The sequence below is a fragment of the Schistocerca serialis genome, chromosome 4, assembly GCF_023864345.2.
Source record: "Schistocerca serialis cubense isolate TAMUIC-IGC-003099 chromosome 4, iqSchSeri2.2, whole genome shotgun sequence".
In the NCBI taxonomy this organism is placed as follows: domain Eukaryota; kingdom Metazoa; phylum Arthropoda; class Insecta; order Orthoptera; family Acrididae; genus Schistocerca; species Schistocerca serialis.
Window position 1 is genome coordinate 81383499 of NC_064641.1, and position 72089 is coordinate 81455587.

General features: G+C 38.0%; 2 protein-coding genes across 2 annotated transcripts; both read right to left on the reverse strand.

Moving 5' to 3' along the window:
- Nucleotides 1-12015: 12015 nt before the first annotated feature.
- Nucleotides 12016-34031, reverse strand: LOC126474947 (longitudinals lacking protein, isoforms A/B/D/L-like). The gene is made up of 2 exons (XM_050102467.1): nucleotides 33644-34031; nucleotides 12016-12344 (listed from the first exon to the last, which is right to left on the reverse strand). Exons 1-2 carry the CDS (start codon nucleotides 33675-33677, stop codon nucleotides 12055-12057), a joined length of 324 nt encoding a protein of 107 aa, XP_049958424.1. The 5' UTR covers nucleotides 33678-34031; the 3' UTR covers nucleotides 12016-12054.
- A 4907-nt stretch (nucleotides 34032-38938) lies between these two features.
- Nucleotides 38939-40197, reverse strand: LOC126474250 (longitudinals lacking protein, isoforms N/O/W/X/Y-like). Its single transcript, XM_050101714.1, has 4 exons — nucleotides 40188-40197; nucleotides 39890-40144; nucleotides 39107-39328; nucleotides 38939-39009 (listed from the first exon to the last, which is right to left on the reverse strand). Exons 1-4 carry the CDS (start codon nucleotides 40195-40197, stop codon nucleotides 38939-38941), a joined length of 558 nt encoding a protein of 185 aa, XP_049957671.1.
- Nucleotides 40198-72089: the final 31892 nt, after the last annotated feature.

Consider the following 72089-nt stretch of genomic DNA (forward strand, 5'->3'; position numbering starts at 1 on the left):
CAGGTGTTCTAAACTAGAAGGTGCTTTTCATCTGTGCAAAGACTTATACAAAAGCAAAAGCCTGTCTTTAAAGCTAAAACTTTGTCATTATAATGTCATAATTAGACCGTCAGCTTTGTATGCATCAGAATGTTTAAACATGACGAAGAAATGGCCACTATGAAACTTGAAATAAAAGACCAGAAAATTTTGAGGAAAATCCTTAGTCCTATCAAAGAAAGTGGAGAATTCTGCCAAAGACACAACTGTGAATTATATGAACATACAGAAGACATTGTTACCAGCATGAGGAAGCAGAGAATGATGTTTTTGGCCATCTGGAAAGAATGAACCTACAAAGACTTACTCATCGCATACATTCACCAATTTCAAAAACAAAATGGTATTCAAAATGGGAAAGCCAAGTTAAAAAGGATTTACAGGAAGCTGAAATTTCATTTGATGACATTCAGGTTCGAGTTTTCAGAGAAAAAGTCAAAATTACTAAAAAGCTTATTTCGCTTATTACGCCACTTCCACGTCCTGCCGGCAAATGGTCAAAACAGAGAAAAGAGGCACAGTCAGCGAAAATGAAAAAGTACTGGCAAAACAGGAAAACAAAATCAGGGAAGAGATAAAAATCTTCGTGGTCCATTGCAGGCCGAAACGATAAGGGAGGGGAGGAGAAAGATATTCATCTCGTCATTAGCTACAATAGCAACAATGTTCTAACTTAGGTCTACTTCTGATTCTTCTCAAACTAGGCATGCAGGAAGACTTATTAACTGTATTGTTTTCCAGATTTTGCAATATTAAGTTCTGCCTATGTACAATAGTACAAAAAGAAAATTAAAAAGAAATTATTGCTTGTGAAGATTCAGTCAGTATTTCCGAAGCAGCTATGTAACAGTGGGCACAACAGTTTTTGAAAATAAAAACCTTCATTTAATTGTTTTCAGAGAAAATCTCACAATAATTCAGTATGATGAAGATATCCAACATTATTTAAAGCCTCTGCATATACATGTCTGTATGTAATCACTATAGTATCAACTCTTTGGAAAAAGTAAAGCATCCTTCTTCTTCTTCTTCTTCTTCTTCTTGGAGCTACTAGAAGAGTTCTGCTTGTATCTGTTCACTGTTGATACATAATTGGTCGTTCAAATTACATACATTATGATAGCAAAAGCCTCTTTCACCTATGGGTCCTAAAACAGGTTTTAAAAAATCTGGATGTCAAACAGATGAATTTTTTCCTTTCAATTCATTCTGTTCCATTGCTTTCCAAGGTATAAGAGAAATTTTTTTTAGAGATTATAAACAGGAATGCGAATGTGTCTGGTGTATGATTGATCACTTCTTCAAGACTTTGACAATGACATATACACAATAACATTCCTCAATTCATAATTTCTATATGTACAAGTGTTTATAGGCATTGAAAAAATTGTCAGAAGCTCATATGTTTGTTTATATGTACTGACTGCTCAAGTCCAAAAATAATATGGTTGATGGTGTATCGCTTGTCAGTAACAGTGTCACGCTCTAGTATAATAAAATGTAAGTTACTTTTTAAATGCCCTTAACAAGGCAATTTGTTAGAAATTGTCTTGGAATGTGATGCATGAAATGTTTATTTTGTGGACTGTTACAGAATGTGGTGGTAAGGAAACCTGAAATATTAATGAAACACGTGGACAAGGCCTGATCTCAGAATGCTTTTAAGCAAAGTAGTCTAAACCCTGACGCACCATAACATATGATTATTAACTATTCAAACATATATAAGGGACCTTTTAATATGGGCAACATACTGTATAATAAGTAAAAGGAGACTTTATTACTATTATACATCTATAACAGATGCATATACTTCACATGGAAAACCTATAACTTGCCATATAGCAAGTGATTTTAAATAACGCTTCTCAACTGGCCACTGACTAATTACTTTTGGACATCAATTACAGAATATAAAGTTTTAAATTAAAAAATAACAATGTTTATTATGATCATTTAATATCACATTAGTTCATGCAGCTCTTGTACCTGCTTATGTTTACGTTTAATGTGGACTTCTAAATTATACTTGCGATGACTTTTTTCAGTGCAGTAAGGACAATGGAATTGAGGTGGTTGTCCACACTCATATCTGATATGTCTCACCAAACTTCTTTGAGATTTGTACAGCTTACAACAAGTGTTACATTTGTACAGATAATCTGTTCTCTGGTTGTTATCTATGCAGTTTATGTCAAATGTTTCATCAAATATATTTTCTTCAGTGGATGACATTTTTGTTTCATCAGGCCAGTACACTGAAATGAGATAGAAATTGAAAATCCAGTTAATGCATAAAAAGACTACAGCATCAAAAGACGATGGAAAAACTCTGTTCATATTACAATTTGTACCTTGATACATTATCAAGAATTATCTATAATTTTTAAAAGTAGTTTTTTGTGCAGTAAATTTTTTTAGAAATGCTACGATGTAATTACATTTTTTCATGGGGAAGATTAACATCAAAGAAAAGATACTGAAGATCTCGGACTTTTATTCATCTTACAAAGGAAAGGGAAAAAAGACCTGCACATGATTTAATAATTTGAAACTGTTTATCAAGAAAATAAAAATGCTACATTTCTACCATTTTCTCCTGAAGTTGGTGTTATTGTTAGAAATGTAGAATCAAAAGCAAATTAAGTGCTGCAACCATATGAAGTATTAAATCAATATAGATTTGAAACTTCCTGGCAGATTAAAACTGTGTGCCAGACCGAGACTCGAACTCGGGACCTTTACCTTTCGCGGGCAAGTGCTCTACCATTTGAGCTACCCAAGCACGACTCACACTTTGTCCTCACAGCTTTACTTCTGCCAGTACCTCGTCTCCTACCTTCCAAACTTTACAGAAGCTCTCCTGCGAACCTTGCAGAACTAGCATTCCTGAAAGAAAGGATATTACAGAGACATGGCTTAGCTGCAGCCTGAGGGATGTTTCCAGAATGACATTTTCACTCTGCAGCGGAGTGTGTGCTGATATGAAACTTCCTGGCAGATTGAAACTGTGTGCCAGACCAAGACTTGAACTCAGGACCTTTGCCTTTCGCGGCCAAGTGCTTTCTTAAAATTGTAAACTGACACAAAAAATCATAAAAAGGTATATTTTAAGGATAAAAAACTAAGGAAAGATTCAAAATACTGTTTGTTTAATTAAATGCTATTCAATACAAAAAAAGACCACTAGCACAATACAAAAACTGTGCTGCACGTTTTAAATGCTATTCAATCAACAACACAAAAAAGTCCATTTTGACAATGTAAAAGCTGTGCTGCACCTTGTATATTGTGGAATAAAAGTATTTAATGAATCTTCTAAATCTGATTTATTGATAGTCTCATTAAGCAGGCAAAACAGTGATATGTTTGAGTCAATACAGAAACATTGTTGCTGTTAATTAGTTTTGAATCAATGAAAAACAGAAAAAAAACTTAGGACATGATTGTCCAAGACTCATTATATGCATGTGAGCAAAGCAAACAATCCCTGGATTTAATCCTTTTGCCATTCATATTTTTATAAAAGTTCCGCAGCTTCCCACAAGTTTTTTGTCTGCTCATTTTGTCTTGTCAAAACTTGCAAAAACATGTCTCTATGGTTTATCAGTCTCTCTCCATCAGAATCATTTTTGTAAAATTTTTCAATTTCATCAACATCTGTAAGTTGCCCAAGAATAAATATTTCCAGTGGCTCAAAAATCTTATGGAATCACTGTCAAATCTATTCCTGAGTGACGCACTTGGTTGGTTGAAAACTTCAAAATATGAATTTCTGAAAAATCCTTGAGGGATTTTGAATTTGATATTTTCATTATTACCTTGACTGAGACTTTTTAAGTTTTATGCTGATGCAGAAGTTTAATTCATCAAGGTTAACAACAGCCTGAACACTTTCACACTAAATTTCCTCAAATTTAAAATCATAAGAAACACTTAAAACTTGTGACTGCTCCTATTTTTTTTATCACAATCTGATGACGCATAGAGTAGACTACATTAATTTTGCATTTAAAATTTCTACTCAATGAAAAACTTCAATAAGTATTGTTAAGTTAAAATAGCACTTTAACCTTTGCAAATAACTATAGAAGTCTGATGCTTTGACCAGTACCATATCATAAATCCTCTTTCAATAAAATGGTCATACAAAAACTGCATCAAACAATGGAAAGTCCAAGGTTGAAATATCAATAATATCATGAAATGGATAGATTGCTACTCACCATAAAGACAACATTTGAGTTGCAGACAGGCACAACGAAAAGACTGTTGCACATTGAGCTTTCAGCCAAAGCCTTCTTCAAAAAAGAAAACACACATTCACATAAGCAGGCACACCTCACTCACACATTACCGCTACTTCCTGCCACTGTGGCCAGAATGCAACTTTCACACTGAATGAAAGCTGCAGCTGCATCAGTTGGTTATAATCTTCCATTGTAGACTTATGTGATTTTATTTGTACTAATCATCTGAAAAACAAAAATATATAATAAACATAAAATATCCACCAAAATTTGATAAAATTTTTTATGATAACATATACCTTTTTGGACAGTAGCCTGATAGAGGAGGTAAACTTTTGCAGTTTCTTTCTTAGCTGCAATCTGCAGCTCTCTGAACTGAGTGCGGCACTTCAATGAGTCCTGTACAAAGTTTATTAAATTTTTCATTAATAGAAAAAATTTTCTTACTTCTGAAATAATGTACAAACAGCACTCAAGCATCTTCTTTGTGTATTCACGACTGCACTTCTGATACTATACCAGATATTTGTGATGCCCTGTCTTAACCCTGGCTTCTGAGTTTTGAGGGCAGTAAGTTGGGCAGGACTAAAATGTCCTCCAAGAAATCACACATGGTTTATGCTGAAGTACTAATTATAGAATAAAATCAGATGAAATATTTATTCACTGTAAAATCTTCAGAAACATTCTAAGTTAAATTGATACTTGCTCTGTCTGGGACATATCACAAGCTTCATCAAACAAAACTGAAAAAATACTCAGCAGTTTTTATTTTTTCATAATTCCTGACAACACTGTAGCTGCTACCAGCTAGAGAATTCCTTTTTGGTTATTGTGGTGAAATCACTTGTAACCATCTCTTTGTAACCAAGATTTTAGTTCTGCCTCACCTTCTGCTTGAGTCTTTAAAATAATCATCATCTTCTTCTTTTTATTGGCCTTATCCCATATCTTCATGTGGTTGGCATGTTTATCTGGATTTGGCAATGTTAATGGTAAAGGGGGCTGGATGTCCTTCCTGACAACACCACTTCCTCCCTGGGACAGAAATTCTGTACCTCGTCTGTTTGCATTTAGTGTTATTCATATGAAAGTGTGATAAAACTGTTGAAATGTTTGTGAATCATGTAACTGAGGCAGGACATGGGTACCTGTCAGATGTGGCAAACCCCCTAAATACCACATCCACATTGTCTGGCACACCAGACCTCATAGTTAACCTAATAGACAGATTCGATCTAGGGCTGGACTGTCTCCTCAAACCCTGGAAGTAGCATGCCAACATACATGTCTAGCCAGGCAGGTGCTTTAGAAATGTCATCAAGTTGAAATTTTCATCATTGCTGGATCCTCCTATGAGAGTCCCTGCCTCATCTGTAACTTTAATGTGCTGAATATTTTCTACAGTGTGTTTCAATTATCCATCATTTGTTTTAATTGAACTAAGGATATTGATCACATGATGTTAGTAGTTCCAACTTTTTTAATGCTTCTCTGCAATTAATATGAAAATAAATTGTTCCATGAGTGCTTATCCACTTTGCTACAGGTTCCCAGTACAAAAACACATCTTCAAGAGAGGCTTTTTCACTTTATGGCCAGCCTGTCAAAAGTGAATACTAACTTTTCCTCACACACTCCAGTACACAGGTTTGACAAATTGCAGATCTCAAACAAAACAAATTTTCAGTATCATTTTATTATTTTTGGTGGGCTGAAGACATTACAGAATTTTTATCTTGTACAAACTACTGGCATATGGACAGGCACAGACAAATTCTCTGATTTTCACACTCAGGTTGCCACAAAATCTTGCCTTATCTAGTTTCATAATCAGAATATATTGATCAAAATATTGTGGTACTTTTGCAACACCATTATTAAGATGGGAAAACTCTGCCTCAGGAAAACGATGTAGATATTCTGAATAGTTCTGTCTTTAAAACAGGATTTACACTGCAGATGACTCAGTTACATCTGCTCACGCACAGGGTGCTTTCAACTGAAGCTGCAAACAGTGTCAAAAACAGATCTAAGATTGGCAGTGTCCTTAAAACATTTAGAAAACTATCCTTGTAATTCTTTCAAGATCACAATGAATTCTTCTAGCCTCATGTTTTCACTAAAGCCAATGAGCTCATGGAAATGGAAGGTGCTTTTTTGGTCAGAATTTGTCCCTTCCACAAAGAGATTTTATTTTTAAATGCATTCCCATCAGATCAAAAATAAGTTGTTTCTCACTCTGCAGTATCTTACCATGGGCAGCATTCAGTCAAGTGCAATTAAAAAGCAAAGTTTGCAATCCATTCTAGATGTTCCAATTTTTGTCCCTACACTTCTTTTTCATTAATAAATTCAATAAGAATGGGTTTTAAATTGAAAAACCACTTGAGGCATTCCCCTAGACTTAACCAATGTACTTAACAGTAATATATAGTGTCTCCATACACTTTTTCAGTACCATCGAAAACTGTTGTGGTTGGCAGTGGAATAATGTCTGTGACATCAGAATTATTACTATTTGTGTCACCCATTTCTTCACATGCTCTACGCCTGCAAATTTAGCATAATATGCTTCTTGATGTACAGAACAATGCATCCCATCATTGTAATTTTTTGCTCTTCCATTGGGAACTACACTCCTGGAAATTGAAATAAGAACACCGTGAATTCATTGTCCCAGGAAGGGGAAACTTTATTGACACATTCCTGGGGTCAGATACATCACATGATCACACTGACAGAACCACAGGCACATAGACACAGGCAACAGAGCATGCACAATGTCGGCACTAGTTTAGTGTATATCCACCTTTCGCAGCAATGCAGGCTGCTATTCTCCCATGGAGACGATCATAGAGATGCTGGATGTAGTCCTGTGGAACGGCTTGCCATGCCATTTCCACCTGGCGCCTCAGTTGGACCAGCGTTCGTGCTGGACGTGCAGACCGCGTGAGACGACGCTTCATCCAGTCCCAAACATGCTCAATGGGGGACAGATCCGGAGATCTTGCTGGCCAGGGTAGTTGACTTACACCTTCTAGAGCATGTTGGGTGGCACGGGATACATGCGGACGTGCATTGTCCTGTTGGAACAGCAAGTTCCCTTGCCGGTCTAGGAATGGTAGAACGATGGGTTCGATGACGGTTTGGACGTACCGTGCACTATTCAGTGTCCCCTCGACGATCACCAGTGGTGTACGGCCAGTGTAGGAGATCGCTCCCCACACCATGATGCCGGGTGTTGGCCCTGTGTGCCTCGGTCGTATGCAGTCCTGATTGTGGCGCTCACCTGCACGGCGCCTGCATTGGCACCAAGGCAGAAGCGACTCTCATTGCTGAAGACGACACGTCTCCATTCGTCCCTCCATTCACGCCTGTCGCGACACCACTGGAGGCGGGCTGCACGATGTTGGGGCGTGAGCGGAAGACGGCCTAACGGTGTGCGGGACCGTAGCCCAGCTTCATGGAGACGGTTGCGAATGGTCCTCGCCCATACCCCAGGAGCAACAGTGTCCCTAATTTGCTGGGAAGTGGCGGTGCGGTCCCCTACGGCACTGCGTAGGATCCTACGGACTTGGCGTGCATCCGTGCGTCGCTGCGGTCCGGTCCCAGGTCGACGGGCACGTGCACCTTCCGCCGACCACTGGCGACAACATCGATGTACTGTGGAGACCTCACGCCCCACGTGTTGAGCAATTCGGCGGTATATCCACCCGGCCTCCCGCATGCCCACTATACGCCCTTGCTCAAAGTCCGTCAACTGCACATACGGTTCACGTCCATGCTGTCGCGGCATGCTACCAGTGTTAAAGACTGCGATGGAGCTCCGTATGCCACGGCAAACTGGCTGACACTGACGGCGGCGGTGCACAAATGCTGCGCAGCTAGCGCCATTCGAAGGCCAACACCGCGGTTCCTGGTGTGTCCGCTGTGCCGTGCGTGTGATCATTGCTTGTACAGCCCTCTCGCAGTGTCCGGAGCAAGTATGGTGGGTCTGACACACCGGTGTCAATGTGTTCTTTTTTCCATTTCCAGGAGTGTAAATCCTTAAATTTTTTCTGCATGGTATTGTTATGTCGTTTCATGATAAATTTGCAGTACCCATTGATTATGGGAGTGCATATCAGATACTGAGAATTATCATCCTACTCTTCTGACATTTCCTTTAATTTTTAAAGGATTGTGACAATACATCACTAGACTCGCTCTTTTTGTGTAAACAGCCACTGGACCTGTGAGTGTCCTCCATACCACAAACAAATAGTGAAGTACAACAGCGCTGACACCACGATTCTGCCAAACTGAAGAGATTTGTGCCAACCCAAAAATGCCATACCACAATACCAAATGAAATGTCGCACTGTACCCGGTACTTTTGAAAAGAACCAAGCACAGCTAAGACGAACCTCTGATTGCACATGACCCACACATCTGGCTCATGTGCAATTTGGCACAACGTAGCCAGCCCAGTTAAAGAATGTATCGAATTACACAAAACTCCTTACAAAGGTTTTCAAGTGAATGTGAGAAGATATAATGAAAATTCCATAAAATAACAGTTGCAGACAATAAGAACATGAAGACAACAAACAGATACTTAATTTGGGTGGAATGACACGATTCATCCCTTAAGATGACAATGGCACAGTAACTAACACAAAAGGGTAAAAGATTCTATAATATCCAAGAATTTTTTAAATAATTGTATTCTAGAAGCAATCCAACATGAAGTGTATAAACCCATTATAGATATGAAGAAAGGAATGGCACCAGGAGATGGTGTTTCAATAGAAATGGAAATCTGGTGACTATGTAATAAAAAAATAACTTCCTACCTTTTTAGGGATAGTCTGTGGTCTAAGACAAGTCCCTAAATGTGTATGAAAGTTATGATAATTTTCACAAAAAAATAAGAGAAACTAAGCATTACAAATGTTTACAAATGTTTTATTCCACCATTGGGCATATTTACATGCAACTGGTGTCATCAGTGTTAACATAATAATAATAACAACAATAACAATATAAACTTCAACATGAAAAATGTTATTAACTACAATATAATAATCCAAGATGGATACAATACATATTAGTGCAAATGTCAATAACAACAAGAAGTTTCCTAATAGATCAATTACAAGATAAATGAACTATTTAGTTCAGTGAATGACAAATAAATAATCAAACAGATAACTAACATTAAATTTAAACACCTATCCACTTCCTCTCCAAAATGACACTGGATATTAACCAAGGAAAATAACAAGCTAGGATCAGAAGTGGATACAGCAAAATGGTGAACAAAATTACTGAATATGGTAATGAATGTGGACTATCATTTTGTCTGGGATTCATAGATATTCAGGATGCTTCTCAACTGTTCCAACCAAATATGTACCAATGTCCCTGGGGAAAAAGTTTGTTCAACCTATGTTAGTAAACAGAAAAATATACATGTTGGTGCTACAGTTTCCATAACAGAAAAAGAAATTCAATGCAACCCAACCTATTCTCAGCAGTCGTAAGAAGAATTATTTGATCCTTTAACTTGGAAATGAAAGGGACACACATTAATAGAACACATCGTGTTTTGATGATGGTGATGATGATGATGATGTGCTGTTTGTCTCTAGTGTAGACAAAAATATGTAATGACTGGAGAAACATAACAGAGGAGTCTGAAAGTAAGTCTGAAATAAATCACAATACAAATAAAATAATAATATAATTGGATGGATAAAAAAATCTACTCACCAAGTGGCAGCAAAAGAAAACATATATCAAAGTTAAAGAAATAGGCAAGCTTCTGGAGCCAGTGGCTCCTTCTTCTGGCATGTTTCCTTGACTTTTATACGTGTTTTCCCCTGCTGCTACTTGGTGAGTAGATTTTCTATCTATGCAGTGGTATGTAATATTTTCAAAAATTGATTACTTTCTTTGAAATAAAATGATAAGTTATTTTTATATCAATCAGTATCTCTCCATCAAGAACCCACACTGCATGTTCTCTACCAAGAAGTCTTGGTGTCATATAGAAGCAAATATTTTTCAGAAGTTGAGAAATACTATATCAACTGACAACCTTGATCCATGGCTTTCATGATGTTGTGTGAGAAAACTAAGTTGGGTCTCACATCACCGATATATTTGAATCCATGCTGGTTAACATGGAGGTCATTCTGTTCAAGATATGTCATTACATATAAGCTTAGAGTATATTCCAAGATTCTACAACGGATGAATGTCAACGATTTTTGGCAGTAGTTTTGTAGATCACTTCTGCTAACCTTCTTGAAGATGAATGTGATGTGTGCTTTCTTTCAGTTACTGGGGAAAGTATTTTGTTTGATGGATCTTTGGTATATTCTGGTTTTAAAAAAGGACTAACTCAATGGCAAAATTGGAGCACCTATTATGCAAGAGTTGTTGTTTCTTTTAAAGTTGCTTTACAAACACTGTATACCATCAGTTACTATTGCATTCTTCTGTCACATTTTAGACATTCTGACTACTATGGCAAAGAAATGTCATGTGGTATAAATATACAGTTGTATATTCCAACTGCTTAATATACAATATGACTGATTTTTGCATAAAATATATTCATACTACTTGTTGGTCAATGACACCTTATAATAAGACAAATTTCACGTCTAATGATCTGTCATAAAGAAGAAAATGTTTGGAGCTTGTAAGCCAAAATCTGTTTCTAATATTCCATTTGGCAAGGCCAGAGGAATTTAGGTAACTGAAAATATATGTTGGCCTAAAAACTTGAGAAATTGTCTTAAGATTAACAGTTCATATAAAAGTCACAAAATCAAAGTAATCCTGTCAGTAATACCTGAGAAATAACCAATTAGTGCATAATTTGATGAATTAATTCTGTATATAAGACTCTTAAACAGGGGAGGTTTCACTGAAACTTTTGCAGTACTTTGTATGTTGCTCTGAAGAGCAAAGGGTAATTAATTAAGTCATAAAATGTCATCTTCTTTTAGTGTTTTAAAATTATGGAACTGAAAATCAGTGACACACATTCACAGTCATGATAGGATGTAAAGCAAATCTATGATTACTATGCTGCATGGGCAATGTGGAAACATATAACATTATATATGAAGTGCATAAAGGAAGGAAAAAATGATTATAATAAAATTGTGCACTAGAAGTAATCAACATCAATCCTTCACAAGTTGTGCTTGAAATTGTCTTTCAGAAATATGCACTGGAAAGTACAGGATTATTTATAAGTACCTCTGGTTTTCAGAAGGTGATGTTTCAAAACTAAATGACTTACAGAAAGTAGACACTATCAGCGGACAGAGTATCTCTCCAAGTTGTAACCTGTCATATAGGTGCTCAATAAAGGCATCATTTGTGATGTGGAAAATGTCAATACACGCGCACAATTAATTGAAGTCACTGACGATGGTGTTCAGGAATGCGTAACGACACCAGCATGCTTTGAAAAGCTGTACACTGGGTTGCCTACCCAAAGGCAACAATAATGAACTGATGGCTTGTCTTCACGTTCTGGTGTGACTGCCCATAGTGGTGCAGTCCGCAACTATGCTAAGGCATTGAAATGTGTAATTTTTCTGTTCGTCTTGTAGTTTTTATGCAGCTGTCTTCTAAAACCCTAGAAATACTTACAAAATAACCCTGTATACAACATATAACTAATCTAAAAGAAAATAAATGATATCTTTTAACAGCACATTTATTTGTATCTCATGACAACATCTACTATATGGTGGAACTAAATACACATTGGAATTTTTTTATGTTTACGCATAATGTGTTTATCCAAATTACATTTAAGATGTCTCTTTTCATTGCAGTATGGACACTGAAACTGAGGTAGTTTCCCACATTCATATGTAAGATGCCTATTCAAAGATCGCTGAAACTTGTACGTCTTACAGCACTTGGCACATGTATAAAGGTAATCTGTTTTCCGATTATCAGGAAGTATCACATTTATCCCAAAGGGATGGTCAAACACAATATTCTCACTGCATGAATTTAGAGTTTCATGAGGCCAGTATTCTGGAATGAGATAGAAGTGCACAATGTAATTTATGTAGGGTACCTGCACAAGCAAGAAAAAACAAAGAGAAAAATGTCTTAAATAGTCATGACACATTACATCTTGCAGGAAAATTACATCTATTTTCATACTCTCTTCTGTATTGATCTAAAACGGTTTTACTTACTATTACTATTATTACTACTATGCTATAGCTAAAATTCATTATCGAATAAATATGCTTCGAGAAAATGTTGTTTGTCATTCAAGTGTTACGGCTGTAGTGTAAGTTCTTATCAAAGGGGAAACCTACTTGATGACACAGTATGTTACCAGCAGAATATCTATGTACTGCTTACTCAGCCCTGCTTTTCTGGCACATCTGGGACAGATTTGACAGGCTTTTAAAGATTTTACAGTACACAAACTTCTACACCTTCTGAGCTTATTTCGATACTGTATAGCAGTAATACTGTATAGCAGTAATTCTTCATATGCAGCTATCAGTAAGAATGAAAAAAAAATGGCATCCTGTATCAAGAAATAAAAGGTGCATTTATAATACCAAAATAAAATTGTGAGAAGAAATGGAATGTCAGGATAGTGTCAGAATCGTGGAAACTGAAAAGATACATACTGATGGGTACAGGCAAAATTCATTATATTTTAAAAGTAGGAAATAATGAGGGCAGAAAGAGGGTGAGAAAGGGGCATACAGCATATGTGGGTCAAAAGCAGAGACAACTGTACATATATATATATTTTCCCACGTGGAATGTTTCCCTCTATTTTTTATATATATATATATATATATATATAAAAACAAAGATGAGGTGACTTACCGAACAAAAGCGCTGGCAGGTCGATAGACACACAAACAAACACAAACATACACACAAAATTCAAGCTTTCGCAACAAACTGTTGCCTCATCAGGAAAGAGGGAAGGAGAGGGGAAGACGAAAGGAAGTGGGTTTTAAAGGAGAGGGTAAGGAGTCATTCCAATCCCGGGAGCGGAAAGACTTACCTTAGGGGGAAAAAAGGACAGGTATACACTCGCACACACGCACATATCCATCCACACATACAGACACAAGCAGACATAATATGTCTGCTTGTGTCTGTATGTGTGGATGGATATGTGCGTGTGTGCGAGTGTATACCTGTCCTTTTTTCCCCCTAAGGTAAGTCTTTCCGCTCCCGGGATTGGAATGACTCCTTACCCTCTCCTTTAAAACCCACTTCCTTTCGTCTTCCCCTCTCCTTCCCTCTTTCCTGATGAGGCAACAGTTTGTTGCGAAAGCTTGAATTTTGTGTGTATGTTTGTGTTTGTTTGTGTGTCTATCGACCTGCCAGCGCTTTTGTTCGGTAAGTCACCTCATCTTTGTTTTTATATATAATTTTTCCCACGTGGAATGTTTCCTTCCATTATATATATATATATATATATATATATATATCTAAAAACAAAGATGATGTGACTTACCAAATGAAAGTGCTGGCAGGTCGACAGACACACAAACAAACACAAACATACACACAAAATTCAAGCTTTCGCAACAAACTGTTGCCTCATCAGGAAAGAAGGAAGGAGAGGGAAAGACGAAAGGATGTGGGTTTTAAGGGAGAGGGTAAGGAGTCATTCCAATCCCGGGAGCGGAAAGACTTACCTTAGGGGGAAAAAAGGACGGGTATACACTCGCACACACACACATATCCATCCACACATATACAGACACAAGCAGACATATTTAAATATGTCTGCTTGTGTCTGTATATGTGTGGATGGATATGTGTGTGTGTGCGAGTGTATACCCGTCCTTTTTTCCCCCTAAGGTAAGTCTTTCCGCTCCCGGGATTGGAATGACTCCTTACCCTCTCCCTTAAAACCCACATCCTTTCGTCTTTCCCTCTCCTTCCTTCTTTCCTGATGAGGCAACAGTTTGTTGCGAAAGCTTGAATTTTGTGTGTATGTTTGTGTTTGTTTGTGTGTCTGTCGACCTGCCAGCACTTTCATTTGGTAAGTCACATCATCTTTGTTTTTAGATATATATTTCCTACGTGGAATGTTTCCCTCTATTATAACTATATATATATATATATATATATATATATATATATATATATATATATGTGTGTGTGTGTGTGTGTGTGTGTGTGTGTGTGTGATTGTGCTGAGCGGATAATTGAATTATATGCAGAATGCAAGTTTGGAACCACACAAGCTTGCAGCAGAGATGGTAAAGGATGTCACTAATTGAAAATATTTTATTTTATCAATGAGCTACAGAATTAACAAGGTTGAGAAGAAATAACTGGAGATACATGGTTGTAGAATTTTTAATATTGATTTTCTGACTGGTGTCCTTATTAAGGACACCTAGAGAAGTTGATGTCCACTTTTGAGGGAACTTGTAGAATTTTCTCTTTGTTACTGTGCCATTTGTCATCTTAATTCGTGAGGTGTCATATCTTCCCAACAAGGATATCTTATTCCGTTTGCTTTAAAAAGACCTCCAAAATCCACCTGCTTCTACCACTTTGTATTCGGAAATAATAGATAGAAGAACTTTATGATCCTAAGATAGGTTAGTCGATTTTAAGTAAGAGTTATACAACAAATGGAACATAGTGTGGTTGTCAGAAGCACAGAGAAAAATCAAGGAGAGTTACCCATTTTATTCCAGCAAAATAGAGCATGGTAAGAAGTCAGGTTTACTCTTCATTGTAAATGAGAAAATTGAAAGCAATACTACAGGCATTGAAGGAAGCTTGCGAAGATTATTAAGGAATCTTGGAAACAAATAACAGCAACATCTGCAATTTTATTTTCATACAGCCTGACCAGTTTCAGTAACCAAAGCCATTTTAAAGTCGTTATCTTCACACTTCTTTAGCTACACATAGCTATTGGTTCCACTTTGTCCTTCCGTCGTTGGACACAGAGCACTGCCATTAATGATGTACCGTAGTTGAAATTTCTTGCTGTTATAAATACACAGTCACACACAGTTTTTGCTTGTTCTGCAACTGCCAGTAATTCACGGCTCTGTTCATTAGCAAATTTCTGATTATACATTCTTGTAGGCAACATTAACTTCAATTTCAGAATTTCATCTATTAGAGAGAATGTATGCCATTAAATGTAAAATCCTTAATATATGTGGAAACTGACTAAATATATGTGGAAACTGACTAAACCAGAGGTTGTACAGAGTTTCAGGGAGAGCATAAGGGAACAATTGACAGGAATGGGGGAAAGAAATACAGTAGAAGAAGAATGGGTAGCTCTGAGGGATGAAGTAGTGAAGGCAGCAGAGGATCAAGTAGGTAAAAAGACGAGGGATAGTAGAAATCCTTGGGTAACAGAAGAAATATTGAATTTAATTGATGAAAGGAGAAAATATAAAAATGCAGTAAATGAAGCAGGCAAAAAGAAATAAAAATGTCTCAAAAATGAGATCGTCAGGAAGTGCAAAATGGATAAGCAGAGATGGCTAGAGGACAAATGTAAGGATGTAGAGGCTTATCTCATGAGGGGTAAGATAGATACTGCCTACAGGAAAATTAAAGAGACCTTTGGAGAAAAGAGAACCACTTGTATGAATATCAAGCGCTCAGATGGAAACCTAGTTCTAAGCAAAGAAGGGAAAGCAGAAAGGTGGAAGGAGTATAGAGAGGGTCTATATAAGGGCAATGTACTTGAGGACAATATTATGGAAATGGAAGAGGATGTAAATGAAGATGAAATGGGAGATACGATACTGCGTGAAGAGTTTGACAGAGCACTGAAAGACCTGAGTCAAAACAAGGCCCCGGGAGTAGACAACATTCCTTTAGAACTACTGACGGCCTTGGGAGAGCAACATTCTACCATCTGGTGAGCAAGATGTATGAGACAGGCAAAATACCCTCAGACTTCAAGAAGAGTATAATAATTCCAATCCCAAAGAAAGCAGGTGTTGACAGATGTGAAAATTACCGAACTATCAGTTTAATAAGTCAAGTCTGCAAATTACTACCACGAGTTCTTTACAGACGAATGGAAAAACTGGTAGAAGCTGACCTCCAGGAAGATCAGTTTAGATTCTGTAGAAATGTTGAAACACATTAGGCAATACTGACCCTACAACTTATCTTAGAAAATAGGTTAAGGAAAGCAAACCTATGTTTCTAGCATCCGTAGACTTAGAGAAAGCTTTTGACAATGTTGACTGGAATACTCTCTTTCAAATTCAAAAGGTGGCAGGGGTAAAATACAGGGAGCGAAAGGCTATTTACAATTTGTACAGAAACCAGATGGCAGTAGAGGGGCATGAAAGGAAAGCAGTGGTTGGGAAGGGAGTGAAACAGGGTTGCAACCTCTCCCCGATGTTATTCAATCTGTATATTGAGCAAGCAGTAAAGGAAACAAAAGAAAAATTCGGAGTAGGTATTAAAATCCATGGAGAAGAAATAAAAACTTTGAGGTTCGCCGATAACATTGTAATTCTGTCAGAGACAGCAAAGGACTTGGAAGAGCAGTTGAACGGAATGGACAGTGTCTTGAAAGGAGGATATAAGATGAATATCAACAAAAGCAAAACGAGGATAATGGAATGTAGTCAAATTAAATTGGGCGATGCTGAGGGAATTAGATTAGGAAAAGAGACACTTCAAGTAGTAAAGGAGAAGTGCTATTTGGGGAGCAAAATAACTGATGATGGTTGAAGTAGAGGGGATATAAAATGTAGACTGGCAATGGTAAGGAAAGCGTTTCTGGAGAAGAGAAATTTGTTAACATCAAGTATAGATTTAAGTGTCAGGAAGACGTTTCTGAAAGTATTTGTATGGAGTGTAGCCATGTATGGAAGTGAAACATGGACGATAAATAGTTTGGACAAGAAGAGAATAGAAGCTTTCAAAATGTGGTGCTACAGAAGAATGCTGAAGATTAGATGGGTAGAGCACATAACTAATGAGGAGGTACTGAATAGAATTGGGGAGAAGAGGAGTTTGTGGCACAACTTGACAAGAAGAAGGGACCGGTTGGTAGAACATGTTCTGAGGCATCAAGGGATCACAAATTTAGCAATGGAGGGCAGCGTGGAGGGTAAAAATTGTAGAGGGAGACCAAAAGATGAATACACTAAGCAGATTCAGAAGGATGTAGGTTGCAGTAGGTACTGGGAGATGAAGAAGCTTGCACAGGATAGAGTAGCATGGAGAGCTGCATCAAACCACTCTCAGGACTGAAGACCACCACAACAACAACATGTGGAAATTGAGACTAATACTGATTACAGGATTGTAGAACCACAAAGAGTACAAAATTTATGAAAGGACAGAAAACCAGATTATCAGTCCACATGAAGTAAATGCTGGGGCATGGCAAAAATTATGTATAACTATCTACTTGTAAATTATATGAAAGTTAATCTGCATTGTAACAATATTAGGAAAAGGATAGTTGCTACTTACCATATAGCAGAGACACTGAGTCGCAGTCAGGCACAACGAAAGGACTGTCAGAAAGTGAGCTTTTGACCAACAAGGTCTTCGTCAAAAAAAAAAAAAAAAAAAAAAAAAAAACACACACACACACACACATATGACCACAGTCTCTGGCTGTCAAAGCCGCAGCCTGAGACTGTGGACATGTGAGTGTGAATTCGTTTGCTTGAGTGTGTTGTATATGTTGTCTGTTTTACACAAAGACCTTGTTGGTGAAATGCACACTTTCTGACAGCCTTTTTGTGATGTCCATCTGTGAGTCAGTATTTCCACTATATGGTGGGTAGCAACAATGCTTTTCATAATATGGTTACATTCCATCCTGGATTTTCCATTGTTTAGTTATCTGCATTGTTAATCACAGTGTTCTGTGTCCATCAACGGTATGACAAAAATGAACCAATAGTGACATAGGTCTGATTTAGTGCTAAGATAACCACCAAAAAATGGCCTTCACGGCTGAAAGAAGTCGTGGTTTTTTTAAAATAAAATTGCTGTGAGTACTGTTTTTTCCCAAGTAATTTTTATAGTTGTGGATACTGAACAATTATGTTCTACATTTTGGACAAAAAATTGTGGAATCTTTTAAAAATGAACTAAAGATATTTCATGAAAATCAACCAAATCTATGCTTCAATGTGCTTATGTTTTTGTGAAAAAGGGAAAGATCTCTATGAAGAATTTTTAAAACTGACAAATGACAGCAACTTTTACGACAAGGTTGTAAGAGGTGATTGTAACATAAGTGCAGACAAAACCTAAAGAATGATTTTTCACTGGGAAACTAGGGTGTGATGCAAGAAATGACAAGAGGTCATATGTTAGTAGAATTACCAACAACAATATGTTTGTCCTCAACACATGCTCTCAAGAGAAAACTAATGGTCTTGGCAAGGACCAAATGAAACTAAAAACCAGGTTAGACCTTATGAGAACCACATTGCTGTGTTATAATTATAAGGTTTGTAACTTATGCTTGTGGCTGGTTGCCATTACAAATTACAAACCTTATAAAAATAGAACTGACTTTATTTTATCCAGCAAAGGATATTCTATATGTTATGGCAATCCTGGACTACTTCAGAATTCCAAGTGGTCATATACCCATATGATGTACAAGAAAAGAATATATATGAAGCTAGAAAGAAATTTACCAGGCAGTAAAGGAAATCTAGATTAAGAAAATGTATTTAAAAATTGGAGGTATACCAGGTTAAATTGAGAAACAAGTTCACCATTTTAGAAAATGGATGTAATATAGGGGCAGATGAAATACACTCTTATTGAACAATAGTATTTAGGCAAACAGCTCAAAAAGTATGAGGAAGAAAAACGAAAAGCACATCTCTAACAGAATAAAGATAGCAGTAAAGAGAAGGCACGAAAATCTATTTCTTCCATTTACCATGTCATTAAATAGTGACCAAAAGCATCTTTTATGCAGTGAAATAGCATCTGTTATGGCAGTGAAGCAGTCATTTCATTTTTAAAAACACTGTTGCTCAATTTAAACAAATAATAGCCATAAAATCTAGCTAAAGCTGGTACAGTGCAAGTGCAAAATTTTACTGAATAATTCCAGGGATTTACTCGTCAGCTGCACATTAAACACTTGCTATATACACCAGTGCAATGAATACAAATAACTTGAACAGTAATTTTTTCTTGAATTTTGTTGCCAGGTATTAACTTGGGAGGCAACATCCAGTTCGTGTCATATTTGTCAATGTGACTTACTGATATTATAAGTTCATATGATTATTGTCCCCTACTAGGTGCTGTCTTTATTTCTACTTCACCCCTTCCCTCATCACTTTCAACCAAAGGTTCACAGTGCCTCTGCTGATGAGATGGTGAGGAAGAGCATGGCCCCAACACAAACCATGGTCCTCAGTGTCTATGACACTGCCACTGCCCTAGAGAAACTGCTGAAGTGGAGAATGTGCACCTACATGGTGTAATCCAAGCTCTCCACTTATGGTAGCATGAACTTGTTGTCCCAGAGACTACTGTTGTGTTTTGAGACGGTAGGGCCCCAAGACTTATTTGCTTAAGTTAGAAACCACTGCCTTTAATTAAAAGTTCTTTGTGTAGCTGGATCTCTATAGATTCTTTTTAATATGCAAACTCAAAATGTGTTGCCTTTTGCAACAGCTAGGTGTCTTCATAGTTCATGACATGTCCTTCAGAGATGCAGTTCTTCACAATGGTTTATTTGTTCATTGTTGGTTGGTTGGTTGGTTTTGGGGAAGGAGACCAGACAGCATGGTCATCGGTCTCATCGGATTAGGGAAGGATGGAGAAGGAAGTCGGCCGTGCCCTTTCAGAGGAACCATCCCGGCATTTGCCTGGAGTGATTTAGGGAAATCACGGAAAACCTAAATCAGGATGGCCGGACGCGGGATTGAACCGTCGTCCTCCCGAATGCGAGTTTTGTTTTAAAAACACATATCAATTTCATATCAAAGGTGAATTAAATACAAAGTTTATGAGATCAGTCTCAGTATGTTACAGTATCTGTAAATGAATCTTAATGAATATAGAAACAAAGCACAGTACAGATGTGGTGGACATACTGTCAGACCATGTGCTGACTAGGAAATGTTCTAGTTTGTTTTGTACATGATTCTCTGCATTAGCAGCTGATAAATTGTTGTTATGTTAGTGTTGCAAAAACCAGTGTTACTGAAGCATGTATAGTGAAATCTAAATTTTGAGAGTTAACACAATGCATTGCAAAACAAAATGTGGAAACATTTTGAACTACTTCTGCAAAACACCACAACTAGAAGTAACTCTGCTCTCTTAGGTTGGGAAAATGAATGATTCACCAAAACTACCGTCACTGCTGTTTTCAAACAATGGAAGCATTACTGCTAGTTCATAATCACATCTGTCAGGTCCTGAAGCAAAATCAACATCTTTCATTGACACATTAGGCTCTGACATTTCATCACCAGGCGGTAAGTATGGCGTAAGTGTTTATTTGCTGTCAAATAACGAAAAAGTTAGTCATGGCATGAAGCTAAAACATTTCTAAAACCCTTTTTTGCCCAATGCAACTTACAAATTCCCCCTCACTTTGCAAAGTGGCCAATATTGTAAGTTCAACCTAGGTTATGCGGAAATATTTTTCGTTAGTATATTCACCCAAAGATGATGGTGCCTCGTGTAGGTACTGTGCATTTTTCACTAAGACAAGTTCGGGTAAAGGTAGTCATCAAAATGTTGGACACCTGGTAACCCTCAGGTTTTTGAAGTGGAAGCAAGGTTTTGAATGCTTCAGCATCCATGCAAGCAACTTTTACCATAAGGGTACTACAATCGATGGTGATAATTTTGTTCATATACTGACGAACTAGACACAAGATATAAAACATTGTCTGGACCAAGGCTTGATGGAGCAGCAGGGAAAAAAATAGAAAATGCATAGTCAGGATTGGGCCTCTTTAAGTTGACAAATAAGATGATAAAAACATGGTAACTTTGTGCCTGACAAAAGCCTTTGAGCAAGTTTGGAAAAAACTGGTAAATGTAACTAGTACATTAGCACCCCAATCCAAAATCAGGCCACCAGTTGCATCAATAACCAACTCCTGCAAAGGATTGTTCAGCATTTTAATAATGTCAAAGGTTTCATGGTTCTTGTGGATGAACCTGCTGATGTTGCAGGAATAGAGCAACTCTCTCTTTGTGCTCATCATCATAATATTTACCCAATCTCAAGATTCATTAATATTTCTTGCAATTTGGTCCAGTGTTTCATGTGACTGGCAAAGAGTTGGCTGGATCTGTACCTGAAAACTCGGTAAAATTTTGTTTTGACATGTGATTTTTACAACGGCTATTGTCAGTACTGCAGCCATGTTGGGAAAAGCTCACGGAGCTCATGGATTCATACAACAGGGCTGCCCTTTAGGTGCATGTTCTCATTGTGCAGCTCATAGTTTCAATTTGGTAGTCATCAATACATGCAAGATTCTGATTATGGGGAACTCACTAGGAATGCTGGAAATGGTACATAATTTCTTTGGAGAGTCAAATCATAAGCAAGTATTAAATGATGCCCTTGAATCATTAATCAATGTTCAAGTCAGGAGTCTGAAACATACCATGCTCACTAGCTGGATTGAGCATCTTTGCATCACACAAGACTTCAAGGAAATGTATGGCTGTGTTGTTTCAGCTCTGGGGAAGACCACATCCCACAATGCCATTATTTTGTTGACAGCCATCACCAAGGGAGATTTTGTCATCTGCACAGTTATACTTTCTAAACTGGTTGCACTCAGTGAGTCCATCTGTCATCAACTTCAGTGCCAAGATATAGAGTTCACAGAGTTAATCAACATTACCACGGATCAGCTTCAGACAATGCAGTTAAAATCAAGCAACCATACAATTCTGCCAATCAAGCACACAGTGCAAATCAGGATACCAGTGATGATGATGTGGGTTAATACGATGTGTGTGTGTTCATACCCTGTCTGGATGCCTTCATTAGTTCACTGCAGGATTGGTTCTTGACACATTTTGAGCTTTTTAACAATTTTAATAGTCTTTTACCATGAAAAACTAAAGATACAGGGATCATTGATGGAGTTACAAAACCACATTCATTTTATGCTTCAGGTCCATTAGTCACCGATTTAACAATGGCAATGGCTGAGTTGACACACTTTCATCAACATGTGAGGTGACTGAAGTAGTTGTTTCAGGGAATGCAAAGGAAACTTTTTCTGCCTGCAACTGTCAGATATATCTCAATGTGTTTAAGTTTCTACAGCCACAAATGAGCGCAGTTTCTCCACTCTTAAGAGCATCAAGACATACCTAAGGAATACAACAACTAGAGAGCAACATCTGAATGGGCTCGCCTTCATGACAATTCATTTAAAAGAAGTGACTGATGTTCAGAAACTGATTTCATGATGTAATTCATAGCATCAATAAATCATTTTCGTAATGCTACAAGTGTCCTAATTAAACAAATGTAGTCCTTTCAAATGATAATGCACAGCAATCAATCACCCTTTTCTTTCAGGTTTTATTAGGCAAATCTAGATTTTGGTTAGTGCCTAGCCATTATCAATGCAATATTTTATAGTATTAATGCATGTTCTACTACATAAGTCCCCTGTTGTTCGTGCTTCTGTCACAGTTTGTTCACGATTTCAACAGTCTTGAACGAACTGTGACAGAAGCCCGAACAACAGGGGACTGATGTACTAGGACATGCATTGATACTGTGAAAAAGTATTGATAATGGCTCAGCACTAGCCACAATCTAGATTTGCCTAATAAAACCTGAAAGAAAAAGAAGGCTGATTGCTGTGCTCTGTCGTTTGAAAATCATATCTCAGTCGTGCATTTGTAATGGAAGGTAACTTGGTGAAATGTGCACCAATGACATACTTTATTTTTATAATTTTGGACATTAAATTAATATGGATCAATAAAATTAATTTAGCAGACTTCAACAAGGTATTTGTCTTGGGTGGTGTGCAAAATATGCACTTCATGTCATATTTCTGGAGTATTCCTCCAAATTTAACTGATGCGTTACAACAGTTTCTCTTCCCCCTTCTCCATGCTATGCCCAGGGCTTCTTTGTCTTTATTGCTCACTGCGTCTGGCTGTTGTTCTAACAGTTTTTATGGTAACAGTCTGAAGGTGCTGCTGCAACATGTAAGTTTACTGTCCTCACAGCTCGTCCGAATATCAATGTACACGGTATGAGCCTAGTGAGCAACAACATCGGTGATTGTTAGAATAAGTAAAACTGCACCTCTGCCCACAATGGCAAGCTGGTTTGCCCCATGTTTCATGCAATGGGATGGGATGGAGGAGTTGGCTGACAGAGTCACTGGGGAGCTTTTGTATGAATAACTGTATGGGTCAGGCGATTTGTCTGAGGATGATAAGAAAGTTGGTCACACAAATGTTCGAGGTTTAATGAATTTAGTAATCAGATAGAACAGTAATAATAAATTCTTATTATCAGTCACAAACTTAATGTATGACAATTAAATTCAATTTTCTAATTCATACAATATCCCACAACAGGACAAGAGAGAAAGAAGAGATCTACAAGATGCCAAGCAACAGGAGTATAACAGTAGGGATGTTATAAATTCCACTGCTAAAATCTCTTGGTCAGAGATTTCATGAGACCTGTGCACTAGTGTTCATAGCACACCTCATTGTAACAGGGCATGAAAGCTGGAAGCATGTGAGTGTAAATCTGTATGCCTTGGATAACGGTAAATTCTGTGTCCTAAAGTATTGTCTGGCTTTCGTTTGACAAGCACATTCAGAAATGTAAGTTGGTTATTTTCATCTGTTTCCATTGTGAATCAGATCTTTTTTTGCAGCAAATTCAGATGTTCTAAAGAGTATTGATAACTGTCATACATGGGGCCAGATTACAAATGTATCACCTATGTATTGGAGGAAACGCGAGGAGTTCAAGTGTCTCAACAAATGTGTTGGCCACCAGTGGTGACAGTGGGCAGCCCACTGTTACTCACTCAGTGTATTCGTAGTAATTTCTGTCAAATGGGACAGGGTCATGCAAACACGAACATGTATTAAATGAGTCTTGTTAGCAACAGTGTCAGCTTGTCTGTTATGAGATTTAGAGTGTCTCTTTGAGGTATCCTAATAAAGGAGGAAAACATGGTAAAGCTCACTGTGAGGTGTTTATGGTGTAGCCAGAAGTTTTGAAGGTGCTTAGCGAAATATGCCAAATGTTTTATGTGATCCTCGCATTTTCCAACAATGGGGCTGAGCATCACTTTCAGCAGTTTTGCTAGCTAATATGCAAGTACACTGATGTTATGTGCTAATATTACTTACAATTTGATGGAGTGCCATTCTTTCTTTATGGGCTTTAGATAATCCGTAAAATCTAGCGAATAAATCTGCTCATGAACATGGTCATTACATTGTACTCCCCCATCCCCCTTTCCCACCCTGATAACATGCTCCAGATAAATACAATAATATTTCTTTTCACTTGGATGGTTGGATCACTATCTATTCTCCTTTTCTGCATGTCAAGTGAAGGCCAGATGATACATTAGGACACAGTATTTACTGTAAACCGACAAATAGATTTACACTTGCATGTCTCCAGTTTTCATGCTCCCTCACAGTGAGGGTAGTCCTAAAGTCACTACTATACAGATATTGTGACATCGGACCAAGAGAGTTCAGCAGCATTAGTAGAGACAGTTAAGTTTTCCATCTGACCACATACAACAATCAACTGATCCAGTACACCATAAAGCCAACGATGTCTTGATCACAGCATGCAGAGAAGGAAGAGAAACTGTTGATCCCTCACATCAAGACACAAAAGTCTTGTTAGGGTATGTTAAGGAAAACCAGGCCTTCCAAAACCAAGGGTGTACCACACCTTGGGAGGCAAAATGTACATAGGCCAGACTACCTGGACAGTCAATGAAAAATGCATGATGCATATTTAGCAAACAGATAAAATCAATCAATGAAGTCAAGTGTTGAAGGGCACCTAATTCATAAAGGATATAATAATTATGATGGCACCAAGTTGCTACAACAAGCTGACACACTCTGGAACAGAATCTCAATAGAGCATGCAGAGATCCAGCTAAGCAATGGATGTCTTAAATAAAGAGAGTGGTTCCCAATAAAATAAGACTTGTGACCTAGCCCTCAGCATGCTCCAGCACATTGGCTGTCTGGGGAAGATCTGCTCATGCCTTCCAACTGAAGAGCAGAAGACCACACCACTTATTCTCCATATCAGTAGGGTCCTGAACCAAGTGGTGGTGGCACGGATACTGCAGATCATGGCTTGCTTCCAGATAGCACACTTCCCCCCTCCATCTCACCAGCAGAGAGTAGCCAGAAGAAAACAGTCCATCATCATGATCCCCTGAAAAGGGCAACAAGTCAGCTTGTTGAAATACTGTACAACCTAGATAATGCTGGCTGAATACCCAAAAATAATTCAAATTCATCACACATTGTGAAAACCTAAACTCACGCCATTCTTTCTACCTTAAAAAACACATTAAATAATGTTAGTCTAACAAATATGCTTTGGGACAGCATACTTGAGTGACAGTAGTGTCTCAATATAGCAAGCCACTAATTTTCACATAATTTTATGAAAAATCTCTAAGGTAGCATGAAGTGACGATTTTCCCACATGGTCATTTTACGAGGGATCTGTGAATATCAGGAATCCAGTAAAACATCAAATCTCTGACATCGCTGTGGCCAGAAAGGGATCCTGAAAGAATGGGACCAATGACAACTGAAGAGAATCGTTCACTGACAGAAGTGTAACCCTTTTGAAAATTGCTGCAGATTTCAATGCTGCACCATCAACAAGTGTCAACACGTGAACCATTCAATAAAACATCATCAATATGGGCTTTCTAAGCCAAAGGCTCACTTGTGTTGCCTTCATGACTGTATGACACAAAGCTTTATGCCTCCCCTAAGCCCATCAACACTGACAATGGACTGTTGGTGACTGGAAAAATGTTGCCTGGTCAGAAGACTCTCTTTTAAAATTACATCGAGTGGATGGATGAGTACGAGTATGGAGACAATCTCATCAAATCATGGACCCTGCATGTCAGCAGGGGACTGTTCAAGCTGGTGGAGGCTCTGTAATGGTGTGTGTGTGTGTGTGGGGGGGGGGGGGGGGGGGGGGTGCAGTTGGAGTGATATGTGAACTCTTATAATCTAGATATGACACTGACAGATGACACATATGTAAGCATCCTGTCTCATCCCCTGAACCCATTCATGTCCATCGCGGATTTCGATGGACTTGGGCAATTCCAGCAGGACAATGTGACACCCCCACACGTCCAGAATTGCTACAGTGGGTCTTCTGAGTTTAAACACTTCCACTGGCCACCAAACTTTACAGACATGAACATTACTGAGCATATCTGGGATGCCTTGCAACATGCTGTTCAGAAGAGATCTCCACTTCCTTGTACTCTTACAGATTTATGGACACCTCTGCAAGATTCATGGTGTCGGTTCCCTCCAGCACTATTTCGGACATTAGTCGAGTCCATGTCACGTCATGTTGAGGCACTTCTGCGTGGTTGCGGGGTCCCTACACGATACTAGGCAGATGTAGCAATTTCTTTGCTCTTCAGTGTATAAAAATATAGATTGGTACTCACCAGATAGAGGAGACATAGAGTGGTAGACAGTGCATTGTAAAAATACTGCTAGGAGTTGTTAGCTATCAGGCTAAGTCCTTCATCAGATTTAGACCAAAACAAATACACACACATGTCCTCAAAATTGCCAGTTTTTATATAAATGAGTTGATCAGTTTCAAGATGTTTAATTCTACAAGCTCTCAATTTTATAGCAGCACAAAAAACTTATTACACCAGAGAAATGATCATATCCAGTCACTCCTACTCATCTATGAGAGTACTGTAATCAATAAAAACTCTATACTCTGATTCCTGGGTAAAGTGGGGGACAAGTGCCACCTCTTGAACCCCTTGCAGACGCCTATGGGTATGGGGTGGTAACTATTCACACCAATGAATCAGGAGCAAGACAATTATAATCGGTGATTCCAGTCGTTTATAAACACATAATTCAAAAAATGATAGAAAAGTCACAGGTAGAATACAAATAATACAAGGAGTAAAGGTAATTACACACTGTATAGTTACAGAGTTGAATAGTCAAAATGCAAGTAAGCAAGACTCTAAATGTTGCTGACATTTGGGCAATGTTATTCTTTGGAGCTAACACACACACACACACACACACACACACACACACACACACACTCGTGCAGACAGAAAGGAGGCTGGCATTTGGAGGGAGAGGCAGCAAGGCAATAGCATAGGAATGTGACGGCAGTGACCCTGCCATGAAGTTTCCAGTGACTTACAATGAAGGTTGCACTGCCAAAACAGTATAGCTCAGCTTGTGTATTTGTGTGTTTCTCTTAGTGCTAAAGAAAGCTAAGTTACATTTTCACAGAACATTAATTGTACTTTGAGTAACATGTCTATACTCCTTCCATTATTCACAACTACACAGTGATATAAATACATAAATAAAACTGAAGAAGAAGAATGGAGTAGCAAAATGAAGCATCAACATCATTAATCATTTAGCACATTAATGAGAAATGATTTTTACAACACAATGGATACAAGAAACTGACACAATGTATTTTTGAGAGCAATTCAAGAATCAGACAACTGGACATGTGCATAAAACAGGGTATTGCAAGGTGGCCTGAAAAGAATGTTTATGGAGGGATTGATGGGGGGGGGGGGGGGTAAATTGAGCAATTAATGGGTGACAGTTTACTTTCCCCCATAATGGATCAGTCAGTGAAGATCAATTGATGCATACACATACCAGCTGATGTGATGGCTGGAAAAAATAAACAAATAAATAAAAACTGTGGTAATTTATTACCATAGCTTTAGAATTGTAATAACCATTCTTCTGTGATGAACAACACTTTGTTCTTATATGTACTCACAACAATAGAAGAAACTTCTGAAGAGTTAAATGTACAATCAGTGCAGGAAAATAAAAATCACAGTCATTGTTTATGACTATTTTCAACTTATGTGATTTCTGATATTCCCAATCATAAATCACAATAAATACATTTCAGGATATAAGACTTGGTTCATCATACCATTCCTCTGTGCAACTGACCAGATGTTTATTGCAAACAAATATATGAATATGACAGAGATTTTTTAGATCCTAAAGTAATCACATTTACACTTGAAGAATTCTTAATATTACTTGGAGGATAAATGACAACCAGACCAAGATGAGTAGTTAATGAAGACATCATCAGGATCTTCAAATGCATGCTAAAAAAGTGGCTTGGGAAACAGTCCCAAGATAAGGTGAACAAAATTTTGACACTTCATCATAAACACCCCTCTGATGCTGCATTCCCAGAAAATAAAAATTACTTTAAATTCAAAGACATAGATAAACAAGGGCACAAGGAAATTATCTAATCATTTTTGTGCACTTAATAAAGCAAAAACCAAAATGAAGCTTTGAAACCATATCAATGAACTGCAGAAATGTATAAAGGAAAGTTATAGTAGCAATGAAAAAAAGAATGGCTGTAAGTGACTCAGTAATTAAACAGGAAAGTAACAAAATGAAGTCACCCAGACTGCTAAAATAGTTCATGAAAGTATATTAATATAGTGCAAAAATTAATTAAAAATCCTAATAGCTAATAGTTTTTACAGTATTGAGTAATGTATAAACTGATCATATTGAGATAATTCTGACATTTAGTTCAAGAATGTGTGTGCTGTATTTACTATGTCCTTCATATACAGAAGATTTATGCTGCTGTGTTGCTGCTTTAATTTTTCTGTATAGTTGGGAGCTCAGCAACTTGTTGAAGTGACCCTGGTGAAAAAGAGTAATCACTGTATAAGTGGACTTTAGTGTGTGAAGTGGTGTGAGAAAGGTGATGTCATTGCTTTTAAATGAATGTGGATACAAGTGATGAGATGAGTAGAAGGATTAGAATGTATGATTTTCACTGAATTTATACATGCTTAAAATTTATTTGTTTCCATATATACTATTACTTCCATTCTGCATTTCATTCATAAAGTGAACAACAGATAAATAAATATTTTTATATAAAGAACCACAGAAGAAGCAAATGAATGTGATCACTGTGATTGCTCAACTGTAAATATGTCTTGTAAAATAATGGGCCTTTCCCTGACCTGTGAGTCTGTCTGGTTTTTCCTGCTTATTTACCAAATATACCATCTATGCTACACAATCCACCTCACACTGTGTAGTTGAGGTTAGTTTTGGTACCATTATAATTTCCCTTGTCCCTGTTTGATTCATGAATGGTGCACAAGAAGAACGACTGCTGGTAAACCTCTGTCTTGTCTTGAAATTCTGTGAGATTGTGTGGGAAGAAGTAATATGATGCCTGCCCATTACTGAAACATCTACTCTTGGAATTTCAATGACAAATGTGTCTGAGAAACATGGGCAGCTAGGCTCTTATCAAAATGCAGATTGTTATGGCTCAGCATATGGTAACATGTAATTCAGAATGATAGCATCAACCGATAAGGTAACTGTCCATAACGCAACGTTAGAATTGTGCTACGGTGGTTTGAAGGACATGATAACGAAATCAAGTTCCATCAAATCCACCTGATCTGAACCCAGTGGAATACAAGTGAGACACTATTGAGCACCCACAAACTACCAGCCCCTAATTTATAGGAATTGCATGTGATGTGCATAGATATCACATGCCGCATATGTCTGGAAACCTACCAAGGACTTGTTGAATCCATGCCTTGCCATAATCACTGCTGTATTGCATTCCAAAGGTAAAATAACATGCTACTGTGGTCAATGTATGTTCAGATTGGCTATTCAGTAGTTCTTAACTAATCTTCAAGTTGCCTGTGAGTGAAAGACAGAGAGAACATTTATTAACACTCTTGCAAAATTGAGCCACAATCCATACTTTGAACTAGATGTTCCACATGCAACTGTTTGGTGAGTTGTGAGAAAGTATTTGCTTCTTAAGCCAAACAAATTTACAATAGTGCAGGATGGAGTGCCCATAGCTAATTTTTCAGTTTGCAGGAATGTGGGCTCTTGACAAATTAAAACAGTGCACAGTAACAGAGCTCCATCCCAGTTCCTTGTCTTTCGTGATATAAACCTTTTCCAAATGAGCTATGCAGTCACAGATTCCACTATGAAATTGGATCTAGCTGGCTCTTAGTTACCGAATCTGGGGGTGGTAGTGGTATGGGCCACTTATTATTTCAAAATCTATATAGGTTTTCCTCCTTTCTGATTTCCTAAGTGAGTTTAAAATTACAGATTTCCAGATTATAGTCAGGGTGTCCTTCACAGGTGCCTGCAGGTGGAGTTAAAACAGAAAGGGAAGAGACCGTTTGATGTGGAATGGGTGGCAGCTGTCATAATGGAGGTACAGTTGCTTGTTGGTGGGTTTGATGTGGACGGACGTGTGAAGCTGGCCATTGGACAGGTGGAGGTCAACATCAAGGAAAGTGGCATGGGATTTGGAGTAGGACCAGGTGAATCTGATGGAACCAAAGGAGTTGAGGTTGGAGAGGAAATTCTGGAGTTCTCCTTCACTGTGAGTCCAGATCATGAAGACCATTCCACATCAAACGGTCCCTTCCCTACAGCCTAGGTCTTCGTGGCAAACGAATCTGCTCCAGTCCGGAATCCCTGAACCATTACACCAACAACCTGACAACAGCTTTCGCATCCCGCAACTACCCTCCCTTCCTGGTACAGAAGTAAATAACCAGAGCCACTTCCTCATCCCCTCAAACCCAGAACCCCCCACAGAAGAAACACAAAAGTGCCCCACTTGTGACAGGATACTTTCCGGGACTGGATCAGACTCTGAATGTGGCTCTCCAGCAGGGATACAACTTCCTCAAATCCTGCCCTGAAATGAGATCCATCCTTCATAAAATCCTCCCCACTCCACCAAGAGTGTCTTTCCACCATCCACCTAACCTTCGTAACCTCTTAGTTCATCCCTATGAAATCCCCAAACCACCTTCCCTATCCTCTGGCTCCTACCCTTGCAACCGCCCCCGGTGTAAAACCTGTCCCATGCACCCTCCCACCACCACCTACTCCAGTCCTGTAACCCGGAAGGTGTACACGATCAAAGGCAGAGCCACGTGTGAAAGCACCCACGTGATTTACCAACTGACCTGCCTACACTGTGACGCATTCTATGTGGAAATGACCAGCAACAAACTGTCCACTCGCATGAATGGACACAGGCAGACAGTGTTTGTTGGTAATGAGGATCACCCTGTGGCTAAACATGCCTTGGTGCACGGCCAGCACATCTTGGCACAGTGTTACACTGTCCGGGTTATCTGGATACTTCCCACTAACACCAACCTATCCGAACTCTGGCGATGGGAACTTGCTCTTCAATATATCCTCTCTTCCCGTTATCAACCAGGCCTCAATCTCCGCTAATTTCAAGTTGCCGCCACTCACGCCTCACCTGTCATTCAACAACATCTTTGCCTCTGCACTTCCGCCTCGACTGACATCTCTGCCCAAACTCTTTGTCTTTAAATATGTCTGCTTGTGTCTGTATATGTGTGGAGGGATATGTGTGTGTGTGCGAGTGTATACCAGTCCTTTTTTCCCCCTAAGGTAAGTCTTTCCGCTCCCGGGATTGGAATGACTCCTTACCCTCTCCCTTAAAACCCACATCCTTTCGTCTTTCCCTCTCCTTCCCTCTTTCCTGATGAGGCAACAGTTTGTTGCGAAAGCTTGAACTTTGTGTGTATGTTTGTGTTTGTTTGTGTGTCTATCGACGTGCCAACGCTTTCGTTTGGTAAGTCACATCATCTTTGTTTTTAGATATAATAAAAATAGTTAAAATCACATGCACAATTATTCCAAATGAAAAGAGAATGGTAACTAGAAAAAAGTAAGTCCAAATGAAAAAGTCAATACAATGATTAAAATTATTTGATAAAGGATTAGAAATTTTGAAAAAAATTACATTTAAACCAATTAATTGAATAAAAAAATGACCAAAGTCATTTTTAAATTATTTAAAAATAAAGAATTTTTCAGCACCTAATGAGATTCGAACCCACAAATGTCTGCGCATCAAGCTCATATGCTAACCACTATGCTAATGTGCTTATAAATTTAATGAGGTCAATTTTAAGTTCCTAGAACATCATGCAAAATTATGATTTTTTCCCACTGATAACTCTTAAATGAGGGTCCACCTACAGTAATATATGGTAGTTTTGAGAATTCAGTGTCACCTCTGGGGATCTCCCCTTGCCAGTTTTACCTCAGTAACAGCTAGTAATGTTCACACAAGTATAAAGTGAAAATTAATAATGGCTTATTAAAGCTATTAAATAAATAGGTGTCACAGGTTGAGTAGTTGGTGAAAATCATTCTTATGAATACAAATATAGTAACAATCATTCTTATGAACATACATATGACTGTGTACACTACAAGATTGATAACTGATAAAAGGTACCATTAATAACTTGCTACATTAACCTTCAGGTAATAATAAAGGCTACCATATTGATAAAGTATTAAAAAATTCTGTTTAGTTTCTTGACTTGAGGAACAGTTGCTTGATATATGAATAAGAACACAAAAATGCTGGTACATTTCACTCCGTATTATTCCTGGAGAAACGTTTTCACAGCTAAACTAGGTTAAGTGTATTTTACAGAAGAACAGCAAGAAGACAGTGCAAAAACAATAAGTGAATACAAGGGCACCACTGATATTTTCTCTCTTACAAGACAATACATTTATTTATTTATTTATTTAAATTGCTGTGTAAAATAACAAAAGATCTTTGTTCTGCTCTAGAAATATTGATAAAACCTGGAGCAATCAGATACCAAAAAATAATACACACACACATATTCCAAAACAAGTTCACATTTTTTTTATTTTTTTTAACCAGGTTTCCATGCTTGTTAGTGACTGACAGCTATGTACACATCAAGGATCAGTACACATATATACTTATTTTCTTCTGAAATTTACATGCTCTTATATAAAATGAACACCACCTAAGTAATCTGTTTGAAAAAGTGGTGAAAATTAAGACATTAAACCACTATCAAATTGGAATGCACATTCAGAAAAGTATTTCGCTCATATGATATAAGCAATTTACCAAATGGACAGTTCAACTGAGCAAATTGTTAAAATTACATAGAACCAAAAAGGCTGGCCATTCTTACCTTCAGGATGTACAGCTCCTAGTACTGCAGACATAAACAGCTTAAGTGAAAAGTAGTAATCCTTGTTTCTGCAATATAGGTTCGTTCTTCAGGGATGACTGGGGACATATAGTTCCCAAAGCTGGGATTACTATTTACTACTTTAGTATTTTTATCAATGATGCTAGCAATTTCAACTTCTGAAGGTAAATACTGAGATTCCTTCAATCTCTCTGTAATTTCAACAATGCTACAATGAATGTTATTCCGGTTAGTGAACACTTCGCACAGTGTATTACAACAGTTTATAGTGTTTGGTTCCATCTAATAGTTTATTTCTTAAATGGTCTCTTGAATATAATCATTTGTTGCTGCTAGGCATGTAACATAACACACCATCCCATTCTGAGATTATATGGATGTTCCTTAACAACAGACAAAGTTGGAAAAATTTGGATCCCTTTTTATCTACATCTATACTCCGCGAGCCACCTTACGGTGTGTGGCGGAGGGTACTTATTGTACCACTATCTGATCCCCCCTTCCCTGTTCCATTCACGAAATACTGTGAGAAAATCATCATATAACGCTGCATAAATATGAAGACAACACAAAAATCAGGAATTATGAACAACACTAAGTACAAAACAGTCACTTCTCAAAAGTATCTATACCTGGCAGAATGCTAATGCTAATTGGTTGATCTAAGTAAGTTTCTGAACCATAGGTACCTAATGACAAAGAACAAGGGAGTAAAATATTTTTATTGCATTAAAACACAATGTGACCATTCCAATTGTTTACAAATATAACTCTGATTCTAAAAGAAAATATGTCAAGTGCTGCAGTCAGATCTGCTTGTGACAGAGAATCTGGATACGTGTACTGCAGTAAATGTCATGCTCATGTGAGTGACAAATATCTGTCACAAGACAATACAAACTATATTCAGCGAGCAATTAACCTTGCAGGTATATAATTTAATGCTGGACATGTGAAACACTGTATATACCCACTGGTAAGAGCTTTTAAAATATAAATGTGTGCCAGGTTTTTTAGGGAAACAGCAAATTTATTCTTTTCTATTATATGCACAAAAATCAATAATTTTGCTGATACATTGCTATAGTGCAATCACAGACTATATCTTTGACTTTTCATAATTTGTGTAATTTTAATGAAAATGAATATTATAATCAATTGAATGTAATAAAATTTCAACAGTGACCATAATTTCAAATTATTTAAGATAAGAGAAAGGCAACCACTTACCTTGGTGCACAGAAAAACTTACCAGAAACTGTGTGACTGAATGTGTGTGCTCTTCCTAGAAATAGAGCAAGAGCTCAAAAGTAAGTGTTAACTGTTTTCAGTTGTGTTTCTGAGTGCCACACATGAGTCCTCAACAGGTAAGTGGTTGTCTTCCCCTCATTTCCATTATCATGAACTTCCTGCAGCTTATCTGCATGTGCTGTAACTGTTTGTCTGCACATTTGTGACATGGTTTTTCCATTTTTTAAATACTATTTTGATTATGATGGTTTGAAAATAGGTCTTGGCCTGAAACTAGTCACTGAGTGAATAAAGAAAGTGAAATTTGTAGCTTTGACTGGTCTTTCATTGTACTGATTTCAAATATTTATATTAGTTCAATACAAGGTATTCCAGGAGGGATAGACATTATTCATGGATATGATAGGACAGATTATCAGAAGCAAAAAGGTCTAGTGAAAATGGGCTCTAAAGTGCATACCTTAAGAGCTATTAGCAATTGTTCATCTTTTGTAATCTAAACTGCACATATGCCCTGGGTGCTGCTAAATGAGTATCAGAGCTGGCAGCCAGACTTATCTACGACAGATCTCCTGGCTTAAACATGAACGTGAAACTACTTCACAATGGTTCATCTCAGAACGAACCAACCAGACATCTGAGCCATAACATTCGAATTATACAGCTCAGTGTTGAAGGGCTCAGCTGATCTAAATCACATCATTTCTCTTGTATGCTACTTGAAAACAATGTAGCTGTGGCAGTCATTCAAAAAACTCATAGAGATAACGAGCAAAGACTGTATTCAAGAGGACGTGTAGCTATGAAGTCCTGGGAGCTACATACCACCAGATCTGCTGCTGTGCTACCTATATGCAGTAGCAATGAAAATGCACATCTGATATCTGCAAACTCATGCAAAATATTGAGACTGTCACTGTTAAAATTGAAGATGTTGCTTTAACAAAAGTCTACAAGCCTCCAGCAGATAACTGGCCAGCTCATGTTCTTCCTATTTCCTTGCATTCAAGTACATAAACTGGTGACTTCAACAGCCATCACAGCAACTGGAAATACAGCGATACTGATGAAAATAGTGAGGACCTTGCAAACTAGGCTGAACATAACAGATGGAAATAGTGAGGACCTTGCAAACTAGGCTGAACATAACAATCTTAGCTTAGTTTTTGACTCAAAGGACAAGGGAACATTTAAATCTGCAGCCTGGAACAAGGATTCCAATGCTGACTTATGTTTTGTAACACAGGACTCCCAGGGACATCCTTTACATACAGTGAGGACAGTCCTTGGAGGTTTCCCAAAAAGCCAACACTGGCCAGTAATTGTAGATGTAGGAATTCAAATTCCTGTGATCAGATCAATGCCTAGGGCAAGATGGAACTTCAGAAAAGCAGACTGGACTAAATTTTCCAAAGAACTTGATAAAGTGATCAGATGGATCCCCCATTAAGTGAAAATTATGAAAGATTCGTTGGAGCAGTTTTAACAAAAAGCATGCCTAGAGGATTCTGGAGAGAATATATCCCAGGCTTGAGTAATGACTGCAAAGAACTGTATCAGTCCTATTTAACAACCAACGACAGTGGAACTGCTATGGAACTCCTAAAATAACTTGATAAAGCTCCTAAAGGGTGCTGGGAGCAAAAAACAGAAAGTCTGGATTTTAAGAGGTCAAGCAGAGAGGCGTTGAGCCTCTTGAGAAAACTGGGAGGAAGTCGACCACCCACCCAAAAAGATTCTGAAGTAACACCAGACCAGATTTAAAATAGAATAAAAGTACCCCCACATAAGCCACACACAAGAATGGTTAAGAAAAAGCTTAGAAACCGGAAGCAGAAGGCACCCAACAAATCAGAGTACTCCAGAGACTTCATTGTAGAGGAGATCACTGCAGCAATCAAAGAAATGAAAAAAAGGCAAAGCTACAGGATTTGATGGGATACACCCAGAGTTCCTCATCAAGTGTGGAAACAGGACTCGTAAATGGCTTGCAAGTTTTTTCACCAATATTCTGCTATCAGGGAATATTCCAAAAGCCTTCAAAAGAACAAAAATCATAGTTATGTTGAAGCCAGGTAAACCAGAGAACAAAGCTGCTAGCTATTGGTCAATAGCCCTCCCGAGCTGCTCCTACAAGCTTTTGGAAAGAGTTGTCCTCATCCAAAGCGGTCCAAAGATCCATGAAGTTATTCCCATTGAACAGGCAGGATTCAGACCTAACAGAAGCTGCACAGACCAAGTGCTCAGCTTAACTACACACATAGAAGCTGGATTCCAATGTTGCCTTAAAACATCAGTGGCTTTTATTCATCTTACAGCTGCTTATGATACAGTATGGAGACAAGGACTCTTGTACAAACTTGCCAGTGTTATACACTTCCAAACCAAAATCAGGCTCACAAAAAACATGCTATCTGAGAGATACTACCAAGCAGTCCTTGGCAACCAGCTAAGCAGACAGAAGAAACTTGATAATGGTCTTCCTCAGGGCTCAGTTTTGGCACCAATCCTGTCCAACTTGTATACAGCTGACCTCCCTGAAACAGAGTCAAGGAAGTTCATCTAAGCAGATGATCTGGCCCTTGCCACCCAATAGAGAACTCTTGAAGCTGGTGAGGAGATCCTGTTCGCAGATCTAAGCACAATAGATGAGCACTTTAAAAAGTGGAGGCTGATATCAAATCCAAAACTGCTTTCACTTTAGCAACAGAATGGCCAATGCGAAGTTGAATGTCACCTTTAATGGTCAAACCCTTCACAACCAAGACTCTCCAAAATATCTAGAAGTGACTCTTGATAGAACCCTCTCTTACAGGAAGCACGTAGAAAACACCACAGCAAAGCTAAGATCATGCAATAACATCATACAGAACCGGAGTGGTACCTCATGGGGTGCACGAGCTATGAGACTGCAATGCGCTGCCTTAGGGCTGGTTTATCCTGCTGCTCAATACTGTGACCCAGTATGGCTTAATAGCACACATGGGAGAAAAACTGACATAGAGCTAAATGCAGCAATGAAGACAATAACAGGCTGCATCAAATCTGCTCCTCTATACTAGTTACCAACTGTAAGCAACATTGCGCCACCAGACCTCTGAAGACAGAACGCCCACCTCAAAGAATACCAAAAATAACTTAAAATCTCTGAGCTACCAATGCACTCCGATGTTCCTGCACTCCAAATGAACCGATTAAAATCCAGTCAACCATCTGTCCTATTGGCAGAATCGCTGGAGGCAGCTACTTTCAGTATCAATAAAAAGTGGACAGAAATGTGGAACACTATTTCCCATGAAGAACATCAGACCCTCCAAAGACCTGACACAAGACCAGCCGGTATGGAATTAACATGATGTGCATGGAAAACAATTAATGGGATCTGCACAGGCCACGGCATCTGTGCTGAAAACCTCTACCAATGGGGAAGTCTTCTCAATGTGACACTGGAAATGAACACTAGATGATCCATCACATTGTAACGAGCTGTAGCAGAAGAGCCTCCCATGGGAACTTGGAAGATTTCTTTGAAGTGACAGAGGCAGCCCTTGAATGGATTGACAAAGTAAGATGTTAATTTATAGACTTATTTTTTTAATTATAAAATATGAAATTGATATATTTTTGTAAAATTTTGTAAAGTTATGTAATCTACAATTGGTGGTTGCTATTCATACATAATGCCATACACTAAATAAAATAAATCTGTGGTACTACGACACATCTTCTCTACTGAACAAGTGCTAATAGCTCTTAAGGTATGCTTTTTAGAGTCCATGTTTACCAGGTGATTTTTTCTTCTTTTGGTCCATATTATCACCTCCCACAAAATGGAAAGCAAAGAGCTTGCAGTAGAAGAGATTTATTTCACAGTACAGAAGATAAAGAAGTGCTCATAATTCTTAACATTCCTTAAAGCACGTATCTTAGGCACTATGTTTACTAAACGTTTTTGCATTGGATATCGTTCCTTTCATATCAATGAATACTGACCATTCCTCCTGGGACACCCTACATAGTCATTCAATCGGTAACAACAATTGTACCCAGAAAACTGCTACAAACCAAATGAATTTTCTTCCATGATTCAGCCACTCATGAAAATTGTAAAATGAGGACATAATGATGATTTTCGTTTTTACAAAGTGAAAAATGACTGATGTTGACTTCTTACATGCTTTTTCAAATTACTCTTAAGATGAGTTTTTTTGTTGCAATAAGGGCACTGAAACCGCTGTGGTTTTCCACATTCATACTTCATATGCCTAGTCAGAGAACTCTGCAACTTGTAAGTCTTGTAGCATACAAAACACCTCCAATGAGACTCTGCTCTCACTGTGTAAGGTTGTACACCATCCATGCCAGACTCACAATCTTCAGTTGTCAAGATCTGAGTCCGTTCTGGCCAGTACACTGGAATCAGACAGAAGTTCATACTGTAATGCATATTCTACAAAACGAGGCAATCTGAAACACTCAAGGCATAACAAAGTAGCCATGACTGATTTTACCTTCAAAGATCAGTTCCCCTCCCCCCCCCCCCCCCCCTCCTGACTTCTCTCCTCTTTTGACAATGAAAGAAATCAATATCATGAAATCAAATTTCAAAATAATGTGTGTAAGATTGTAGACAAAAATTTAAAAAAATTGGTAAGGAACTGAAGTAATTGCTTCTCCTCTGACCTAAACTCCTAAGCAAACTAATAAATAATCTTAAGTAGCAGAATATACATCGGTTATTAATAATTCTTATCTGACAGAAAAAATGGAATTACCATTTAATTTCTCAAATAATTATCAACATTACCACATCAAAACATTCGCAAAAAATTATGTAGCGAGCCAACATTTTGAGGGAACCTGATACGCTTTCATAACACAAGTAAATTTTCAAATGAAGTGAGGTAGAACATTCATACCCAAAGGTAATATGAATATTTTACAGAGCTGTATTCTATTATTTGTAAAATATACAATGTAGATGCCGTATATGCCTATTCAGATTGCTCTTGAGATGGCATTTATGGTCACAGTATGGGCATTGAAACTGCTGTGGTTTTCCACATTCATACTTAATATGTCTAGCTAGAGAACTCTGCAACTTGTAAGTCTTCCCACACACAATACATCTGAAAAGAGAATCTGCTCTCTGACTGTCAGCAGGTACATTGTTCATGCCAAACTCACAATCTTCAGTGGATGTAAACTGAGTTTCTTCTGGCCAGAACACTGGAATCAGACAGAAGTTGACAATGTAATTCAAGGGTCATACCTCCCCACATTCTGCAAACTATCACAGTATAACTAAAGACCCAGAACCAACATTATCTCAAAAGCTTAACCTTTTTGTTTTTATTCTGATTTCCCTATAAATATATATACTAAGCACATTTGTGACAATGAAGGATATCAATCTTGTGAAAAATACAGAAATAAAGTGCAAAAGCCACTGCAAAAAAACAATAAATGAGCAGATGATTAATAATAATATGAACTCTTTTTGGGCCAAATGAATGTAAATTCAAACAATAAGCAATTTTTAATGTCAGTGAAATATGTGCAATAATGTGTCTATGGTTTATGGTAAAGCTAGAAACAAATTAATACTTGGACTCAGTAATAAAAATGAAACTTACTTAATTTCATAGCTTTGCTGCTTTAAAAATGGCAGAACCAGTTTTAAAAAGATTTTATACAGTCCTCATTCCTCATTTATGAAGATTATTCATTAAGCTTTTGTGCCTTAAATGATATTTCTTGCAAAATTATGATCCTTTCTAAAACTAGTTGTGAAACCAGCTATTTTGAATAATTTGACAAAATTAATGAATCTTTCTCAACTTTAGAAGAACTTGTTCACAACTTTCAACACAGAGATACAAAGGATGTAAAATGAAGCACCTGTAGCAGTCTCCCAATAAAACTGCAGTAGTTTAGTCTACAATATGTTTTGCAGTTAAGGTATTCATGAAAGATTGGAAAATGAAATGTATGATTACACTGCACTCTCTTTAAAATTATGTTGTTATTATAACTGATAAATAAGAAATACTCAATTTGGATGCAAATATTTCTGCTAAAACCAAATAAATTCCCACGCTTCTTAAGACAATTCATATGAAACTGACTGTCACTAACCAAAAGATTAAATTTAAACACTGAATTTAGCAAATAAACGTTGTAATGGACCATCAAACTGCATATTTAAAGTAGTTTAACTACACTTGATATGCTTATGCTTACACACACACACACACACACACACACACAATCATTGCTATGGGATACAGTGAGATATATATAACAGAATTGGAAGAGAAAAAATTGTGCATGTTGCACAGTGAGCTTCTTAACACAGCACAGCAAGAAATTATGCCCAAGAACTTATGGGCATAGCACTAAATTTAAAAACTTTGGACAATACATATTTTACAGAAACATTGATAAAAACAAGTTATCTAGGAATTTTATTATAAAATTATGAAAACGGCAATCATATAGTTAATAAGAAAGAGCAGCCACTAATGAAAAATGAAATTGTGACTTCAATTAAAATCCAACTGCATCTCACAGGTATAGACCTCAGTGAACAGTCATTAAAAAGTTTGCATTAAAATCAATTACACAATTATTTTTTGATCTTGAACTATGTCCTTAACTTGTGACAAGTTCCATCTGAATCAATTGACTGTAGAGATGAATCAGATATACATTCTTGCACCCACTGGTAAATGTCATGTATGAAATCTGATGCAAATTATACACTGCCTGACAAAAAAAAGTGAAGCACTCAAGAGACATGATTGGATGTTAATGTAGCTTCATATACGTGCACACCATTGGTGGGTATGTAAATGATTATACGAGGTTGGAATTTTAATAGTGGCAACTATTTATTTACAGCTCTTACAAAATAGATACATGTTTCAAAGTTTTACTGACCTTCAACGTGGTCTATTGCCCGACGAATTTGTAGCTGTTCTGAAACAAATGCCATGAAGTGTTTTCTTCAGTTTAGAAATCGAGTTGAACTCACGAGGGCTTAAGTCAGGGGAGTGCAGTAGGTGTTATAGCACTTAGCAGCCCCATCAGTCAAACAAATCAGTAACAGCCTGCACTGTATGTACTTGAGCATTGTCCTGCAAAATGATAGTCAGGTCCTGCAGAAAAAGTCATCACTTCTGTCTCCAAGCTGGTCGCAGGTTGTGTTCCAAAAATGAACAGCAAAGAGACAGAAGTGATGACACTTTCTGCAGGACCTGACCATCATTTTGCAGGACAATGCTCAAGCACGTACAGTGCAGGCTGTTACTGATTTGTTTGACTGATGGGGCTGCTAAGTGCTGTACCACCTACTGCATTACCCTGACTTAAGCTCTCATGAGTTCAACTCAATTTCTAAACTGAAGGAAACACTTCAGGGCATTCGCTTCAGAACTGCTACAAATTTGTTGAGCAATAAACTGTGTTGCTCAAACTGTCAACACAACTGGCACTGCTAAGAGTATCCTACAACTTCCACATTGCTGGTAACGGGTTATACACAATGCTTGTGACAACTTGGAAGGTCAGTAAAACTTTGAAACACGTATCTATTTTTTACGAGCTGTAAATAAATAGTTGCCACTATTAAAGCTACAACCCCCATAGTTGCAATTCTGTGTGACAGATACAATGCCAACCAGAGTGATTTAGTGTTGTTCATGTTTACTGTAACAGGCTGGAAGGGTATATAAATGGGGAATGAACATTGTTCTATGATGAGTGCCCACTGTGAAGGACATGGAGACATTGTATACTCAAATGAGGCAGCATTATCAACAGCTTACAGTTTGAGAGAGGCCTCATTGTGGACCGGCATTTGGCTCGTTGGTTGAATCATATAATATCCACACTTGTGGGGCATTCAGATCTGTGTAACATTCAGTGGCCTAATGCTGGGTGTGAACACACACACACACACACACACACACACACACACACACACATATTAATGAGGTTCTACTTGACCACATCTGACCACCGAAAATGATAATTACCATATTTTGCACTAACCACATTGTAATCCTTTCACATCTGTGAACAAGTAATGGACTCCCTGTAACAATCTACGTCATTCCAAAACACTGATGAGAGACTAGCACCATCAGAGTTGAGAGCTACTGCCCCATGTGTAGGGTGCCGTTAACATTACAACACAGACAGCTGTGTTGAAGTGCTGGCATGATTGGGAAGCATGGACTGTTGATGAATGGTGTTGCACTGTGTTCAACAATGAATCGTGATTCTACACTACCCTGGATGACCATCATTGGCAAGTATTATGATGCAGTAGGGAGAGACTCCATTTCCCAATATTTTTGAGGGCCACACCATTGTTACTTGTGGCACCAAGATATGGAGAACCATTGGATATCACTTCAGGTCACAGCTGGCAGTGACTGAAGGAACGGTGATGACATAATGTATGTTACATACATCATGCATCCTTACGTGTCATCTCAGTGGTCATCTTCAAAGTAGGATCTATATGAGTACACACACATCTATATTTTTTTCCTTCTACTTTTCAGTATACTTTTGCATGTTGTCTTTCAAGATACTGTGAAGGAGTTCAGAGATCTTTGGCTTCTGTTAAGAGTGCAACAAAAACTTTGCAATAAACTGCTTGAGTACTGTCAGCGAATTAATCGATTTTGGTGAAATCTGTCACACCATGAGGACTTAAGGTGTAAAAGAGTCACGCATTAGTATTATATGGCAAACAGTAATGCAATCAATCTCATTTGTTTAAAGTCAAGGTACCTTTCCTAGTTCCACATCCCTGAAGGTTCTCATTCAAATGGACAGAACGAATGGAACACAGAGTAGGGTAGAATGAGATGGCTGTAAGCAATGAAATTCTTACAGTAAATGAGTTTCAAAAACTTCTGGCAGTCAGTGTAGCTATCAGTTTTTGTAAACTTCTAGCAATCTGACACCTCCTGATAAGACAATATTTTATATCTTTATTTGGTTTCAGTTCTGTTCTGTACCAGTAACACAACTGTAACAAATTTCGAGTTTAAATCACAGGAGAAGAGAATGTAATGATAAAGCAGTATGGTAACTGCCCCCCCCCCTGCCCCCCCCTGCCCCCCCCCTCCCCCACCCCCCTGAAGCCATAAATAATTTGGAGATTCTCATAACAACATTTTTTGTTGGTTTGCACAGGTTGTGATCCAAAAGCTACTGACTTAGCATTTGGATATCATATGTCATGTGAAAAAAGTATAAATATGCAACATGAGAAATTGAACATAAAAAATTTTTGCATTTGACACAAGAGACCAGAATTACCCTTTTTATGGGGCTCACAGACTTCTAGCAAAGTACTCGGGTGGTAAAGGATAGCAGCTCACTGATAGATAACTTCTTTATAGACCAAGATAAGTTTAACCAGATAAATGCTCAGCCTGTTGAGAATGGTCTTTCTGATCATGGTGCACAGCTAGTTACAATATATGACATAGCTCCATTCAGCAATACTAAACAGTCCTCCAAAGTAGTACGTTCAGTCAACGATTTAACAATTGCAAATTTCAGGGAAAGCCTACAGCAGTTAGACTGGGATGACGTGTACCGTGAACCTGATGCCAATTTAAAATATAATTTATTTCATGACATTTTTGTAAATGCATTTGAAAACTGCTTCCCCAAGAAAATAGTTAAATATACTCGTAAGAAACCTTGTAACAAACCATGGCTTACTAAGGGTATAAAAATATCTTGTAACCGGAAAAGGGAAATGTATCTGACAGCAAGAAAGAGTAGTGACCCAGAAACTATCAAAAATTATAAAAACTACTGTGTTATATTAAGAAAAGTTATTAAAAAATCCAGGAGTATGTGTATCATGTCTGAAATCAGCAACTCTGATAATAAAATTAAAACAATTTGGAATATTATTAAAAGAGAAACAGGTCAACCAAGAGCAGAGGAAGACAGTATTACCATCAAATTGAATGAAAACTTTACGAACAAAAAGTCAGAAGTTGAAAATATTTTTAATAATCATTTTCTAAATGTTGTGGATATAGTAGGATCCAGGTGTTCATTAGAAGATGCTAGGCTGTTAATGGAAGAGGCCATACCTATGCAATTTGATACAATTGAAATCTCACCCACTTCTCCCTCTGAAATTAGGAAAATAATAAACTTGCTTAAAAGCAAAAACTCACATGGAATTGATGGCATTTCCAGCAAAATACTAAAAGCTTGTTCTCAACAGATAAGTCAGATTCTCAGCCACCTGTGTAATAGCTCTCTGGAACAGGGCATTTTCCCTGATAGACTGAAATATGCTATTGTTATACCTTTGCATAAAAAGGGGGATAGATCTGATGTCAACAATTACCGTCCAATCTCCCTTCTAACAGCTTTATCCAAAATTTTTGAGAAAATAATGTATTCAAGAGTAGCTGCACATATCTGTAAAAATGAAGTACTAACAAAATGTCAGTTTGGTTTCCAGAAAGGTTTTTCAACAGAAAATGCCATATATGCTTTCACCAGTCAAATTTTGAATGATCTGAATAACCGAACACCACCCATTGGGATTTTTTGTGATCTCTCAAAGGCTTTTGATTGTGTAAATCATGAAATTCTGCTAGACAAGCTCAAGTATTGTGGCATGAGTGGGACAGTGCACAAATGGTTTAATTCATACCTAACTGGAAGAGTGCAGAAAGTTGAAATAAGTAGTTCTCGTAACATGCAAAGATCAGCACATTCCTCAAACTGGGGAACTATCAAGAATGGGGCTCCACAAGGGTCAGTCTTGGGGCCTTTGTTGTTCTTATTATATATTAATGATTTGCCATTCTATATTCATGAAGAGGCAAAGTTAGTTCTCTTCGCTGATGATACAAGTATAGTAATCACACCTGAGAAACAAGAATTAACTGATGAAATTGTCAATACTGTCTTTCAGAAAATTACTAAGTGGTTCCTTGTAAACGGACTCTCACTGAATTTTGATAAGACACAGTACATACAGTTCCGTACAGTGAATGGTATGACGCCATTAATAAATATAGACCTTAATCAGAAGCATATAGCTAAGGTAGAATATTCCAAATTTTTAGGTATGTCCATTGATGAGAGATTAAATTGGAAGAAACACATTGATGATCTGCTGAAACGTTTGAGTTCAGCTACTTATGCAATAAGGGTCATTGCAAATTTTGGTGATAAACATCTTAGTAAATTAGCTTACTACGCCTATTTTCACTCATTGCTTTCATATGGCATCATATTTTGGGGTAATTCATCACTGAGGAATAAAGTATTTATTGCACAAAAGCGTGTAATCAGAATAATAGCTGGAGTCCACCCAAGATCATCCTGCAGACATTTATTTAAGGATCTAGGGATATTCACAGTAGCTTCACAGTATATATACTCTCTTATGAAATTTGTTATTAACAACCAAACCCAATTCAAAAGTAATAGCAGTGTGCATAACTACAATACTAGGAGAAAGGACGATCTTCACTATTTAAGATTAAATCTAACTTTGGCACAGAAAGGGGTGAATTATACTGGCACTAAAGTCTTTGGTCACTTACCAAATAGTATCAAAAGTCTGACAGATAACCAACAAGTATATAAGAAGAAATTAAAAGAATTTCTGAATGACAACTCCTCCTACTCCATAGAGGAATTTTTAGATATAAATTAAGAAAAAAAAGAAGAAAAAACAAAAATATTAAAAAAAATAAAAAAATAAAAATTAAAAATAAATAAATAAAGAAAAACAAAAAAACACAAAAAAAGAAAGTTGTTATATTAACTTAAGTATGTTGTTAAATTAACCTAATTATGTCATGTATTGGAAAATTCGACTCGTTCCACATCATTACGAAATATCGTATTCATGATCCATGGAACTAGTATTAATCTAATCTAATCTAATCTAATCTAAGGCAGCTGCATGCCACTAGCGCAGCAATCTGGTACAAGACATTATGACCCTTCTTAACATTTAGCCTTCAATGTTCAACTATATCTAATCTTGTAACAGTGTGTGGATGTGAAAAATATTACTAGCCCCTCCTCCCAAGCTTATCACATATTAAAAATTTGCTCCACAAATCAGTAATCTTCTTTCACCGTATTCTGCAATGAATAATTGTCCACTGCCAGCATCAGAAGTGAGAGACATACAACATGATTCCTGTCATTTAACAACTGCTGGTATGCTTTAAATTGTTTACTAACTGATGCTGCTAGACTATTGAAGAAAGGACGAACCATCATGGTACATTACATGGTCAGATGGTGGCATGGGAACTTGGAGATTATCTGGTGAACGTTATCCACTAGCTGCATCATGCCTGCAACATACGTAATTTGTAGATAATAAGATTACAGAGCACTACTCTGTCTCATGGAGAGTGCACAGACTTGTCACTATTATGTGGCAATGTCAGGGAATAAGAGTTAACAGTCTGTTCTGGCATCTTACATTTCTATCCTTCAGAAATAATATTTTAGAGATGGGCACAATACGTATTGTAATAAATCAGTATAATGTAAGTTTACTGGAGAATTAATTCACAACAAATGATCAGCTAATGGACTCAGTTGATCAGAATCGTTACATGAACATGATAATTACTATAAATGAAACTTTTTTACAGATAAAAATTGTGAAATTGGAAGAGAAGGCCTGATTTGTCAGATTGAGTTCTACATATTGAATTAAACTTGGTGAAATGACATGGATGGAGTCAATGACTAAAAAAGATTCAATTATATGTGTTGATATAAGCAAAAACCAAACAGAAATGCTGAATTGTGAGCATGTCTCCAGATCTGGCAAACTTTCATTATCACTGCTGCTTCCTCAGACTCCTCTCTCACAGGGAGAATGGATTTGGTGGGGGATTGTGGTTTACTATGTCACAGCAGATATATGAACTGAATTAAACTCAATGAAATGAAATGAATGGATTCAAATAAGACGAACTGAAGATTCCCAATCAATACATTCATTTCATTTCAGGGGGCATCAAGTCAGTCCATATATCGGTTATCACAGAGTAAGCCACCACCACCCGCTATATCCAATCCTCAAATGGTGCTATTCCCACATGCTCCAAGGGAGAAACCCTAAAGTTTGAATCGGAGATGGAGGTATGCTAAGTTAGGTTACTTGTTAAGGCAACTGTTCAAGCAAAACTTCAGAAAATCTTAATTAAAACTCAAGCCTGGTACAAATTTTCATTTAGTACAACATATTCATTTCATGTTCAGATAGATCATATGTACCAGATTTGCTCATGAATGGTTTCAGTCTAGTACTTAGTTTTAATCCATCAAAAAATGTCATAACAGAGTAGATGCAACTATAAAGTGAAAGATTAATACTTGATTTATGGCATAATGACATTTTGTTAGATCACAAAGCTGCCCTCATGGCAGCGCTGCCCTCATGGCAGCTCTCCACACAGACAGCTCTCCACTTTCCCAGGCAATCTCTCTGGACGTAACTGTCAGTGCACTACTGAGAGTGAGTGTGTAATAACTATACAGTGTGCACTATGTTACTGTTAGACATTATTTTGTGTAAAGGAGTCAAAAGGTGACACTGACTGCAATTTTAGCTGGTTGCCAAAATACTTTCGGTCACATGCTGTTTGTCAATCAGAGTTGCAGTGGAAAATACTCATATGACCATCTTATTATTCTACTTACACCTAGAACTAAGGTTTTTATCTGTGTTTCCAGAAGATGTGAATGTTCAGATGTTCCTTTGAAGTAAATGTTTTCTCACAAAATGCACAGGCAAACTTTGGCCCTTTGCCACACTCATAGCGCTGATGTCTCAACAGGCTTTTTCGCCATCTGTATCTCTTCCCACAAGCAGAGCAGGGAAACATCTCTTCAGGGACAGATGTTATTATGTCTTGCAATGATATGAAGCCAGCTGCTGTAAAATATTAAAGTATTCAGCACTTCTGTTGTCACAAGCACATTTAGACAAAAAGAAAATTTAGAAATACATTATGCAATCACAGAATATATTCCATTAATTAGAGTACAAAAGAATAATAACATATTTAAGGGACTTTTATCCATGCAGTTTTATTTGTGTCAGCACAATATACACATTTGTACATGTACATTACTGTAACAAAATCACAGTGCTATTTAATTAAGATATTTCTCAAAAATTTCTTGTAATATTCTGAGTATATACAGACAGCTTTATAGTACACATTAATAACTTCTCTACAGTAAATATTTGACTATGAGCAGTAATCATACATAGCATACATAGTATTTTACATTTGCCTCAACTGTATGATGACATAGTCTACTGTATGATGACTGTATGATGAAACTGGAAATAAGTGTGTAGTTATCAATAAATGAGTCAAGTTCACAATCTTTATTCTTTATAAGATACACAATATTCACACTTTGAATAAAAAATTAATCAATTACCAACTGCATCACATGCTCTTTCCAATACTCTCTTGATGTTCTACACTACTTTTCTGTGTGCAGTTTTAAAACTTAGACTTTTCACATTGTCATCCCTAAAATTATTTATTTATTCAATAACTACATGTCTTTGGATATTTTCTTTAAATATTCACATGTGGTACGATTTAAATAAGCTCTTGGAGAGATAATTAAAAGGAATAATATTTTAAATTTGCATTTAAGTTTCAATTTGACAATGCTCAGTAGTATCTCTACAGTAACCACTTTAATCAACCCTTAGAAATATGGAACAAAATACCAATCTTTTGGAACAATTATACAACCAATGACTTTGATTCTTTAATATCAGACAGTATATGCTTTCTATGGATTACAAACTGTTATCTGGTAGCGCTTAAAATCCAAATAGGGAAGTGTCTATTCATGAGATAGCAGTCACTAAGGGAACTCAGCTCAAGCAATATCTTTTTTATACCCTATACGCCTTTACAATTCACTCTTTGCTGTATACTTGTCCTGTGTATCCTTTTATGATTACTTATTCCAGTTACATCACTGGCAAAAATGTGGTTCATCCATGAAACAGCACTGTGTGAAGCCACAAGGTGTTACAAGTAATATTTCCAAATACAAGGAAAACTGACACCTATAGATTCATGTGAATAGTTTAGACTGTCTTTTCTGGAAGAAGGAGGGCGGCACTGTTTCCACAGCTATATAAAACTTTACAAAAGACACCATTGTCACCTCTGACTATTAAAATTACTTTATTTGCTACTCCTGGACCATCCATCTTGAAGCTGAATGATTTCGTGCTTTAGCATTTTTTTTTTTTTTTTTTTTTTTTTTTTTTTTTTTAATGTTATCTCTCAACAGCTGCATTTACAACATTTTGGCATTATTTGCATAAATAACAGCAAATTACTACACGTATTCACCACCCGAAAGCAACAGAAATGTGTACATATAACCACTGCAGATGAACTCTGTGACCGTGACGTTCAATTTATTTCTGATAGTTTTTTAATTTGACATGTGCTAAACCACAAAATCATTCTGTTTGAAAATGGTCAAATCTTGGAGATGATAACTGACATAATTTTAAAAGTCATAGATGACAACAACACCTTTTAAAAATTTTTTGATTGTATTTTCCAGTATGGGAAAATTCAGATTCCAAAGCAGGGAACCTGTTCCCAAGCACATGCTGGAGTTCCATCATTCACGCATATTTTGAACTGGGCAGTGTTTTACTGTTGTTGAAAAGTTCCTTGTTATATTTCCCTTATCATTGTAGAATGCTATTGTGATCTTTGCTCTGTGTTCATAATCCTGCCCTCTTTTATGTTTAGCAGCACTCTTTTTCTTTCTTCCTTTACATTTGAGGCTGGTTAAATATTTTTTGTATGTAAGATTACATCATTTCTATTTGCAAAAATCAATTTAAAGTAGCACTGACAACAACTTAAGTTTACTGTTCACTATTAATCAGTCTTTAGTAGATGCCATTCACAGTTTAAAATAAAAAGTAATCCAACCTTTATGCAGCCATTTCATAGATGTTAAAATGACAGCAGGAAAAATGAAAGTTATGCATATCATTATATAATATATCTGAAAAGAATAATGGACAATTTAATACTGAAAATATTAACAAGAACACTAAACAATTTGATCTCATGTCATCTGACAAATGTTGAAGGTGCTGTAATGAACAAAGTTTAATATTTATTTTAACAAAGACACAACAAATCAGTGGTTCTGCAATGAAATATTTTTGAGATTTCTGTGGCAAACTTCCATGTGATAAACAACTGATGACTTCTGGCGATATCTTCTACCACACAAAGTGCATGGAAACTGTGCCTCTTTAAGACATTCATATTTTTGGTGTGTGAGTAGATTCCTCCGATAACGATACAATTTACCACATGTCTCACAAGGATAGGCGCCTGGTTCACTCAGTTTTGTCCTTCCTTGGGTTGAGTCCAAGAACTTTTGATGAGCTGGAAAAAAGGAAGCAATAAAAATGTAACCACATTCTTGTACCTAACAAAATCCCAGAAAATTCAACCCACATAACCAATAGTGCACAACTCAATTTTTAGGTTATGGAGTTTTACAACTTACAATTACAGAAATCAGGTGATTAAAAATTTGCAAAAATAATGACCAATCATTCACTCAACTCACTTTTTGATAATAAACTCACTCACTCTCACTCACACACACACACACACACACACACACACACACACACACACACCACACACACACACACACACACACACACAGAGAGAGAGAGAGAGAGAGAGAGAGAGAGAGAGAGAGAGAGAGAGAGAGAGAGAGAGAGAGAGAGAGGGGGGGGGGGGGGGTCCCACATTTGGGCAGGGGTTCTGCTACACACTACGCTGCAACAATTTATCAAGAGTCCTAAGAAATGAGAATGTCACCTAAGTGTAATATTTCACTATAACACTGAAATGACACTTATGTAGAAACATATTTGATCAACCTCCATGAGTTTCTAGTTAAAATTTTCGAGTTAAAAGAATTATTTCATGTCTGCATCTAAATCTATATGACTACTCTGTAATTCACACTTAAGTGAATGGCAGAGGATTCACTGAACCATCTTCAGACCGTTTTCGGCATATCAATTCTTGTCAAACAGGAAATCAGGATGACAGCTGAAGGAATATTACAATTTTCAACATCACCATGATATGTAATTTCATTATCAATTTATTAGCAACTGGTTCTGATGATCTATTTTACCATTAACAGTTCCTCTAAATACATAATGCCTGAATTTTCCCAAAAGACATCAATCAGAACATCCTGCTTGAAAATAACTAATACTTCTGTTTGTGCTCTCACCAATGTATTTAGATGACCTGATAATGATGAAGCGCATGTCAAAGCCAGTTGCCAATAAAGTGGTAATGAAATTACAGATGACGGTAGTGTTGAATATTGTAACCTTGAGACTATTTCTCTATCATTTCATCAGCATGCATAAAAAGAAACATTTAAATCTTTCTGTATGAGCTCTGCTCTCTCTTTTTTTTTTTACAATAATCATTTCTGCCTGTATTTTTAAGCAACTTCAGAGGAGAATGATTGTGATTGGAATTGTGTGGAAACCTACTTTATTTCAATAAGCCTATTGGCTTGTGTCTCGGGTTCTTCGGCCGACATTCATCTAATGATTTTTCTGACATTTCGCCAGCACGAGTGGCTGGCATTGTCAAAGCTTCACCCTCCATTGCCGGTGGTGAACTGGAGGCAAGTTCGCGGCCGCAGACTATATGTACCTGGCGCGCCAATGTCCGAGGGCTTCTCCGCGGTCATTTCCGGTGCGGTTCTCCTCTTGCTACCTGCGACGGTCGTTCGCTGCAGTACGGGCAGCCAGGATCCATTTACCTTAAGGCTTTCCTCTTTCTTGTTTAAACTGTTCGCGTGTTCTTGGATTTCTACAGCTTCTCTGAACAAGCGTGTGCGATAGTGCTTCTCTACAGCCAGACTTTCCGTGTCGGCAAATTTTATTACGTGGTCGGTCTCATTCAGTGCGTGCTCCGCCACGGCCGATTTCTCCACCTGCCCCAACTTGCAATGTCGCTTATGCTCTTTGATCTTGGTGTTAATTGATTGTCCAGTCATTCCGACATAAACTTTTCCGCATGTGCATGGTATATGGTATGTTCCTAACATTGCAAGTGGGTCTCTTTTTCTCCTTCGCCAATCTAAGACACTCTTTGATCTTCCTTGTCAGTTTGAAAATCGTCTTTACGCCATGTTTGCGCAATATACGGCCGATTCTGTCCGTCATTCTGGGAATGTATGGCAGAAAGGCCGTACCTGACATTTCTCTTTCTGGTTCCTTACTTCGCCGAGTGTTTGGCTCTGTTACACTTCTAATGTAATTTGTGGAGTACCCATTGCTCCGCAGAACAGTTTCCAGGTGTTGTATTTCTTGTTTGAGGTGTTGAGGCTCACATATTCGTCCCACTCTCATTACGAGCATACTAATCATGCCTCTTTTCTGGCTCGGGTGGTGGTCTGACAGATTGTGCAGGTATCGGTCCGTGTGTGTCGGTTTCCAATACACGCTGTGTCCCAGGTTTTCGCCGTCCCTTGTGACCAGCACATCTAGAAATGGCAGTTTCTTGTCCTTTTCTACTTCCATGGTAAATGTTATGTTGGCATGGAGGCTGTTCAAGTGTCTCAGGAATTCACCGAGCTGTTCTTCACCATGGCTCCACACCATGAAAGTATCATCGACGTACCTGTACCACACCTTAGGTTTGCAAGTCGCCGAGTCCAGTGCCTGTGCTTCGAATTGTTCCATGAAGAAGTTTGCCACCACTGGACTGAGAGGACTACCCATGGCGACACGTTCCAGCTGTTTGTAGAAATCGCCATTCCACGTGAAATAGCTCGTGGTGAGACATGCATGGAAGAGCTTTTTGATGTCTTGCGGGAACATGGAACTGATGTGCTGCAGAGCGTCACTGAGTGGCACTTTCGTAAATAACGAAACAACTTGCGCCAAACAACATCCTGGTCAGAAACTTCCTGGCAGATTAAAACTGTGTGCCCGACCGAGACTCGAACTCGGGACCTTTGCCTTTCGTGGGCAAGTGCTCTACCACCTGAGCTACCGAAGCACGACTTACACCCGGTAGTCACAGCTTTACTTCAGCCAGTATCTCGTCTCCTACCTTCCAAACTTTACAGAAGCTCTCAGATGGTAGAGCACTTGCCCGCGAGAGGCAAAGGTCCCGAGTTCGAGTCTCGGTCGGGCACACAGTTTTAATCTGCCAGGAAGTTTCATATCAGCGCACACTCTGTTGCAGAGTGAAAATCTCATTCTGGAAACATCCTTGTCAGTTTTGATGTTGTTTCATTTGGCGCAAGTTTCAAACGCCATCCTGGTCAGTTTTGATGTTGTTTCGTTATTTACGAAAGTGCCACTCAGTGTCAGGACATGCGGGGACCAAGCAGCAATCGGTATTGTAATTGTCAACTGTCGAAGCTGCGTTGGTAAAGTACCGGAACTTCAAGCGCTGATAGAAAGCACCGAAGCTGAAATTGTTATAGGTACAGAAAGCTGGCTTAAGCCAGAGATAAATTCTGCCTAAATTTTTACAAAGGTACAGACGGTGTTTAGAAAGGATAGATTGCATGCAACCGGTGGTGGAGTGTTCATCGCTGTTAGTAGTAGTTTATCCTGTAGTGAAGTAGAAGTGGATAGTTCCTGTGAATTATTATGGGTGGAGGTTACACTAAACAACCGAACTAGGTTAATAATTGGCTCCTTTTACCGACCTCCCGACTCAGCAGCAGTAGTGGCAGAACAACTGAGAGAAAATTTGGAATACATTTCACATAAATTTTCTCAGCATGTTATAGTCTTAGGTGGAGATTTCAATTTACCAGATATAGACTGGGACACTCAGATGTTTAGGACGGGTGGTAGGGACAGAGCATCGAGTGACATTATACTGAGTGCACTATCCGAAAATTACCTCAAGCAATTAAACAGAGAACCGACTCGTGGAGATAACATATTGGACCTACTGATAACAAACAGACCTGAACTTTTCGAATCTGTATGTACAGACCAGGGAATCAGTGATCATAAGGCCGTTGCAGCATCCCTGAATATGGAAGTTAATAGGAATATAAAAAAAGGGAGGAAGGTTTATCTGTTTAGCAAGAGTAATAGAAGGCAGATTTCAGACTACCTAACAGATCAAAACGAAAATTTCTGTTCCGACACTGACAATGTTGAGTGTTTATGGAAAAAGTTCAAGGCAATCGTAAAATGCGTTTTAGACAGGTACGTGCCGAGTAAAACTGTGAGGGACGGGAAAAACCCACCGTGGTACAACAACAAAGTTAGGAAACTACTGCGAAAGCAAAGAGAGCTCCACTCCAAGTTTAAACGCAGCCAAAACCTCTCAGACAAACAGAAGCTAAACGATGTCAAAGTTAGCGTAAGGAGGGCTATGCGTGAAGCGTTCATTGAATTTGAAAGTAAAATTCTATGTACCGACTTGACAGAAAATCCTAGGAAGTTCTGGTCTTACGTTAAATCAGTAAGTGGCTCGAAACAGCATATCCAGACACTACGGGATGATGATGGCATTGAAACAGAGGATGACTCGCGTAAAGCTGAAATACTAAACACCTTTTTCCAAAGCTGTTTCACAGAGGAAGACCGCACTGCAGTTCCTTCTCTAAATCCTCGCACAAACGAAAAAATGGCTGACATCGAAATAAGTGTCCAAGGAATAGAAAAGCAACTGGAATCACTCAATAGAGGAAAGTCCACTGGACCTGACGGGATACCAATTCGATTCTACACAGAGTACGCGAAAGAACTTGCCCCCCTTCTAACAGCCGTGTACCGCAAGTCTCTAGAGGAACGGAGGGTTCCAAATGATTGGAAAAGAGCACAGATAGTCCCAGTCTTCAAGAAGGGTCGTCGAGCAGATGCGCAAAACTATAGACCTATATCTCTTACGTCGATCTCTTGTAGAATTTTAGAACATGTTTTTTGCTCGCGTATCATGTCATTTCTGGAAACCCAGAATCTACTATGTAGGAATCAACATGGATTCCGGAAACAGCGATCGTGTGAGACCCAACTCGCCTTATTTGTTCATGAGACCCAGAAAATATTAGATACAGGCTCCCAGGTAGATGCTATTTTTCTTGACTTCCGGAAGGCGTTCGATACAGTTCCGCACTGTCGCCTGATAAGCAAAGTAAGAGCCTACGGAATATCAGACCAGCTGTGTGGCTGGATTGAGGAGTTTTTGGCAAACAGAACACAGCATGTTGTTATCAATGGAGAGACGTCTACAGACATTAAAGTAACCTCTGGCGTGCCACAGGGGAGTGTTATGGGACCATTGCTTTTCACAATATATATAAATGACTTAGTAGATAGTGTCGGAAGTTCCATGCGGCTTTTCGCGGATGATGCTGTAGTATACAGAGAAGTTGCTGCATTAGAAAATTGTAGCGAAATACAGGAAGATCTGCAGCGGATAGGCACTTGGTGCAGGGAGTGGCAACTGACCCTTAACGTAGACAAATGTAATGTATTGCGAATACATAGAAAGAAGGATCCTTTATTGTATGATTATATGATAGCGGAACAAACACTGGTAGCAGTTACTTCTGTAAAATATCTGGGAGTATGCGTACGGAACGATTTGAAGTGGAATGATCATATAAAACTAATTGTTGGTAAGGCGGGTACCAGGTTGAGATTCATTGGGAGAGTGCTTAGAAAATGTAGTCCATCAACAAAGGAGGTGGCTTACAAAACACTCGTTTGACCTATACTTGAGTATTGCTCATCAGTGTGGGATCCGTACCAGGTCGGGTTGACGGAGGAGATAGAGAAGATCCGAAGAAGAGCGGCGCGTTTCGTCACTGGGTTATATGGTAACCGTGATAGCGTTACGGAGATGTTTAATAAACTCAAGTGGCAGACTCTGCAAGAGAGGCGCTCTGCATCGCGGTGTAGCTTGCTCGCCAGGTTTCGAGAGGGTGCGTTTCTGGATGAGGTATCGAATATATTGCTTCCCCCTACTTATACTTCCCGAGGAGATCACGAATGTAAAATTAGAGAGATTAGAGTGCGCACGGAGGCTTTCAGACAGTCGTTCTTCCCGCGAACCATACGCGACTGGAACAGGAAAGGGAGGTAATGACAGTGGCACGTAAAGTGCCCTCCGCCACACACCGTTGGGTGGCTTGCGGAGTATCAATGTAGATGTAGATGTAGATGTAGATGTAGACGCTCTGGAGCACATCGGTTCCATGTTCCCGCAAGACGTCAAAAAGCTCTTCCATGCATGTCTCACCACAAGCTATTTCACGTGGAATGGCGATTTCTACAAACAGCTGGAAGGTGTCGCCAAGGGTAGTCCTCTCAGTCCAGTGGTGGCCAACTTCTTCATGGAACAATTCGAAGCACAGGCACTGGACTCGGCGACTTGCAAACCTAAGGTGTGGTACAGGTACGTCGATGATACTTTCGTGATGTGGAGCCATGGTGAAGAACAACTCGGTGAATTCCTGAGACACTTGAACAGCCTCCATGCCAACATAACATTTACCATGGAAGTAGAAAAGGACAAGAAACTGCCATTTCTAGATGTGCTGGTCACAAGGGACGGCGAAAACCTGGGACAGCGTGTATTGGAAACCGACACACATGGACCGATACCTCCACAATCTGTCAAACCACCACCCAAGCCAGAAAAGAGGCACGATTAGTACGCTCGTAACGAGAGCAGGACGAATATGTGAGCCTCAACACCTCAAACAAGAAATACAACACCTGGAAACTGTTCTGCGGAGCAATGGGTACTCCACAAATTACATTAGAAGTGTAACAGAGCCAAACACTCGGCGAAGTGAAGAACCAGAAAAAGGAATGTCAGGTATGGCCTTTCTGCCATACATTCCCAGAGTGACGGACAGAATCAGCCGTATATTGCGCAAACACGGCGTAACGACGATTTTCAAACCAACAAGGAAGATCAAAGAGTGTCTTAGATTGGCGAAGGAGAAAAGAGACCCACTTGCAATGTTGGGAACATACCGTATACCATGCACATGCGGAAAAGTTTATGTCAGAATGACTGGACGATCAATTAACACCAGGATCAAAGAGCATAAGCGACATTGCAGGTTGGGGCCAGTGGAGAAATCGGCCGTGGCGGAGCACGCACTGAATGAGACCGACCACGTAATAAAATTCGCCGACACGGAAATTCTGGCTGTAGAGAAGCACTATCACACGCGCTTGTTCAGAGAAGCTGTAGAAATCCAAAAACACGCGAACAGTTTCAACAAGAAAGAGGAAAGCCTTAAGGTAAACGGATCCTGGCTGCCCGTACTGCAGCGAACGACCGTCGCAGGTAGCAAGAGGAGAACCGCACCGGAAATGACCGCGGAGAAGCCCTCGGACGTTGGCGCGCCAGGTACATATAGTCTGCGGCCGCGAGCTTGCCTCCAGTTCACCACCGGCAGTGGAGGGTGAAGCTATGACAATGCCAGCCACTCGTGTTGGCGAAACGTCAGAAAAATCATTAGATGAACTTCGGCCGAAGAACCCGAGACAGAAGCCAATAGGCAGTTTGTCAACAAGTGGCCACGAAAGCCTTAACAATTTTGTATTTATTTCAATAACTGCCACCACAATTCACGTAGCATATCCCTGACACACACTCCCCTATTTCGCAATAATACAGGATGAGCTACCCTTCTTTGAACTTTCTTGATGACCTAAGTTAAAACTATCTGGTAAGGATCTCACAGCTCTAGCACAGAATAGCAAGTGTAATGTAGGCAGTCTCTTTTGTGCATTTTTTGCATTCTCCAAGTGTTCTACCAATGAAACACTGTCTTTGGTTTGTCTTCTACACCACATTACCTACGTGGTTGTTCCAATTTAAGTTGCCCTTAATTGTAATTGCTGTGTATTTAGCTGAATTGAAAGAATTTAGATGTGTGTGATTTATCGTGCAACCTAAATTTATTCAATTCCTTTTAGTAGTCGTGTGGGTTACTTCATACTTCTCATTCTTTAGGATCAAATGCTACTTTTCGCATCATAGAGATCTCTAATCTGTCATTTTGCAACTAGTTTTGATCTTCTGTCAGTTAATGACAGCACCATCTGCAAACAATCTAAGAGGGGTGCTCATATTGTCTCCTAAATTGTTTGTATAGCTTAAGGACAGCAGAGGGCCTGTAACACTTCCTTGGGGAATTTCACGTTTAACTTCTGCAATTACTGCAAACTGTGACCTTTCTGACAGAAAATCATGACTCTAGTCACAGAACTGAGACAATACTCCATAGGTGAGCAGAAGCCACTTGAGCGGAATGGTATCAAAAGTCTTTTGGAAATCTAGAAATATGAAATCAATTTCAGATCACCTGTCAATAGCATTCATCACTTTGTATGGATAAAGAACTGATTGGGCTTCACAATAATGATATGTTCTGAATCAGTGCTTCCTAGGTATCAATAAAATGTTTTCTTCAAGGTAATTCATAATGTTCAAATACAGTATATATTCCACATCCTACTGCAAACTGACATCAGTTACATGGGTCTTTAATTCAGTGGATTACTCCTATTTCCTTTCTTGAATATGGGTGACCTATGCAACTTTTCAGTCTTTAGGTACAGATGTTCCATTGAGTGAGCACTTGTATATGATTCATATGTATGGAGCTATTATATAAGCATACTCTGAAAGGAATGTAACCAACATACAATTTGGCCAGAAGAATTGCCTTTATTAAGTGATTCAAGTTGCTTTGCTACTTCTCAGTTACTCAAATTTGCCAGTGTTCTTGATTTGAATTGTGTAAGACTGACTTCACATTCTTTGGTGAAAGGATTTCAGAAAACTATGTTTAGTAATTTCACTTTACTGGCACTGCCACTGGTCACACTATGATTGTTATCGTCCACTGAAGCTAGTGATTGTATCTTGCCACTGGCGTACTTTACATACAACCAGAATGATTCTGGATTTTCCACCAGATTTCAAGACAGCATTTCACTGTGGAAACTATTAAAAGCATCTTGCATTGAAGTCCATGCTAAATTTTGAGCTTTTCTAAAATGTCATCAATCTTGGAGATTTTTGTTCTGACCTGTTTTGGGTGTGGGAGATCAGTTCCACCTCTTATTAATTTATTTGGTATAAATCTCTTGGACGGCATCAATTATTTTTTCAATAGATGTATTTTGCATCTATTTTAGTTGAATTTGCTTGTTACAGTATTCAGTCACGCTACAACCACCTTGCGGTCACTAATACCTGTATCCATCACGATGATCCCAATTTCCTCAGGATTATTTGTTGCTATGAGGTCAAGCATTTATTGTTTTCAATTAATAGACTTAAGTTTAACTGATTAAGTGCTGAGGCTTTCACGGGCACTTGTAGATAAGTTGTCTTGTTAACATTCTTCGTAACTTCTTCACAGAGTGTCTTTTTTCCAGTTGTTTTTCTGATGTTCAAAAAAATTTGACACATGAAATTTTGTACAAGATACAATGTAACTTCATGGACAACAACAAAGTCTAGAGGGAAGACAATCAGCACAGAAGATTATTTAAATTTTTCAGATGAGCACACTAAAACTAAATGTAATTGGTAACCATGTAAATTATTATTAATATACTTATATTTCTAAATTCAACAAATTTTGCACAGTTATTGTTGTAAGATTTTGGTGATGTTGATATACGAGGGTAGTTCAATAAGTAATGCAACACATTTTTTTTCTCGGCCAATTTTGGTTGAAAAAACTGGAAATTTCTTGTGGAATATTTTCAAACATTCCCGCTTCGTCTCGTATAGTTTCATTGACTTCCGACAGGTGGCAGCGCTGTACGGAGCTGTTAAAATGGCGTCTGCAACGGATGTGCGTTGCAAACAACGGGCAGTGATCGAGTTTCTTTTGGCGGAAAACCAGGGCATCTCAGATATTCATAGGCGCTTGCAGAATGTCTAAGGTGATCTGGTAGTGGACAAAAGCACGGTGAGTCGTTGGGCAAAGCGTGTGTCATCATCGCCGCAAGGTCAAGCAAGACTGTCTGATCTCCCGCGTGCAGGCAGGCCGTGCACAGCTGTGACTCCTGCAATGGCGGAGCGTGCGAACACACTCGTTTGAGATGATCGACGGATCACCATCAAACAACTCAGTGCTCAACTTGACATCTCTGTTGGTAGTGCTGTCACAATTGTTCACCAGTTGGGATATTCAAAGGTTTGTTCCCGCTGGGTCCCTCGTTGTCTAACCGAACACCATAAAGAGCAAAGGAGAACCATCTGTGCGGAATTGCTTGCTCGTCATGTGGCTGAGGGTGACAATTTCTTGTCAAAGATTGCTACAGGCGATGAAACATGGGTTCATCACTTCGAACCTGAAACAAAACGGCAATCAATGGAGTGGCGCCACACCCACCCCCCTACCAAGAAAAAGTTTAAAGCCATATTCTCAGCCGGTTAAGTCATGGTTACAGTCTTCTGGGACGCTGAAGGGGTTATTCTGCTCGATGTCCTTCCCCATGGTCAAACGATCAACTCTGAAGTGTATTGTGCTACTCTTCAGAAATTGAAGAAACGACTTCAGCGTGTTCGTAGGCACAAAAATCTGAACGAACTTCTCCTTCTTCATGACAACGCAAGACCTCACACAAGTCTTCGCACCCGAGAGGAGCTCACAAAACTTAAGTGGACTGTTCTTCCTCATGCACCCTACAGCCCCGATCTCGCACCGTCGGATTTCCATATGTTTGGTCCAATGAAGGACGCAATCCGTGGGAGGCACTACGCGGATGATGAAGAAGTTATTGATGCAGTACGACGTTGGCTCCGACATCGACCAGTGGAATGGTACCGTGCAGGCATACAGGCCCTCATTTCAAGGTGGCGTAAGGCCGTAGCATTGAATGGAGATTACGTTGAAAAATAGTGTTGTGTAGCTAAAAGATTGGGGAATAACCTGGTGTATTTCAATACTGAATAAAACAACCCCTGTTTCAGAAAAAAAATGTGTTGCATTACTTATTGAACTGTCCTCGTACAAAAAATAAAAATAAAAAAAATATTAAGTGTCATGTAATATTTTGTGTAATGCAATATCTTGTATCGACACCTTTTATTAACCTGACACGTTCCACATCATTACGAAGTGTCGTATTCATGATCTATGGAATAAGTACTAAACTCATCTAATCTACTAACTTTTATAGACAATTGTTTAAGCCACTCTACATACTGCAATAGACACAGAAAACATTTACTATTATGCTATGAACAAATTGTCGCAAGCTGAAAACTACAAAAGTATCTCTTACTACTTTCCAGAAACAAATAAATAATGAGATTACAAAAATTCTTAACTACACAAACATTTTTTCACAGTAATTTTAAAAAATACAACATACAGAAATAATTTTAAAGAGAAACCAAAACCATCTGGACAAGACCAATCACAAAAATCCTGAATAAAAAAAAATTCTGTGTAAAATCTTCATAAACCAACTGACATAAATATTAGCCACAGAACCCACAAACAACTAAAATTTAACTCAAGATATCACAGGAACTCAGACTTTAGCACTAGAGTTCAGAATTTGGCTAAGAAAGCAAGAGGAATGAGTTGCTCCTTAACTGAACTAATGTATTATACATCAAGTGTAAAGTAAGGGAAAACCATCTGCAGTACTATGAAGGTCCACAATTGCTTATCTGCGAGAGATATTTCAGTTTTGGACAAGTTCCAGTCTATCATGACTCTCGAAGACAATGACCTCGACAGACATTCCGTACCTTGGCCTTTTCCTCAATTTCAATGTGCTCATCCATTAAGTCTGCAGAGTGTTCATAAGTTTGAAATATTAAGAAGTCCAGGACATGTGGTATATGATGTTGTGCTGGAAACAATGTCCACCTTTTCACACAGATCTCACTGAAAAACACACATTGTGTAGAATGTCAAAATTTCAAACAGTGCAAAAAACCTTGAAAACTACAAGTTATCACTGAGTCATAAAACTAAAGTTGGTGTTTTTAATGGTAGCAGGTGAAGGAATTATTTTTTCAACACCCATTGCGTACATGTGGCGAAATATGATTTTACTTTGCTCAAACATAAGATGTAAACAGACTAGAACATAAGAGTTGTGGGTAGTACATGCCACAGGTCAAAGGTTTCACCCTTTCTAGACACATCAAATAAAAAGCCACATGTTTTCACTTATGATAAACACATCAAAGATATTTTTTAAATAACAACACCACTTGATGTGTTTATGCAATGTTCTTCCATTAAACTAACATGCTGTCTTTGAAAAACAGCCCATTCATTTTCAAATTTTGTCTATTTGTTATGACAAATAAGCATGATAGCATTTCAGATGTATTGCAACTGAAATCATGAGGTTACATTGTACTAGTGAACAAAATACTTTCGTTCTTATTACGCCTTCTAGTACAATCTTCAGCCATCCTAAACTAACTCAAGAATATAATTACTAGTTTCCACAATACTATTAAACATACTCTCTTACTGTACAACCACTACACATGACTGATGTTTTTTTTCTTTTTTATTATTGGTGGTTTCTTCTTAACTGGCCAGTTACTGGCAATTGATAATCGTTACTTTTAGACTTGGATAATGTTATCAGGCCACTCTTACTTCCAGCCTATTTCTTGCATCAACTATTTCTCCTCATTTAAAGTTTAATGTGACTTTTCCTTTCAGCAGCACCCTTTCTGTTTCTTAGCTACTAATTTCCCATTTCTCCTCAAAAAGAAACTACTGTAAAATTACAAAAGCTAAGACATTCAAATTGATAAAATCTATGTGACTGTCATGCCTGAGCCAGTTGACCATTAATCTGTATGAAGTCACAATCCTCTTCCAAACTGCTTTTGAGACTCGTATAATGCTAAAATGGGTGGAAGAAGATTTGGAAGCAGAAGGTAATGATACGGAGTAGAATGGTAAGCTTTGGAAAATATTAGACCAAGGCAATTAAAGCCCTTCTGGACCAGTTACAGAACATGCAGGTGATAAAGGAAGATTTCAGACTAAATGTCAAATAAGACATTCAGAAAAGAAAATATGGAGGTCATTTATTTAACAGCAATATTGCATCTAACTGCTACATATCAGATTTCATATCTTTTGATTTGTTTGGCTGTCTAGGCCTTGGTGAATGTACATAGGCGAGGAAAATTATAGTATTTTCTATTCCACAATATGAAATTGCTTTAAAAAATAATCAAACTCTTTCAGCTATTAATTCTGACAGACCATTTATTAAAGTCAAACATTTTGCATAGTTTCTTTATTCTCCTTTCCTGTGTATGCACACAAGTTTAGTTGCTATTTGTTTCTGGTGTTCACATGCTAATTGTCAAATTGGTACTATGCTGAAACCATGCACCATGGTTGGGGGGGGGGGGGGGGGACTTTATGAAAACAAGTTTTATAGATCACATCTCATTATCGCATCTTACAACAAATCTAGCCATTAGACCTATCAGTGGGTGTGATCCCTCTTTTATTTAAGCATTATCATCCCTTACTAATATTTTCTGTACAGAAATTTTACTTTTCCCATATGTTCCACATAATTACAACACACCTGTACCCAAAGGAACATTCATTTGAGAAAACAACAACACTGATAATTAAAATTTCAACACCGGAAAGGATACCGTGTAAAGATATTTTAGTCACTGTGTATATACAGTGTAGTAGGAAAAATACACGATTGAAATTGTAGGTGATTTGCAGTATACAGGGTGGTGATTTAGTACGTGGAGCGGCCACCTCAGGCAGGGGCTCTCACATGGACAATCCCAACCACACAATTTAGGATGTGAAATGCAATTCCATACACAAGAATGTTCATGTGAATACACTCTCAGAAAGCAGGCACATGTGTGGTTGACTCATTGGCCAAATGCACCCCATACTTGTATCTGTCAGTGCATTTAATATGTACATACGGTGGGTGTGGTATTCTCTTGAATGCTGTCGCTGGGCATTCTCTCATAGATGTTTCTCACAGTCAGTAGCCTAAAGTGTGCAATGCAGTCATGGAGGATTCTTGTTGCCAGACCAAGGATTCTGTGATGGAGTTTATAAATAAATACAAACAACACAGTTTACAGAAAGCGAAATTAAAAGATTACATCAAACAATTTAAAGACTGAAGTCCATTTTAAGTTGGTTGAGCTTTCCCCAAAAGTAACTATGACCTTGTTGCAAGACAAAAAGAAAAAGTCTTGTGAAGCTTATTTAGAAAGAAACTGAAGAAATTTTATGACAGTTAGTGTAGTGAGAGATCTCTCAATGACATTTATGTACCAACTTTGATGTTCTACAATTTTCTTTTATTTACTGTGGATCAAGAGCTACAAAGTGCAAGCTGTTCTAACAGGGATGTTTATGTGGTAATTGATAATGTCCCGGTTCACTGTGAGAATAATGACAATGGGATTGGCAATGAAGAAGTTCATGATGGGACAACTGATGGTGGTCATCAACACAATGTGAAAAAGTAAACACTTGTAAATTTACATTGTTAGTTTACAGTAACTACAGTGTATTTTGTAACAATAGAACTTTCAGCAAAATATCAGAACAACATTATATCTTGTATTATACAGTTCTTTGTATAATGAAACACATTAGGCTCTTCCAGCACGTAATACAGCTTCCTGCCAGGATACCCTACCCTCTGTCTCATGTGCTTCTCAGTTGTATCTTACAAATACAATTGGATTTGTTCACACTACAGACTACAAACTACACAATTCCTGAAAGGGTACCCTTCCTTTTGATAAAAAAATGTGTTTCAAAAGCTTCTCCATTGCTTTTCATCTAAATCACGCAATGTACAGATAGCCAAAACAATGTAATTTACCTAATTTACCTTTTTGTCTTTGTGCTGATTGGTGTATACAGAATTTGAACCTATGACATTATTATACTGAAAACATTTTCCACAACCTTTTGAGTATGTGACAATCTGTAGTTAAAAATTTTCATTGACAATATGTTTATAAAAAGTTTTCTTCAAGTGAAAATGTTTCATCACAAAAAAAGAGGAGAAGGGGGGGTGTGGAGGAAGGGGGGAGGGGCAGAGGGGGGTGGAGGGAGGGGGGGAGGGGGAGGGGGAGAGAGAGAGAGAGAGAGAGAGAGAGAGAGAGAGAGAGAGAGAGAGAGAGAGAGAGAGAGAGAGAGAGAACATAGAAGTTCATTGTCACTTTTGACAGATTTAATTGTCCCTTCTTTAATACACAAAGGGAATTTTGTGAACTCAAGGGTTCCTTCATCAGACATTATTCGATGTTTCCCTGCATCAATAAATACAAAGTCATATTGTGCATTTACCACAGAATTCTTGTAACTGAAATAATGGACACCAAGATGAAGTGATGGCACAATGTGTGTGTGTGTTTCCCATCTAATACTCTGTCACTGTTTCTGAATTGCCACTTGACTTCAAATTCTTTGGAAATGTCCATCATTTCTTCTTTTTCTATAGGAAACTAAAGCGAACAAAACATTACTGATGTAATATTTCTCCATTTAAAGGGTGAAGGACATGGCTTTACACAAAGAAGAAAAAAAGGAAGAGGAAGAAGAAAAAGAAGAAGATGTAGAAGAAGAAGTAACAGCACATCAGAAAGCATGTCTTTGGAATTACATTAGACAGCAACACTGCAGAAATTCCTGGTGCGAATTTTAAATCTGCCAGGGACCACCTGCTGCTAAAAATCTGACAGTAGCTGTAGCTCTGCAAAAATGCTTTTCCTCGTCACTATATTACTCTGGGTGATTTTTTCCTTAAAGATGTCCAATAACATATCAAATGATTCACTGCCCATTCTTAAGTCATTTCAATTCACATCAAGGTGATCATCTCATAGCTCTTTAACCAAAGGAGTACAATTGTGGTGGTACCTGTACCAGTTACCACATTGTCTTTGATTTATATTCATGTCCAACAGTTGCAATATCTAATGTTGCAGTAACAATAATAATACATATTCAATTCATTTTCGCACGGAATATGGCTGCAACTCACAAACAGTTTGCATACACACCATGCAACCACCACATGTACTTGAGCATAGGTTTCATCATTTACACACACACACACACACACACACACACACACACACACACAATCAGTGGAATTTTTAGAACTCTATGAACACTGAGTGATAAGAACCTTCAGAATGAAATAAAAATCATAAAACAAATAGTTGTAGGAAATGGATATAGACACACACTCACAGACAATGTAGTTAAAAAATAAAAGAGAGAATGAATGAAATAACCATCAAGAACCAAGAAAGTACACTAATAACATGCATTCCCCTCCTCAGTGACATATGCCAAAAACTTGCCAATATCTTCAAGTGACACAAAATAAGAATTGCATACCAAACAAACAATAAAATACACCAAAGACTTCTTCATAACTTAAAAAGCAGTCCAGATAAATTTTTGTCCTTTGACATAGATAAAACTATATGCAGTAAATGCCTGGCTCAGTACACAGATCAAACAGGCCATAATGTTCATACCAGAGTCAATTAACACATCAATGCCTTGTGATACAAAATACCACACAAATCTGCAATAGCTTCCCATATAAAAGACGTAAGGCATCCATTACAAAGAAACTTTGAAATACTACATGTATATACATGTGTATACAGAAAAAGACTTGGGGAACGTCTACTCAATGCCATTAGTGAAACAGGCTGAACCAATATTTTCAAAAGCTTTGACAAAGTACTTAAAGCATTCTCATAATTTACAGTTTCAATGCATAGTAATTAATGTAATCACTCCCATTCATTCCTCAATAAGTTCAACCTACAATACATATGTATGATCTGCTGTAATCTTTTTATAGATAAAAAATTAATATAATAATTGAGGTGTGCACATATCTGTTTTCAAGAGTAGCCTTTTAACATTTTTTTTTTTTTTTAAAGAAAACATATTTATGAACATAACTATTTAACCATTATTTTTGTATTCAATCCTGAAGCACATTCACATAAAAAAAACATATTTATGTACATAACTATTGAATCATTATTTTTGTATCCAATCCTGAAGCACATTCACATAAAAAAATAAAAAAAGGGAAATGTGTACACAGCTACCTAATATAATACCCAAGTTGTGCATATGTCAGTACTCTGGTGCAACTCATTCACATATTTAAAAAAGAAAAATGTGTTTTAGTAGGAACTGTTTAATCTTGTATCTCTATATCCAATGTAAATATCTGTAAGTTGTACAACTTCTTTGAAATGACAGTGTAAACGTAATGTGCAATGGAGAGGGCATACATCAGGCAACAGTATGCAAACCCTGTACAACTCTACTGTCCCTGTAAGTACAATTCACTGTCATAAATTCATAATTCATGTTTTTAACCTCTAAGGTGCCTTTTCTAAGTCAACAATTTTTATAATTAGCAAAAGACACAAAATACCCTACACTGCCCTTGGTCAGCAGCTGTCAAAAGATGTCTGTACTCTTCACAACCACCAGCAGCCATGTAAATAAACAATTATCCACATGAAGATGATGGTTTGAACCATTGGAACACATAGTGGCATAATAAAAAAAAGAGATTGATTCAGAAACTGTTTTTATTTGTACCAAAAGAATAATTCCAGTGCATTTTTCCTGTACCTATCTTCCAGTGGGGACAACGGGAGACAAAAGTGTAAGTGTAAGCGAGAGCAGGAAGTAATAATAGCATATTGGTAAGCACTGTGCTACCTGCAGGTCAGGCATGTCAAGGGCAGAGTGAATAAAGATGAATAAAGAGGAAAAGAAATGAACTGCATAATTAAGAACTAAAAGGGGAAGGAAATGGGAAGAAAGACTGATGAGAAAGATCAGAAGGAGAAGAAAAAGTCAAGCAATAAATAAAATTAAATAACAGATTATATTAATTATTTAATGGAAAATGATGGTAGTAATAAAGAAGGGGTTGGAGAATGTGTTAACATAACTTAAGTCCAGTTAGCTGCGGGGATGCAAAGATGTTTTGAAGGCAACTTCTCATCTCTGGAGTCCAGGGAAACTAGTATCTGATGGAAGGATCCAAATAGCCCTTGTGGACTAGTAGGCACCCATGTACCTTGACTCCTTGACTTATGCAGTAAAGCATGTTCAGTAACTGAATACCGAGTGTCCTCAAGGCACGCAGATCTGATACTTCTACTAAGCTCATTCATATCCTAAGTCAGTTTAGTGGTCACATTCCGATATAAAATGTGGTACAGTGAACACAATTTAATTGATAAACAGTATGTCTGCTTTTGTAAGTTGTAAGATTTGCCACCGATTAGGCTGGATATATGAGAAACTGAAGGCAATATTGGACGGTGTGTTGAGGGTATCATGGAGAAATGATCTCATTTCAGTACTTATGAAAGTTGGTGAACTAATATATTCAGGCAGTCAAAGCTTGTTTGGTACTGTGTGATAAGGGGGGTGTCTTCTGACTTTTTGGGAATGGGGGCTTTATTAATCAGAGGGTGAAAGGAAGATACTACCTGGGAGATTCGAAATAATGTCTGTCCCAGGATCCAAAAGAGATTTGGGAGAGAGGTTTAGGACTGAATGGAGTCTGGTGTTGTTAGGTGATAGAGTTTGATTATGGTTATTGTTAAACTTGGGTGAGACGTGCTCGGTTTGGGAGCTTAAGTACGGAGACCAGGTTGGACCTGTTGATTAGGAGGGAATATCATGGATGGTAGTTATGGGACAGAGGTACTACTTCTGAGTTGTTCAACCTAGGGTCTGAACAGTTATTTTATGTGGTGTGAGCTGTTTTGATTAACACTGTGGAGACCGACCACTTCGAAGAATACTGGGCTTAGGAAACCAGCCATTCATACTGTTTATTAAAGCATCACTGGCACATATGTAATTGATTTGTCTTCAAGAGTGGTACATACTAAAAAAAAGGACCAAACTTCAAGATTTATTTTTGAAATTTACTTCAGATCTTTGATAGATTACAAATTTTAAAATATTGATGACAGAAAGTATAATTATCCTCCCATATAAAAAGTGCAAGTTGGTTGAGTTACTGAGCAATTTTGTCCTCTAGAGCTTATAAAATTTCTTGCTCATACAACAAACATGATGCATTTGTAGCAGAATTACAGCAAACTGTGAAACCTAATGAGTGCATGCACGAAATTATGTCAATCTGATCGTATTGATAAGCTATTTGCAATAGCAGCTGTTACATTCACTAATGTTTCTTTCTGAATAATTCTGGAAATTGACAACAGAAGGCAGCACCAGTTAAGGGAGAGGTAGTGAGACATCCTTAATTTTTTTCTAACAAAATGAATCTGATTTTCAAGTGATAAGTGGCTCGCATGTCAAGAAAATCACACCCCAACCTATACTCGGGTGCGGTCTTTCTAACACAAAGTTGTGGCCAAAGTTATGCTCTGGCTTGGTCTCAAAAGCGTTAAGTTTATGACTAGAATCAAGGAGAATTACACTTCCAGGGGCCAAAAAGTGGAGGATTTTAAATGGAGGTAACAGTTGTTGGGAATGGTGGTTGGCAGAGGTAATGTATTGTCAAGGACATGGGCACGGAACACACTTGCGAAATTTGTCATGAAGAATCAGACACAACTTGAAAGTAATAGCAGCATTAAAAACTTAAACTTACTCTTGTAAAGAAAAGGGCCATGGACGGAGCCATAAAAATAGCTGACCTCTTCCTTTGTTGGCAGAAAATGGAAACTATCAAAACAAATTGATATAATTTCTACTTGACAAATCCTACACTATACATGAGTTTCTGGGCAGATAGTATGTATATGGCTGAGTCAGATTTATCAAATTTTATTGTAGATTAAGATTAAAACCAAATATCCAGTTATGTAAATAACCAGCGGTATTTTGAGTATGAATTTTCACTCTGCAGAGGATTAGGCACTGTTATGAAACTGCCAAGTAGAGTAAAACTTTGTGCAGGTATCAAACAAGCCCTTTTGCTCTCAGTGGGCAATGCTCTTACCATATTCCAGATACAGATAAGAGTTTCTGGCAGACAGTTTTAATTTGACAGGAAGATTCAAAATTTGTCTTTTTTGTACTGACACTTTCCAGAAGACAGCAACTGGTCACAAACACAATCCACAGAGTACTTGCCCATGAAAGGCAAAGGTTCAGAGTTCAAGTCTTGGTGCGGCACACAGTTTTAATCTGCCAGGAAGTTTCACAATCCACAGAACATGCAAAACTGGTAAAAATAGTAACTGGCCTCAGCAGTCAGACTGTGGTCATGGGTGTGTGTGTGTGTGTGTGTGTGTGTGTGTGTGTGTGTGTGTGTGTGTGTGTGTGTGTGTTGTCTTATTCCCAAGAACCAAAAGCTTACTTGTTTGACAGAATTTTGGTTGCGCCTCTCTGTGACTCAGCATTTCTGCTATAGTGTGAGTAGCAATCTATCCTTTTCATAATATTGTCATTATTCCATCCTGGATTTTCAATTGTTTGATTTAAACTAAATTAAGGAATTGCTCAGTGTAGAATTTAAGGAGGGACTGATGGAAGTATGTGTTGCAACCAGAGATAGGAAATTTTAATGTGGGGCTCTTGGGAGCAATTCCCAAAGGTTAATCAATATTAGAGGAAAAGCATATGTGACTGCAATTGCCAATGGTGAAAGCATGTTTATGGGAGGAATGTAGGTACTGAAGTATAGGATCAGAGAACATGATAAGACTGGTGAAAACAAATCAGAAATAACTTGGACTGGCAAAAGTAACACTTAAAAGAGAAAAAGTAGTAGAGCATGGTGAAGGGTTTCCATACGGCATCAAATTGGACACAGAATGAATGAAAAGAGGAAAAGCAGTAGAGCATGGTGAAGGGTTCCGGTACAGCATCAAACTGGACACTGAATGAATGAATGGAAAATAAGAGAGGAGAGATGGCATTAAATATACTGTACAAATTGCTGAAAAACAAGCCTAACACAACCTCCTCCAAAGCCACTTAAAAGTTTCTAAAATCTCATTTATAGTCA

Bases quoted from the DNA above. Each gene is read 5' to 3' on its own strand.
- LOC126474947 (XM_050102467.1), bottom strand. From the start codon at position 33,677: ATGTCTGCAGTACTAGGAGCTGTACATCCTGAAG. The intron at 12,345-33,643 runs GTAAGAATGGCC...ATCTCATTCCAG, and splicing joins AGGAGCTGTACATCCTGAAG to AATACTGGCCTCATGAAACT.
- LOC126474250 (XM_050101714.1), bottom strand. The intron at 39,329-39,889 runs GTATATTTTACA...GTCTGATTCCAG, and splicing joins GCATATACGGCATCTACATT to TGTACTGGCCAGAACGGACT. The intron at 39,010-39,106 runs GTAATTTGAAAA...AATTTTCATGAG, and splicing joins CAAAAAAACTCATCTTAAGA to TGGCTGAATCATGGAAGAAA.